Source organism: Ctenopharyngodon idella, chromosome 13, assembly GCF_019924925.1.
Source record: "Ctenopharyngodon idella isolate HZGC_01 chromosome 13, HZGC01, whole genome shotgun sequence".
Lineage (NCBI taxonomy): Eukaryota > Metazoa > Chordata > Actinopteri > Cypriniformes > Xenocyprididae > Ctenopharyngodon > Ctenopharyngodon idella.
This window is the reverse complement of record NC_067232.1, coordinates 18965431-19037519: the sequence shown is the minus strand read 5'-3', so window position 1 is coordinate 19037519 and position 72089 is coordinate 18965431. Positions and strand designations below refer to the sequence as shown.

Genomic DNA, 72089 nt, shown 5'->3' with positions numbered 1-72089 from the left:
TATATAAATAATGGTCATTGTCGAAGTGACTAATTTGTGTCAGTGTACTGGCACTAAAATAAGTAAAATAAATTAAACAAATTATAAAATTAAGATTTGTCTATTTTAATTCTGCCTCAGTCCTTAGACTGTTATTTCATAGGCAAAGTTCATTTGGGCTTCATATATAGCATGAGGTGGGTACACAATACCCTTTTGCATAAACTTAACTGCATTCATATCATATGAGTATTTATCTTCACAATACATTTTTCAAAAGTATTCTTCTTTAAAACATATTCCCCCGGTTTCACAGACAAGGCTTAAGCTAGTCCCAGACTAAAATGCATATTGTAGCTGTTTTAACTGAAAGCAACTTGCACTGATATATCTTAAAATATGTCAGTGCCATTGTTTTGTCTCAAGATGCACACCAGTAATGTTTCTTTCTAGGGTACATTTATCAACGCTACTTAAATATCCTAATTGAACTAATGCCTAATCCTGGTTTAGGCTAAGCCCTGTCTGTGAAACCGGGCCAAACAGATTAAGTGCACTAGCCAACTGATATGGTTCTATTTAGGCCAGTGGTTCTGAACCAGGAGGCCGGGACCAACTAGGGGGCCTCAACAGACTTCCAAGGGGGTCTCAAGATTACTTAAAATTGATTTAAAATAAGACAAAGACAAAAGCATTAAATTGAGCTAAAACAACTAAAAATTGAGACATTGCTTAGTGTTTGTTTATTTTTAGATACCTCTTTATGTATATCTTTTTAGTTATGCAAAGCAAACTATTTTATTGGGTATAAATCGTGAGTGTGTGGTGTGAATTGAGATCCACTGATTTAGATAAATTTAGTGTAGATAATGATAAATATCCCTCTGAGCAAGACATTTAACTACTGGTTCTTTTCTTTCGGTTTGCTTTTTACCGTGGTTTAAGTCACTGCTACAATACTTGGTTTGTATACTGAGAGTCAGTACTTCTTCAGATGTGATCGCTGGTAATCTGACAGTGAGGGATAAATTAAAATTATGATTATTATAAATATGTCTCCACCTAGTGGTCAATGATTCAAAATTCAAGCACCTGAGGGCAGGCAGAGATGCTGTGTTGGATGCACATAAACATAAACTGTGAGGGATTTTATTAAACCAGATTTTTATGTTTTATGAAGAAATGTGCCACCACAACACTAGGGTATTTTAGTGGTTGTCAGAGCATTCCTATGCTGTTGCTAAGGTGTTCTAAGTGGTTTTCAGTGCTTTGCTATGCAGTTACTAGGATGTTCTGCTTTGTTGCTAAATTGGTGTTCTAAACAGTATTCTGATGCATTATGAGACTAAATGTTCCTTAAAATGACAGATTTCACCACTATCACACATTTTGAGACATTATTGGAATAGAAAAAATCTCACCCAGAAATACCCACATACACAAGTGTAAAGAGAATAGTAGGTGGTCTTTCCTTTAGTCACAGTCTGTCACCTCCAATGCTTCACTACAACAATATGAAATGACATATTCTCTCTCGCAGGCTTCCAAAAGTCCTATCTCATAACCCTACTTCATCTCCGAACCTCACTCAGTGAAAGTTAATGGAAGCGGCAGCAGTGGAGAGATTTCCCCTTTAACCATCTCTCAAGTGTGAAACTGTTCCCTCTAGGGTCCTGTAGGAACACGTTTTGTATAGGCTGGGCTTAAACTTTGGAAACGTCACACTCTGTCTCCCTCCACTGGCCTGCATAATTGAAAGTGCCTATGCATGAAGATATAGCCAAGATGGCATATCGATGGCAAATTATTTCAAGGGCAGATTTCTTAGAAAAGGGCTTTTCAGTTTAACACTTGATGTTAAAGGTGAAGTGTGCATTTTTTGATGTTAAAACACTTTTTTCCTATCCCCGTTTAATGTAAAAGAAAACTTTAAAGAAGCAAGTGAAACCCAGTGAAGTAAGTTTGAGTGGAGAGTGTTTTGAGAAACCTGTTTGAAAACAGACATATACACCTGTTCACCTGTACACCTTTTCAACTGCTTGTTAAAGCAACTATCTAATCAGCCAATCACATGGCAGCAAATCGATGCATTTAGGCATGTAGAAATGGTCAAGATGATCTGCTGAAGTTCAAACTGAGCATCAAATTGGGGAAGAAAGCTGATTTAAGTGACTTTGAATGCTTGTTGGTGCCAGAGGGACTGATATGAGTATTTCAGAAACTGCTGATCTACTGGGATTTTCACGCACAAACATCTCTAGGGTTTACAGAGAATGATCTGAAAAAGAAAAAAATATCCAGTGAGTGCCAGTTCTGTGGGTGAAAATGCCTTGTTGATGCCAGAGGTCAGAGGAGAATGGCCAGACTGGTTCAAGCTGATAGAAAGGCAAAAGTATCTCAAATAACCACTCACTACAACCGAGGTCTGCAGAAGAGCATCTCTGAACGCACAACACGTTGAACCTTGAAGCAGATGGACCACACCAGGTCCCACTCCTGTCAGCTGAAAACAGGAAACTGAGGCTATAATTCACAAGAGCTCACTGAAATTAGACAACAGAAGATTGGAAAAATGTTTCCTGGTGTGATGAATCTTGATTTCTGCTGCAACATTCAGATGGTAGGGTCAGAATTTGGTGTAAACAACATGAAAGCAGGGATCCATCCTGCATTGTATCAACGGTTCAGGCTAGTGGTGTGGGGGATATTTTCTTGGCACACTTTGGGCCCCTTAATACGAACTGAGCATTGTTTAAACTCACCACAGTGTACCCATCTTCTGATGGCATCTTCAAGCAGGATAATGCGCCATGTCACAAAGCTCAAAATAATCTATACTCAAATGGCCTCAACAGTCACCAGACCTCAATCCAATAGAGCACCTTTGGGATGTGGTGGAACGGGAGATATATGCAGCAACTGTGTGATGCTTTCATGTCAATATAGACCAAAATCTCTGAGGAATGTTTCCAGCACCTTGCTGAATCTATGCCACAAAAATCAAAGGTAATAATTTTAAAGTAAACAACAAACAAGGATGCTAACTGAAGCCAGGAAATTAATCCAGGAAGTTTCTACAGTTTATACATTCATCAGACATCTCAAGTATACGATTTATTGCTATTGCCTTGTAATTTCCAGCTGTGCTTTTATGATTCAGAATTATGGGGCTGTCACTTAAACCATGAGAGGGCGGGGTCTTCTTAGACCCTCTCCTGCTCTTTGGAGTGCTTGTGAGATCCAGTTGTGTTCCGCCCTGCTGCCTTACTGACCTCTCCCACACAAAAATAAAAATCAGTACCGCGCAGCTTTAAAACCCTCCATCCTTACCAAATGACTTATAACAATATTTTATTGGTGGGATCCTGTCACTACCCCCACCTGCCTCGGTTCACTCCTGCTGTTTCCTCTTCCTTTCAATTAACTTTGCAATGTGCCCACCAGCCCAAACATATTACAATTACATTAACTACACTGGGTACAACATTTTTGTAACTCACAATACCAAAGGTCATTCAGGCCTGATAAGGTTTAAGCCTTCATTATTATAGTTTCAGACACAAATGGCCTGTCCACAGACCATCCACAGTCTGTTCACTGATTGTATGATGCATGTATATCATGCATATCAAAAAAAAAAAAAATTGCAAGAGGAACTAATCACTGGATTTAAGTTTAATTTAAATGTAAATATAAAGTTATGAAAATTAATATAGCCCTTAAGCCAAATCTATTAGCTCTGGAACAAGTAATATATTAATAAGACCAAAGATTGCCCATTTGATATACCCAAAACGAATTATAGGCTACCTCATGTTTAAATACTATCTACATAGGCAAATTCGGCAAATTCCCAAAGGACTGGCCGAGATGAAGCTGTTCTCTGCGGGTACATGAGCGCTTAGTGGTCGCTGGCGGCCTGGAGCTCGCATCTCCGAAAGCGAAATAACTTTTTTTAGGCGAGAATGTAGTTGTTAAGTCGGGTTCGAGTCATTCGTTCATCAAGTCCCAGCCCCATAGACAAGGCTATGTAGCAAAAACAGAAATGATTAGTTCTCCTCTCGAATCTTTCGGTTCAAGTCGTACGTACACCACGTCACAGCCCCATAGGCTGAATGCAGAAACTGAAAAAATTAGTTCATCTCTCGAGTCTCAGGTCCTTCGTTCTTTTGTCATGTGACCGCTTCCCGGCTCAGTGTCTCGCAACAAATACATTGCATTTGTATTACTATTGACTGTATGTTGTATTATATTTAGGGATTATCATAATTATCAAAAGATATTTGCAATAAACATTTATGTTATGCCACTATGTCCCTTCTGACCAATCTTTTTATACAAATATTAGACCAATATGTTCAGTCTTCATATAGGAAAATCAATTATTATACTAGCTAAAAAAAAAACAAATAAAAAAATAAATAAACTAAAAAAAAAACTATGCACTTGTTTGTAAGGAAGGTTGTGAATGGCTGTCACATCACGTGAAAAAAGAACAAGGACTCAGACCTGAGACTCGAGAGATGAATTAATCTTTTCAGTTTCTGCATTCAGCCTATGGAGCTGTGACGTGATGAATGAACGACTCGAACCCGAAAGACGCGAGAGGTGAACTAATAATTTCTGTTTCCGGTACAGACTACATAGCCTTGTCTATGGGGCTGGAACTTGATGAACGAACGACTCGAACCTGAAAGACTCGAGAAGAGAACTAATCATTTCTGTTTCCTGTACAGAACCTATGGGATGTTGCGCATGTGCGGTCGACACAAAATGAACGAATCACTCTCTGAGACAAATCGTTCATGAACGACACATCACTAGAGTGTATACGCCCCCTACTGCTGATTGGCTACAAGTGTGTTGTGATGCTCGGTCCGATCCACTTTCAACAGCATTTCTCAAAAATCGCTTACTGCACCTTTACATTATAAAGGGTATATAATATATATATATATTTAAAACAAGTATTTTACTATGCATTGTCATAAAATGACTTTAGCGTACTAAAAATAGCTGTTGCCCATGCAGTCATCATCATTGTTTTATGGACACTGCATAAAAAGAACCTGTTCTTGAAACCTAAATGTTTTAAGATGGGGATGATGCTATATCTTCTATACTGCAAGGATAAGCGTGCCCTCCTGACCAAGATGAAGTACCTTAGCCCTGTGTCTCAATTCATCTTAAGCACTGATAAGCTTAACTGTATGCAAACACTGAGCAAAGTGACACATGGCTTCCTGCAGCCTGTATTTTCTGCATACCAACTAAACAGTGAGCAGAAACCCTCTGCAGGCTACTGTGAGCAGAGAGTGGAAAACAGATCCAGCAAGTTACTCTTTGGAAGGCTGCCCTTCAGTTTAGGAGCTAGCATTATACAAGCAAACTGAAGATGATTGCTGACACTTTTCTGCAATGAATTAGTGGTCAAACTTTAGTTTAGAGTCCAAATGACTTTTGCCTCAATAAACTCCTAATTACTGCTTATTAATCGTTAGTAGGGTAGTTGTTAAGTTTAGGTATTGGGTAGGATTAAAGGGTTAGTAACCTTAATGTTATGAAGCGAAGAGAATGCTTTTTGTGCGCAAAAACAAACAAAAATAATGACTTTATTCAACAATTTGAACCGTTGTCATACATAGTGAACTCAGTGCAAGCTTCCTTGTTTACGTCCGAATGCCGGCTCATTATTGGCCGGATCCTGTGTCAGCATCACATGCACGCGTCGTGCAGCTCACGTGTTCAGCTTCGGCCAATGTTGAGTTGGCGTTCATACGTAAACAAGGAAGCCCGCACTGAGTACACTACGTATGACAACGGTTCAAATTGTTGAATAAAGTCATTATTTTTGTTTGTTTTTGCGCACAAAAAGTGTTCTCTTCACTTCATAAGATTAAGGTTGAACCACTTAGTCACGTTGACTATTTTAACCATGTTTTCAACTACCTTTCTGGACGTCAAAAGGTGCAGTGACGTTGCTGCCTATGCGTGGATCAGATGCCCTCAGATTTTTATCAAAAATATCTTCATTTGTGTTCCAAAGATGAACGAAGGTCTTACGGGTGTGGAATGACATGAGGGTGAGTAATTAATGACAGAAATTTCATTTTTGGGTGAACTAACCCTTTAAGGGTTGTAGAATATGGTCATGCAGAATAAGAAATTAATATCTGCTTTATAAGTACTAATAAACAGCCAATATCCTAGTAATATGCATGCTAATAAGCAACTAGTTAATAGTGAGAATTGGACCTTAAACTAAAGTGCTACCGAATTATATTCGGTAGCACTCTGCATATTAATTTGAAATAGAAGAAATTCTATTTGCGAAAAGAAAGGCTGCAGGTCAAGCCCTTTGAAATGATTACTATAATTATTTTATCATTGAGAAAAAATCACTTTACCTCACATTACCATAATCACATTCATTTTAGTTGCTTTGAGTATACACTGTAAAAAAGCATTGTTGTTTTAACTTAAAAAAGTAAGTTACCTGGTTGTCTTAAAATTTTTAGTTAATACAATGAAGGCAATTGGTGATGATTTCAACCGTAATTAACAAGCAGCCATCTGATTAATTTAAACTGCAGTAAATCCTCACAGTCTAATGTGTTCTTAAACAAACAGATATCACGCAGGAAAAAAGGCAAATTTATGGCTGATGGAGTGGAATCCATCAAGATCAGGGAAATGTGTAATTAAAGCGAGGTTATGAGAGATGGACTCGAGTTCCCCTCCCTCGCTTCCCTTCCTTCCTCCTGCTGTCTTATTAATCTCCACTGTCGGTCTGTTGTTCTGATTATGGATGTCATACAGCAATAAAGCGAGTCGAGATCAATAATCCTGAAATTAAAAATGAAAGTGAATTTCCCCAGCAGGCCACACTGCTGCTGTTACGGTGCATGAATATTCACGTAGAGCAAAGCGAAGCAAAATACACATCTAAAGCTGATAATTCCCTGCAGGCAGGTGGCTGGATCCTGGAGGCATCTTTAATGAAATCATGCACACTTGTAAACATTTTAGTGGAACATAATGATCAGAGCTATAACAATGTTCTGTCTGGCACTATTTACATGTAGTGGTGATGCTATTGCCTGTGTTTTGCATCTTTATTCTATTCTATTCTATTCTATTCTATTCTATTCTATTCTATTCTAATCTACTTGCATTTACCAAATATTGCAATAGGTAAGTTGCCAATACTCTGTTTAAAACTGTTTTATGGCCTTATTTATTTATTAATTGCTCATAATCTAAAAGAGGAACTAAAGAAGTTTGAAGGATAGATTTGCAAAAGTAAAATCAGTGCAGTGTTTGATTTCCTGTCAATTAGAATAATATAGAGACGACACTTGAAATGTATTAATTGCGTGTCCTCTCACACGAAACTTGTGCTGTAATGTGCTTGTGATGTAAAAAGGTCAGCGAAGGTCTTTGTAGACACTCTTGCTTTTCTACTCATCTTCTGTGAAAGACAGAGATTACAATGATTCATCATTGTCATGGATTCCCTCCTCCAGACTTCACATCCTGTGGTATCCGTACGGATATCTAGCCTACTACTGCACCGCACTCCCCTTTCCACGGAGATGGACATCATCCCCCCGTTTCCTCTCTGAGATCTCTGAAAATCGATGGAAAATTAATTTGCAGGCATCAGTAGAGGATGACATGCTAGAAAGTTCTTTACCTCACGCTGACAGCCCGCTTTGTCTAAACACAACAAGTTATGTTTGGTTTAGCTGAGGGCGGGTCCGTCGGTACGAGTGCCTGTCAGTAATTGCACTGATTTATCTGTCCTGACCAGCCTACCTGTTCATGTCCTGCACGTGAGCGAGTCTTCCAACATGAGCTATATAAAAAGATTTTAGGCTAATTCTTCCTTTTTTAATGCATCACATATTGTGCTAATTCATGTTTAATTTCTGCACCATCAAAATGCAACAATACAAATTTAAAGAGGACCTATTATGCAAAATTCACTTTTATATCGGGTGTGAACATAAATGTGTGTCGGCAGTGTGTGTACACAACCACCCTGTAACGGTAAAAATCCACCCACTCCTCTTTTTTTTAATCCCCATAAATCATAAGCAGTGTCTCAGAACAAGCAGTTTGCAGATTGTAGCTTCTGTGACATCACAAATGTTTAGGCCCCGCCCATGACTGCTGACGGACTCTGCCCTATTAGCATAGACCCCTCCCTTAGTGAGCTGTACACAGTTATCTCCTCGCCAGAGCATTTAACAGAAGTATTCAAGTAAGACATTTATTCTTATTAAAGCTACTAAGTTATTCAATCAAGAGCAGTGAGTGATTTTCTGTTTTTATTTTGTTGTTTGATTCTTAATAACAGCATATATAGCAATAGGTACTGTATATTATGCTGCTTTCGCTTTAAAGGGAACCCCTGGTGTTAAGACTTGTATGGCTTAATATAACGTAAATGATGTCTCTTACTGAAATATGTAGAAAACCCATGAAAGATTTAACTGTTACATTATTTAAAAAATCCATGACATATTTGGACCTGTTTGGACAATGGGCGGCGCCATTTTGTTAGGTGCACAGTGCGTTCTATGTCAATGACGTCAAATTGTTGCACTCACTGAGCTACTGACACTGTCCTATTGCTATTTTTAACGCAACACAACTCGGAATATAATATACTATGCCACATTGTGCAGCTTTTGGTTGTAATTTTCAGTCGATGAGCCACAAGAGAAGCGATGTAATTCTTTACTGCTTTACTAGCGATAAGAGGAAGATAATTCAGACAATTTTTACACGTCAATCATACAACAGTAGAATAGCCACAGAGACATTGCACAGCTTCGATGTTTTCATCCTCACTAATTTTGCGCTCTGGCTCAAATTCAAAAGGCGGATCGTGTTTTAAAAGGAATATTAAGACCTGTATGCGTTACTAGATTACCGTTGCACCAAAACATACAGATAAAAAGCCTCAAAGTCATCAGGGCTAAAGTGAAGAGAACAAAGACGCAGTTAGGAAATTGTATTCATCCACATTCTGCACAACTTCCCATTCTTTTCTCTTCTTATCGCTAGTAAAGCAGTAAAGACTTACATCGCTTCTCTTGTGGCTCATCGACTGAAAATTACAACCAAAAGCTGCACAATGTGGCATAGTATATTATATTCCGAGTTGTGTTGAGTTAAAAATAGCAATAGGACAGTGTCACAGGGTTGCCAGGTTTTCACAACAATTTACTTACTAGGCTACTCAAAACTAGCCCAATGGCATTTCAGGGGGGTCCCCCTGAAATCAAGTTCTAGGGGGTAAAATCCGCATTTTTGGTGAGGTTCCCCTGGTAAAATTTGCTATTCAGGGGCTACATATCATGTTATTCAGGTTTGTTTCAACCCGCGGACTTGAAAAACAACCCGTGGCAACAGTGTAAAAGTAGCCCAATTCCGCGGGAAAACCGCGGACTTGGCAACACTGCAGTGTCAGTAGCTCAGTGAGTGCAACCATTTGACGTCATCGACATAGAACGCACTGTGCAGCTAACAAAATGACGCTGCCCATTGTGCAAACCGGTCCAAATATGTCATGGATTTTTAAAATAATGTAACAGTTAAATCTTTCATGGGTTTTCTACTACATATTTCAGTAAGAGACATCATTTACTTTATATTAAGCCATACAAGTCTTAACACCAGGGGTTCCCTTTAATACACAGATCTACACATGCAAGTGTTAACTGCAGTGTCACGTGACTGTGACCGCGATAGAGATGATAATCAAAACCAAACGGATGTTTTAGTTTTTGGCAGATTTTGCAAACAAGTGTCACATGTGACTGTTGTATTTAACGCTGTGACTTTGCGGTGGCAGTACACACAGCGATAATAGACATTTTGGTTGATTACCTAGTATATATCCGAGTAAAACGGTTTCTTGAACAAGAAATAATGTAGGGCAGGACTTGATTTTGTCCATTGGGAATTGATTGGATGGTTGTGGTTTGCTCAAGTCATTGGTCGGTCTTATGTGAGTGACAGGTTCATCAGAGATGTCGTTACAAGAGGGGGAGGGGAGGTTATTTTGATTAAAGATTTTAATCAAAGCAAGGGCACACAAATTAAAAAAAATAATGATGTTCACAGATGAATCATTTATAATAAATACTGCAATATTCCATAAAAAACAAGAATTGTGAATTTTGATTTCATGGTAATTTTAACAATCCTTCTTTCACTGGGCAGCAGCAAACAGATAGTCCCACCCCAAATTCTTCTTCTTCTTCTTATTGTTATTATTTTATATTAAACATATTTAGTATTATTATATATGAAAAAATTTTATTGTGTTGGACTTGTCAGGATGGTCAAACCAACAGATCCACAGTGATAATCTTTTTGGGGCAATCAACCTACGAATAGCTTACTTATAGTCTTGCATATTAAGCTGTGATCGTATTAGTATAGGACAAAACTGACATATCACCTTTAGGGCATTTCACACAGGGTTTATCTGTGATGCTGATGGGCTGAGACATCTGGAACATTTCTATTCGTCACCAGCTTGCCTGTGCCATGACTGTGGGAATCACTCTTTGATTTCTCTTATTGATTTGACAGATCCTCAGGCCATGAAGCACCGGCATGGAGAGCAGAGGCAGAGTGATGGCCTTGTGTGTTTTATTTGCTCAACAAGCAGGATTTCAGGCAATAAAGCGAATGCAACAAACACTGAGAAAAAATAATTAGGAAAGTTTGGAAGCTTGTAGGCCAATGGCAGAAAACTTTCTTCATCCATTTATCAAGCGCATGATGGTATAACACTACAGTGATAGATACAGTGTTCAATGGAGCAGATATCCCCCCCTGAAATAAAGTATTTATCAAAGACTATTTTTCAGATTTAGAGATAACTAAAGGAACACACAGGAGAGGTTGCTTTTAGCTCCAGGAGACCAGGGCCATCATGCACCTGTTTTTTTTTTTTTTTGGGTGAAAGAACACCTAGGTTCAAACCCTGAAGCATTTTCATTGTACTGCACTGTGTGTGTGTGTGTGTGTGTGTGTGTGTGTGTGTGTGTGTGTGTGTGTGTGTGTGTGTGTGTGTATATACAGTGGGTACGGAAAGTATTCAGACCCCCTTAAATTTTTCACTCTTTGTTATATTGCAGCCATTTGCTAAAATCATTTAAGTTCATTTTTTTCCTCATTAATGTACACACAGCACCCCATATTGACAGAAAAACACAGAATTGTTGACATTTTTGCAGATTTATTAAAAAAGAAAAACTGAAATATCACATGGTCCTAAGTATTCAGACCCTTTGCTCAGTATTTAGTAGAAGCACCCTTTTGATCTAATACAGCCATGAGTCTTTTTGGGAAAGATGCAACAAGTTTTTCACACCTGGATTTGGGGATCCTCTGCCATTCCTCCTTGCAGATCCTCTCCAGTTCTGTCAGGTTGGATGGTAAACGTTGGTGGACAGCCATTTTTAGGTCTCTCCAGAGATGCTCAATTGGGTTTAAGTCAGGGCTCTGGCTGGGCCATTCAAGAACAGTCACGGAGTTGTTGTGAAGCCACTCCTTTGTTATTTTAGCTGTGTGCTTAGGGTCATTGTCTTGTTGGAAGGTAAACCTTCGGCCCAGTCTGAGGTCCTGAGCACTCTGGAGAAGGTTTTCGTCCAGGATATCCCTGTACTTGGCCGCATTCATCTTTCCCTCGATTGCAACCAGTCGTCCTGTCCCTGCAGCTGAAAAACACCCCCACAGCATGATGCTGCCACCACCATGCTTCACTGTTGGGACTGTATTGGACAGGTGATGAGCAGTGCCTGGTTTTCTCCACACATACCGCTTAGAATTAAGGCCAAAAAGTTCTATCTTGGTCTCATCAGACCAGAGAATCTTATTTCTCACCATCTTGGAGTCCTCCATGCGGGCTTTCATGTGTCTTGCACTGAGGAGAGGCTTCCGTCGGGCCACTCTGCCATAAAGCCTCGACTGGTGGAGGGCTGCAGTGATGGTTGACTTTCTACAACTTTCTCCCATCTCCTGACTGCATCTCTGGAGCTCAACCACAGTGATCTTTGGGTTCTTCTTTACCTCTCTCACCAAGGCTCTTCTCCCCCGATAGCTCGGTTTGGCCGGACGGCCAGCTCTAGGAAGGGTTCTGGTCGTCCCAAATGTCTTCCATTTAAGGATTATGGAGGCCACTGTGCTCTTAGGAACCTTAAGTGCAGCAGAAATTTTTTTTGTAACCTTGGCCAGATCTGTGCCTTGCCACAATTCTGTCTCTGAGCTCTTCAGGCAGTTCCTTTGACCTCATGATTCTCATTTGCTCTGACATGCACTGTGAGCTGTAAGGTCTTATATAGACAGGTGTGTGGCTTTCCTAATCAAGTCCAATCAGTATAATCAAACACAGCTGGACTCAAATGAAGGTGTAGAACCATCTCAAGGATGATCAGAAGAAATGGACAGCACCTGAGTTAAATATATGAGTGTCACAGCAAAGGGTCTGAATACTTAGGACCATGTGATATTTCAGTTTTTCTTTTTTAATAAATCTGCAAAAATGTCAACAATTCTGTGTTTTTCTGTCAATATGGGGTGCTGTGTGTACATTAATGAGGAAAAAAAATGAACTTAAATGATTTTAGCAAATGGCTGCAATATAACAAAGAGTGAAAAATTTAAGGGGGTCTGAATACTTTCCGTACTCACTGTATATATTCAAAATATCTAGTTTAATTCAATGTGTTACTTGCTGTTTCTTTGTAATTAATTGTGGAATTTACTAGTGATTTAGAAAAAGTGTACAAAAAAATGTATCGAGATAAAAATAGACTTCATTTCAAATAAAACTGAGACATTTGTTGGGACATACAGTATTAAGAGTAGAGAATATCAAAGACATAATTTGGTTTTGGAAGAATTTGTTGAGGAATTTTACATATTCATATTAAAATCTCTGACTTTTGATTGCATACTTTAGTATTTTGGCAAATTTGCACTGTTTGAGATATTGTTGAGATTATGAAACTCTGCGATTAATGGAGTCTTTTCATTTTCTTCTTTTATTCATGAAAAATACTTCTCAGTGTTTGCTACTTTGAACCAAAATCACCTCTTTCTATGCTGTGCTGTCATATATTAAAATAAAGTGCAGGGGGGAAGTGTGTGTTATTCCAGTGTAGCTCCATCCCTCTGCCGGATACCGTGAGAGAGCTCATTCAAAACTGTATATTCCCCTTATTTCCTGAGATCAGCTATAAAGAACAAACACTATTAAGCTCCCGATCAATATAGGGGACATCACCTCTGTTATCACACAGCAAAGTAGATTTATGCTCCATGCCATCGAAAAATAAATCACATATTCATACTTTAAATTAAAACAGTGAATGATGGTGTTTAGACAGAGAGAGTGGAAAAATGGGCAGATTAAATATTAGTGCATGAGACAGGAATGAGTATTAAAAGCAAGTCTAATCTCATTTTTGGAGTTTTGTATTCTTTGGCAATTAAAAGGCATTCCTCATATCACAGGAGGGTCCACTTTAGAGAGCTTTACTTGCTAAAATCCAATAAAGAAAGAATCTAATCAGTGCTTTTACATAAAGTAGACTAAAGGACAAGTAAGGTGAGCCAAATACATAAAATTAAAATTCTGTCATCATTTACACACCCTCAAACCTGTATGACTTTCTGTCTTCCTTGTAACATTGTGTAAGGTAATTTTTTTTAAAGAATATCCTGGTCATGCTTTAATGACAAAAAGAATCATAAAAGTATCATAAAAGTAATCCGTATGACTTACATTTAATGCCTTGTATCATGTGATAGAGAAGCAGACAACAGGAATGCAGGTAACGGATGTTTATTGAACAAAGTATACAGACGGCAAGCAATATGGCAGATTTAACTTAAGAGAGTTCTTGGTTTTGCAGGTACTCAATGACTTGAGGAGAGGATGGTGCGATAAAGGCAGGTAAACACAGGTACGGACAGTGTAGATGAGGCCCACGTCAGCTTCCGCTGGAGGGAGAGGCATGTTAGCTACACCAGACCCTGTGAAAGGAGGAACAAGAGAATCATGGTCAGGTTTCAAGAGGGAAACATGAATGGTAGGTGCAATTCGGTATTGTGGAGGTAGGTTTAACCGGGTCATGATTTTGTTGATTTGTCTTTGCATAGTGAATGGTCCAATGTAGCAGGGACTTAGCTTGCAACAGGGTAGTTGGAGGCAGATGTCCCCGGTGGAGAGCCAGACCTTCCGTCCTAGATGGTAAGTAGGAGTTGAGCTCTGTGGGTGTTGGCCGGGCTCTTGTGCCTCCTTACTGCCCTCTGCATGTGGATGTGTTGAGTCCCATACCCTCTCGCTCTCCTGCATTCAGTGGTTCACAGCTGGAAGCAGCTCATCTGACTAGGAAAACCGGTGGCTGGTAACAGGGTATGCACTGGAAGGGTGTGAGACTGGTGGTGGCTTGACGGAGTGAGTTTTGTGCATACTCTGAAAAGGGAACGTATTTGTTCCAACTGTGCTGATGGTTGTGGCAGTATGACCTCAGGTAGCATCCAATCTCTTGAATCTTGCGCTCAGTTTACTCATTCGATTGTGGATGGTACCTGAAAGATAAACTCACTGATACACCTAGGAGTTGAAAGAATGCTTTTCACACTCGGGAAATTAACTGTGGTCCTAGATCTGACACAATGTCCTCAGGTAATCCATAGTTACGGAACACATGGTAGAACAAGGCTTCAGCTGTCTCCATAGCAGAGGGTAATCCCTTGAGGGGTACGAGTCGACAAGCTTTCAAGAAACTATCCACAGCAACTAAGATGCAGGTGTATGCATCGGGTGGAGGTAAGTCAGTGACAAAATCAACTCCTTTGGTGGGACAAAGGTCTTTGAGGAATGGGTAATGGCAGCAGTTTTCCCTCAGGTAAGTGGCATGGTGATTTAGAGATGGCGCAGATGGAACAGCCTCTTACGTAGCGGTTTACGTCCTTGGTCATACTGGGCCACCAGTAATGGTTGCGGATGAGCAAGAGGGTTTTCTGGGTGCCTGGGTGCCCTGATCCCAGAGACAAGTGAACTAAGTCCATGAGGGGCAGCTGTAAGGCATATGGAGCGGGTGCAACATGTGTTGCTTCAGCAATCTATTTGTGGAGTGTCCACTGAATTGCCCCAATGATAGTGGCTGGAGGGAGGATTGGCTCAGGTTCATCAGAGGGCAAGTCTGGAGCATATAAACGAGATAAAGCATCAGACTTGACAATCTTGTGTCCCAGTCAGCAGGAGATCGTAAAGTGGAAGCATGTGAAGAATAAAGCCCATCAGGCCTGTCTAGGACTGAGTCTTCTGGCTTCTCGTAGGTAATCCAGATAACGATGGTCAGTAATTACCTCAAATGGATGTTTTGCTCCTTCCAGCCAATGTCTCCACTGTTCCAGCACTAGTTTGATCATCAACAGTCCACGGTCTTAATTTTGCTCCGCCAGGGACAGTTTTTTGGAGAAGGTGGCACATAGATGGAGTTTGGGTGGATCTCCCTCACTCCATTGGTGGAGGCATCCACTTTGACGATGAAAGGTAAGTTGGGATTTGGCAAGAGTGGGAGTGTGACAGAATGCTTCTTTTTGATGTTCAAAGGCCTCCGTGGCAGATAGATTCCAGGACAGAGACTGGGTGCCAGTTATGTAGAAGAGTGGTGTTCATGGCTGATGAGGTGGAATTTTGGTTGCAGCTTGTTTACTGAATACATCCTGAAATGCCTTATATTCCTCTGGAACCTCGATGATCGTAGAAGAAATGGCTATGGCAGTCGTAGTTGGTTGAGGAAGTTGGAAGCAGTTCTTGAAACAATGTGGACTCCAAGGGTGGGAAGTTCACTTTGGCAGGCTGTGATATGTTGTGTATAGATTGTGGATAGATTGTTGGATTAAATTTTTTAGCCCCATGGCATCATCATAGATGGCAAGTTGTAGTCTCTGAGAGGGATTGAGACCCTGAAGATATGTCGTGATGAGTGCAGCTTCATTACACCCACTGGCAGCATCGAGAGTCCAAAAAGGGAGAGCTTATTCAGCCACAGACAGATTTCCCTGGTTCAGATGAAATAGTTGATCACGCACTGAGAAAGTGTTAGTAGTTTGACCAAACATTTCCTTGAAATGATTGGTAAAGTTCATTAAACCATTCATAATGGGATCATGCTTTACTATGCGCCCAAAGGCACCACAGCCAGTCACTTCTCAGGGGAACGAAGTCAACCCCGAATGCCACCAGGGAGACTGACCTGGCTTCTAGCTAGCTGTCCAAAGCCTGCAACCTTGGGCTTCCCCACAGGGAGTCCTGCTAATTCTCAGAGCAGCCTGCTAAGGCCAACAAACTGAAAACAAGCAATAGCTGGTTGCCAGATACCCATGCTGCTGGGGGCTCGCCACAGAGAAGCCTGCTAAGGCCTACTATCTGACGACATATCAAAATAGCTACCAGAAAACCCATTTACTGGGGCTGTTAACAGGGAGGCCCCCGGGTGAGGGCCACCTCAGAGCAGCGGCCTCTACAGAACAACTCTCAGCTGAGAGGAGGCAAAATCACTCAAAATGACACTGCTAAGGTGGCTAAAAATTCCATAAAAGCCTTAGCCATCCTAAATAATTCTTAGGATGAGTGACGCTAACCAGGTAACAATGTCAGGCAGCCCCGTGGGCTGACGCTAGACATTTAATCTATCTGAAGTCAAAGTGCTCATCTTTTTGCAAAAACAGCCCTCCAAACCTATAGAACAGGAAACAGCGGTCTAAAAGAAATACATTAGTATTTTAAATAGATACAAAACCTGGTAACAGTTCTACCTGCGGCCACAGGGTGGCGACCTCCAGCATGGTGTCTTCCACCCTTACAAGCCTGAAAGGGTCTTCTCACTATCAAAGCCAAAGGCAGACCATCAGAATCATAATACTCATTATCGGCCCAGCCACAGGCCTGATGTAAGAAGTGCCTGGGGTTAAAGAAGAACAGAGCCTTCTGGCCCTGTCCGCGGCCCTCGGGTCGGGACGGGCCAGGCCCAACCTGTCTGGTTGAGGATTCAGACCTGGTTGAGGATTCAGGCATTCAAGACGTGCATGCCGCTGGTCGCTCAGCCTGACCCGCTGCCGCGTATGCCCTGCCATTCAAGCGAGATGTCCCTTTAAGGGGTTAAATGGCAGAGTCTGAGCTTTCAGTGTCGATGTCTGCTCTTATTTATTTATTTTTTATTTATTTTTTTTTTTACAAGAAAAGTGCTAAATAATAACATTTATTAATATAATTGTTATAATTATTATTACCAGTCGGTGGCATCGACACATACCCATATTCCTTTTACAAACCCTACACAGGGAACAGTGGTCTGCAAAGAAAATACTTTAGTATTTAAATATTTAACCAGACCCCAAACAGTTCAACCTGCGGCCACAGGGTAGCGACCTAACACAATGGAAAACGTGAAGGTCTGCCACTCTTTCCAAGCCTAAAAGCATTATTTTTTTTTCAAAATATGTCTTGGAATTCTTCCATGCCCCATCAGCCTCAGTATGCAGGTCAGGAAGGAATGGATAGCTCACTTGAGCTGTAGGATTATGGCCAGAGAGAAACCGATCATCATGCCTTTTCAAATGCGCGCGGTCTCTCTCCTAACGTGCTGCCATGGCAACTGCAATCTGCCGGCATCACGTTTCATTGCCGGCAACTGATTCATTGAAAAGGTCCACAAACAATGAATTCTCATGAATGCACATTCATTACATGAGAGACACTTACCTAAAAATTATTTTGTGATCCACAGAAGAAAGAAAGTCATATGGGTTTGCAACAACATATTGACAAAATTTTGATTTTAATTTTAGGTGAACTGTTCCTTTAAATTTGTAGTTTGTTCAGTTTATATGAGATAGCTTGTGGTGGACAAAGTACACAATTCAAGTACTTGAGAAAAAGTACAGATACCCTATTAAATTATTACTCCAATAAAAGTATTAAGTACTCCTTTTGAGTAAAAAGAGCAAAATAATTTTTAGAGCAACTCAATTTTTAATGTGCTTAAGTATTACAAGTAAAAAGTACTGACTGATGAATGGTGGTTATGAATCGGACGCTGCTATCACATCTAGGAGCGGGTGACCATTTTTCTTCAGTTCAAAATAATGAGGAACAACATGTTTTTATGAAATGTAATGGAGTAAAAAGTATGATATTATGCTTTGGAATGTAGTGACGTACAAGTAAACGTTTCCCAAAATAAAGTAGAGATACTTGAAAATTAGGCTACTTCATTACTGTCCACCACTGCTTGAAGAACACAATGTAATTAAATTACTAAAATCGCCTTATGAAAATCAGTCGCATCTCATTCAAACAAAACAAATGCATTAATTGCTTTTTAGCACATCGTTTAGTTGCAGCTTACAGTGCACTAATTAACTTAAAGTGCTTTGTCACGTTTTCTGGTTTTGACCCAGCAGGACTCATTTTGCCAGTGATTCTTAATAGGATCTGTATAGATTAGGCCTAATGTCATGCATTACGAGAGCCAATGATGATTGTGCATTTGGGGAGAGCAGGAGACACACGATGGCATCCATCAGCTGTTTGGTACACTGAAAGCCATGAGAATCTGCCAAGGACATTGTATTGTGCTGTCAGAGGAAGGTGATGCATGGATTTGCTAAAGGTTAAACCGAAGATCCAAGCAGGTGGTTTTCTCTTTTCAAATCCCAAATTCATGCTAATCTACAGAGAACAAATCATAATGGAGCAGAAAAACACTGCAGCAAAAATTTAGAACAGCAGGTCACTTTACACCTCAAACTAACCCTGAGCTTTCTTCTTAGAAGCAAGGTCAAATGGGACACATGGGGGAAAGGGTTATGGCAATACATGCTACATCCAATCGCTGTGGTCTAACTTTGAATTTCATTGGCCATGGGATCACATCAGGTGTCTTCAGAAAGGTAATTGACTTCGTTCAAGGATGGCTGAGCCATTGTGGATCATTTCTTGTAGGGGTTCAGAAGTTCTTCTGGGAGACAGAATGGGTCTCGACATGTATGCAGTGCCTGTAGTGACAGATGATGCTGTGCTGGTCAAAGTGTACACTGAAGTGCAGAGCCAACAAATGAACAATGAAACGCAAAGAAAGACAGGACATCTGAAGCCTAACTGAAGTTCAATGAATTGAAAAGCCTTACTTTGTTCAGAGAACAAGAAGGTACTAAACCTGATAATGTTTTACAGTTAACAATCATCTCTGTTCTAAGCGATGCTATTTTTATGTGCTGAAAAAATGCGGGATTTTTACTTAAACCATTTCTGCTGAGATTACAGAAATAATTTTGTTGACATTAACTGAAACTGGGCAGAGGATTTACTTCCTAGTATGCTGTGCATGGGCTGTCTGGGGGGCTGTGTCCGAAATCACATACTATCTTGAGCAGGTACTTATTTTCAATGCGATATTACTTCATGACCACTAAAAAAGTATGTTCTATATAGTAATTATGTGTGCAGTATGAATGTAATCCAGACATACTATTCGCCATGTGTTCATTATCACTTGACCTTCCAGCGTCAGTTGCGTCCCATTCACAAATCCTCTCCCGTGGCATCACGGGATAGTAAATTGTCCATTGTATGCACACTTCAGAATCTTGCCGGAAGTAGTAGGTCATCCGGGAACCTTTTGCCTACTCTTTTATGATGTCACAATTTCCCTTTGTTTGGACTTTGTGTTTGTTTTGAAATGTCTAATCTGTCATCATGGACACTAATGTGATTCGTTATTCAGTTCAGGTGTATGTATTTAATTATCCTCATTTACCTGTGTATTTAAGTTCCCTTGTTTCAGTACAGTATTGTCGGGTCTTGTCTATGTGTACGTTGTGTGTGGATTATCATTGGATTTACCTGTTGGAACAGTAAAGCCTGTTAAAGCCTATTAAGCCCATCTTCATTTTCTTTGTGTGTTTAGTATCTCCCTCACAACCTGTGACAGAAGACCCCACCCAAAAGTGATTAACGCGGCATGTTATATAGTGTATGTTTTTGTCTCATGTTTTTCTTTTCTTTTTTTTCCTTTTTTTTTTTTTACCATGGACAATCCTGCTTTTTTGTTATTGTGCCTTGAACAGGGAGATCGCTCCCTCGAGCAACATTTAGAGGACTATATCTTTCTCGCAACTCTATCAAACTTCCCGAATGAATGCCTCTGCACATTCCTGTATGCTGGCCTTAACACCCCCACTAAGGGAGCAGTTGTCCGAGGAGGGACCTCTGGGGATCTTCGTGGATTTAGTGGAGTGGCACCTCTCACAACCCAGTGCATGGCCAAGATCACCCAGACTGCAAGGATCGGCAGCACAAGCTCACTGCAGGCAACATGAATGACTCCGCCGTGACGTTTGAGCCAGCACCTACCGAGCTGAACATCGCCACAGAGCCTGAGCAGCGCGTGTCTGACCAGGTGTGCGAGCCGTCTGCACCATTTATCACAGAGTGAGTGCTTGTGGAATACGAGGGCATGGAAGTGAGTTATTGGTTACAGCACTGGAGAACTGTTTTGATATTGGAGAGGTTGATTCATTGCCCCCATTGCTCTCACCTGAACCTGTCTGCTCTCTGTCGGTTTTGCTAGTCCCACCCAACCTCCCTCTCCCACCACCTTTCCAAAATGCCATTAAAAATTGCTTTGGTTTTTGTTGGATTTTGTAATTCTCTGTAAGCCCCTCTCCAGTCCCCAGCCATTGCTACCATCCAGTCATCGCTGCCTCCCAATAGCCCTTCAGCTCAACCTCCTCTCAGTGGTTTGGTTACAGCATTGGACTGCTGGAAGCCATCTCCTCCTGGGTGTGGGGAGCCCATAGCTCTGCCTCCAGCCTCTGGGTGCTTTGTGACACCTGTCGCCCTGGCTCCTGTGCTCTTTCCTCCCTCGATGTCCACAGGGACCATCGGCTTTGCTGAGTTCCCTCAGACCATCAGCTTCACCTGTGTCAGACATTTTCATGTTTCCACCGTGGACTTGCGAGCCGTCCACTGCTCTCCGGCCCTTCACTCCTTTGGCTTCAGCTAGCTCTGCCCTCCCTCAGGCTCCACCTCTGCCCTCGGTCGCCCCAGCTCAACCTCAGCTCTCCAGATCCCTGCTGCCATCTTGTGGAGTCATTGCTACAGCTCCATCGTGGCCGTCCAGGTCTTCGGCACCCCTTTGCTTCATTGGCTCTACGGCTATGCGGTGGGCTCATTCTCCAGCGTCGCCATCGCCTCCAGTTGTCTCCATGGTGTCATCTGGTCATCTTCCTCCATGGCTCCTCCCTCCAGCGACGCCGCCATGGATCGCAGCCCTGGCTGTGCACTAGGCGACCATCTGCCTGTACCTGTTCAAGGCCATCCGTTGGAACTATCCACCATCGGCACCACCCTCAACTTTTTTGTCTGGCCCTCTCCCGGTTCTTTGTCCTCCAGCCAAGCCTCCTCCATCTATCTGTCGGAGCGAGGTTGCGCCTTCCGGGAGGGGGCGTACTGTCACAGTTTCCCTTTGTTTGTACGTTGTGTTCGGTTTGCACTGTCTAATCTGTCTTCATGGACACTAATGTGATTCGTTATTCTTTTCAGGTGTGTCTTTAATTATCCTCATTATCCTGTGTATTTAAGTTCCCTTGTTTCAGTTCAGTATTGTCGGGTCTCGTCTATGTGTATGTTGTGTATGGATTATCTTTGGATTTACCCGTTGGAACATTAAAGCCTGTTAACCTGTTATTAACATCATCATCTTCATTTTCTTCGTGTGTTTAGTATCTCCCTCACATCCCGTGATATATGCGTACTGTGATACTGCGATTTCAGATGCAGCCTAAATGTTGAAATTAAAATATATTTTGTGTGATTTTGAGCAAACTTAATTATTATTAATGTTTTTGAACAATATGACAAGACCTGTTAGTGTTTAATATTCTGTTATATTATGATTGAAAACATTTTCTGTATTTTTGGAGTTTTGTGGGTTACCATTTTGGTGAAGAGTGGAGCCTGTGCGTAGGCTGAAGGTAAGCCTTTGCTTTACGCCAGTGGAATGATAATTTCCTTTTCTTGCACTTTCTACTTCAGCCTTTTTTTTTTTTTTTTTTTTAACCACAGTTAAGATCTTTCAGAAGGATATTCAGAGTGGATTCTTCAGAAACAGCGCAAGGTTTGGTGAACTTTTCCACTGTTTACACTTACTGGGGTTCTTCTTGTGCTGAGGATTTATTTATTATGCGGCTCTCTAGAATACTTGATTCTGATTGGTCAATTGCTGCATTTAGTGATCAAATATTTCTGAAAAATGATGTCCAGGGCAACACTATATATACCAGTGTTTCCTATGATGTCCATGTGTCCTCTCCTTGGTCTCTACAAGTAAGCTAGTAAAATAATTTCAACACAGATCAATATTTTATGTCCTTGTATTATTTCTTTGTTGAGTAGCTGTGTAATAAGAGGGACAATGTACAGTCAGCCAGTGCTTATCGCAGAAAATAGCCCCTTCAGGGTGAAACCAGGACTGTCCACTCTGCTTTGCAGTGAAGTTTAATTAGCGAAAATGACTATACTGAAATGGCAGACTGTACTTTATCCAGTACATGAATACAGACTCCTTATGATTGGGCATCACTGACATGTAAATGTGGTCATATCTTAATATTTCAGATTTCTAAAATCAGAAATCCAGGGATTTCAAAGCAAGAGGATTTTCAGTTCTGTCAATAATTAGCTTTTTTGGACTAAGGAAGAAGTTTTGAGATCTGTAAAGTGCAGGATGTTTTCAATGTAAAATAATTTTATTGCAAAAGATCAAGGAACATTTGATTCATTTTGATTTAACCCCACTTAAAGATGTATTTTAGCTATATTTGTGAGATTATATGTTTGAATGTGAGCTTGAATTTTCTGTATTGCTGTAAAAGGTTATGCTGATGAACATTTGTTAAGCAGTAAAAAAAAAAGAAAAAAAAAGCAGGTGGTCTTCTGCCAACTTCCCAAGACAGCAGATGATGAGCAGTCACTTTACTATAAATGGCACGGATCCATGAAATGTTCCCATAAAATGGTTATATGATCTGGCAATAAGTACTTTAATTAAGAAAAAAGGCTTTTTTTCACAATTAAAGAATATGCTTGGATGCACATAATGTAAGATGGCTTATTCCTCGAAGTAACAGATTATTTAAGTGCAATAGTTATTCAAATAGAAATTATTTTAAATATTAAACTTATTCAAAATCTTGTCAAATTCCTCTTCTGTGTATCAGACCCGTGCTTTTGAATTATTAAGTAGGAAGCCTCAGGTAAGCGTCATTCCGTAAGCATAGCTCCGCCCTCCAACGCAGCCATTGGCTGCCTCTTTTAAATATTCACCGCAGGGGCTTGTAATTGGATAGATTCTTACACAACTGATTTCATAAAGCAAATTCTTGGGAAGTTGTGTAAAATCACTAAGAGACATACTCAAGGTCCACAGGGAATCTCTTAATCTATGAGGAGGGAAGTCATTTATGAGCAGCGCTGGACTTTCATTCATGTAAGTACCGGTGCTTTCATATCTGCCGCAGCGTCTTTGAAGTTAAAAGCGGCTCCTTTGATCTGATCTTTCACTGCGCATCTAATTAAATGTTATCAGTCGACCAGATGAGATGTGATAACTGTATGGATAAAGGTTCGGGAGATCGTAAGAGAATGTTCAGCTTCAGGTCGATTACTATTTTCACTTGTTCTGCTCATCGGATTTTAAAGACTTTTTAAACAAATATGAAACAAGAATGTTTTTCATTTGTTTATATGAACATTATTTTTGCTTTGCTTTGCATGTGTGCTTAATAATAACGAGCATAATAATAATAATAATTATTAGTTTATTTTCAAATGTATTTAGTTAATTAACTGTTTTACAAAACCACATTGTGAAACTTTATTCAATTCAGTAGTTAAGGACATCTCCATCATTTAGACCCAGATTTTTTTCTTACTTTTTATCATCAGGGAAGCTGTATATTTTTTTTCTAAGTTTACTTTAAAGCAGTGTCTTGTCATAAAATGAAAGATGCTTGAGGGACTGACTGTGCTGGTGTTTGTCGCAGTCCGATCAGAGTCCAGAAATGCATGAATACACACTCAAGATGACAGTAAATATAGTTTATGAGGTGAAGGTCACAGGCAAAAAGGCAAAGAGAGTTTATGGTTCCACATTGTGAATTTCTATTGAATCATTTTAATAATACAGATACATTACAAACTTTGATTCAATAGTTGTATGAAACATACAGGGAAAAATGTTCATAGACATCTAACATCTCTGTTGTAACCGCAGTAAGTGTGTTGTGTGATAGCTGCAGTGAGATGGAGCTGATCGCATCATTTCTAGTCAAACCGCCTCCTCGAGATGCAGAGCTGGTGCAAGGACAGATTCACCTCTTCTCGTGGTTCCTCTGCCTGTCTATGTCTGGATTTATGACCCCGTAGCTGTGAAGACTTTTTAGTTTGGAACACATCCAGCTCTCACCTCATCCGAGAAGCTTTTACATCATCATATTACGATGACAGATGACGGTACATACGGTACTCTGAGAGCACTGGTGTTCCACTGCCCTTCCAGCCATTCGCAGTGTTAAAGCTATAAACAGTAAATAAATTACTATAAAATGACATGTTTACTCTGCTTTTACTGTTTCTGCCCTGGCTGTTTTGCACTGAGTTATTAATATGAATAGGGGTAAAAATGCTAGTAATATAGGACAGGAAAGAACAAAGTGACAACCTCTGCTGAGGCCTTTAATCAGTCTGACTATGTACATTCTGTCATCAACACTCAAATTATCACTGTGCTCAAACCTTTGGTCCGGTAATATGACTAATACAATACTTATTTGGGTGCTATGATTACACTTTCATCTCAAACAGAGGAGCATATATTAAGACAACCTTAATCTAAATTAATTACATGGCTTTGATGTTAGAGTTCAATGGGTTGATTAGTGGAGTTGGGTCATGCATATTTTTGAAATCGTTACGGCAAACACACACTCATCTCTCTTCTCTTTGTGTTTCTCACCAGCTTGAGCATGTCATCTCTCTTTCTTTGCCATGTACTGCATATATGCCGTTGTCTGAATCCAGATTTTGTCTTCCCCTAGATTTTCACAGGTGTTTTACCTGTACTTCTAAATATTATTAGTGTTGTTTTTTAGGGTTAAAGGATTAGTCCACTTCAGAATTAAAATTTCCTGATAATTTACTCACCCTCATGTCATCCAAGATCAAGATGTTTATGTCTTGCTTTCTTCAGTCGAAAAGAAATTAGGGATTTTGAGGAAAACATTCCAGGATTTTTCTCCATATAGTGGACTTCAACAGCTACCAATGGGTTGAAGGTCCAAATTGCAGTTTCAGTGCAGCTTCAAAGGGCTCTACATGATCCCAACAGAGGAATTAGGGTCTTATCTAGCGAAACGATCGGTCATTTTCTAAAAAAATAAAAATGTATATACTTCTTAGCCACAAATGCTCATCTTGCACTGGCTCTGTGATGTGCCACGCATTGCGTAATCACGTTGGAAAGTTCACGCTTGACGTAGGCGGAAGTACCACGGTAGGGCGAAAAACTCCATCTCATTTTCTCCTCCAACTTCAAATTTGGACATCGTTGTTTTGCTTTTTTTCTAAAGGCTGTTTGACTTAGTCTTTGCACGTTCGCTTTGTAAACACTTGCTTGGTACTTCCGCCTACACTGTAAAAAGTGAATATGGGTGGATTGCTATAACTATTTGAGTTGAATTACTTCTTCTTTCTACTTTCAGAATTTAACTCATTATTGTACGCTCTTTCAGCTTAAACACGTAAAAATTCACAACTATTTAAATATCTCACTTTCAGCCACGGTATAATTTCCCTTTAAGGACCCCGCGTCAGATGTTTTTTTCTTACGTCATGACGCACGAGTCCTGAAATTTCTGCTCGACCGCCATTTTCTTTTCCCCGGACTCGGATGAATTAAGGTAGGTTGGAAAGTTGTTTTAATTAATATACTCGATAATGCAAAGGTTGAACTTGTGTTTTATTTGTTTATGAGTTAATTTACATAGTTTGTGAACATGAATACTAACGCATGACCTTTCCAACGTGATGATCGCATCGCAGAGCTAGTGCAAGATGAGCATTTGTGGTTAAAAAGTATATACATTTTTATTTTTTTTAGAAAGTGACCGATCGTTTCGCTAGATAAGACCCTTATTCCTCATCTGGAATCATGTAGAGCCCTTTGAAGCTGCACTGAAACTGCAATTTGGACCTTCAACCCGTTGGTAATTATTGAAGTCCACTATATGGAGAAAAATCCTGGAATGTGTTCCTCAAAAACCTTAATTTCTTTTTGACTGAAGAAAGAAAGACATGAACATCTTGGATGACATGGGGGTGAGTAAATTATCAGGAAATTTTAATTCTGAAGTGAACTAAACGTTTAAGAGAAAAGTCCGTAAATTAATGAATAATGGCAGAACATTACCTGTACCTTTTCTGTTGTTCTATGGATATTTTTCTTACAGCGTATAATTAACATTATTGTCATTATTTGCGCCCTCATGTAATTTCAACCTGTATGACTGACTTTTCTATACACTACATGGAACACAGAAGGAGATCTTTAGCAGAATGTTCAAGTTGTTCTCTTACAATGAAATTGGATGAAGACTCAGACTGTCAAGCTCCAAAAAAGACTATAAAAGTTGCCCATACAGCTTGTTTTCTATATTCCAAATCTTCTGAAACCTGAAGTGTCTAACCTTGAAAATCTTGCTTCTTCACCACTTTGATTGTATGGATAAAATCAACTTGGATATTCTGTAAATAACTACTTCTGTGTTCCACTGGGAAGAGAAAAACATTAGGGTTTGTAAGTTATGACAGAATATTCATTTTTGGGTGGACTTGTCCTTTCACAATTAGGGCTATAAGGCATTGATATCAATGGCTGTGTTTGCATTCACTTATTTATGTTCACATGTGGAATTTGCTATGTATTCAACAGTAAAAAATTAGCAGTTTTGGGAACAACATATGCATAAATGTTCAAGTCAGGTCTACAGATTAACAGATCTAATTTGATGATAGACTGACGGATGGATGGATGGATGGATGGATAGATGGACTCTTTGTCACATATGGATTTTGCCATCCTAAATGTCTGTCTCATGTGCAGTGAAATGGCTTCTACTCTCAGATCTTAATTTGGTCCATTCTGACCTGTCACATGTCTGCAGTCTCTGTATTTATGTCTCTGTCCTGTGAGTGTAATGCTGGGAAGGTAATTGCCTCTAGAAAGCAATTCAGTCTTCTAAAACTCAATGAAAGTGGAATATCTCGACTGTGTGGCTCAGTTCAGGATGTTTTACAGTTGCTCTCACTTGAGTGAGTCATAACCTCAATGAAAGAGTTTTTCACAGATCAAGAGGTAAGTATGACGGTGATCTTGTCATAGTTTCATTCTAAAGAGTGAATTATTCTTTATAAAACTTGATGAATTTCACAGATGACAATGTTGGTGCGGATATTACTACTCACTGTGGGTGTGTCTGGACTGTCCTGGGGTCAGCGGACTGAACCCATGTTTGCCTCAGTAACTCAGAGTGTTTTCCCTCCGGACTATGAGAATAACCCCACGCAGCTCAACTACGGCGTGGCTGTCACTGATGTGGATGGAGACGGAGATCTGGAGATGTTTGTGTCAGGGTGAGTGTTTTGGTCCTCTCACAGATAGGATTCCCAATCACATGCATTGTTTTCAGCGGAATAATGAAGAAGCGAAGCGTTTATGACATTACATTTCTTTAGAGAAAATACTTGATCAGCGTCTAGAAGTTATTTGGTCCTTTTGTGCTGTTTGAGTGAACTTACATTTTTGGAATATTGACACAGAACAGATATACTGGCCAAGAACATTACCTCAGTTTGGGGCTTGAAAGTGATATTTTCTAGGAGAAACAGAAATGTCAAAGCAATTAATAGGGATTATTTGTAAACCATTTGTGAAATGATTTGAATCTCAGTGGATTTATGTTGATGAAAATAGATGTAATTGGAGAGTTCAATGTTTTGCTTGAATTGTGCTCAAGACTGAAACGAAGTGCAACTGACTGAATTGTACCTCTAGGGAAACTAGAATTAGTTTTTCCTTCTATTAAATGACAGCCGAGGTTGAATTGTGGGATTGCAGGTCAGTGAAATGCACCAACAAGGATATGCCTTGTTGGAAACAGGAGACAAATGGATGGAATGTGGTTATATAGTAATCCTTCAAGGCATGTTTTTATTTGAGTTTAGTTTTCAGAGAATATATCTTGAATTAAGTTTATTTTTCCTACGCCAATGGCAACTTATTCTTGTTTTAAACATAAACCTAACAACAATCATGCTTAAAGCAAGGAAAAAATAAATGTATTACTAGGCTATATTAATATTACATTTTAATTTGAAATATTTATTTAATACAATATTTTGATAGTATTAAGTGTACACACACACTCACACATATACGTATATAAAGACATAACTACTTCTTTGTCAGTCTGTTTTAAATATTTGACCAATACGTATGCTCTACTTTTTTCTCTTTAGCTACAATGGCCCAAATCTGGTGTTAAAGTATGACAAGTTTAAGAAGAGGCTTGTTAACATTGCAGTTGACAACCGCAGTTCTCCATATTACGCACTCAGAGATCGTCACGGCAATGCCATCGGAGTGACAGCATGTGACATAGATGGTGATGGCAGGGAGGAAATTTACGTCCTTAACACTAATAACGCCTTCTCAGGTATGAAACGGTTTCATAAACGAGGCTCTGAAGGTAATAATAGTAAAGTAAATGGATGTAAGTTTCATGTAATTGTTCTTGTCATTTCATGCAGGTAGAGCAACATACACTGACAAGCTCTTTAAGTTTCGTAATGGAAGGTTTGAGGATCTCCTCAACGATGACATAAATGAACACAGAGACGTTGCCAATCGTGTGGCTGGCCGGTCAGTCGCATGTGTGGACAGAAAGGTAACACCTCTACTAAAGTTTACGTTAAATAAAAGCTTGTGCCACTTCATCCTGAGCGAAAACATTTTCCTCAAGTAAAACCAACCAGGTGGAAAAATGAATAATTGGTAACACTTTAGTTTAAGGTCCAGTTCTCATTATTAACCAGTTGCTTATTAGCATGCATATTACTATGTTATTGGCTGTTTATTAGTACTTATAAAGCACATATTCTGTCTTATTCTGTATGACCATATTCTACATCCCTTAATCCTACCCAATACCTAAATTTAACAACTACCTCACTAAGTATTAATAAGCAGTAATTTGGAGTTTATTGAGGCAAAAGTCATAGTTAAAGGGTTAGTTCACCAAAAAATGAAAATTCTGTCATTAATTACTCACCCTCATGTCGTTCCACATCCGTAAGACCTTCGTTCATCTTCGGAACATAAATTTTGATATTTTTGATAAAATCTGATGGCTCAGTGAGGCCTCCATTGACAGCAAGATAATTAACACTTTTAAGGTCCAGAAAGGTACAAAAGACATATTTAAAAGAGTTCATGTGACTACAGTGGTTCAACCTTAATGTTATGAAGTGATGAGAATACTTTTTGTGCGCCAAAAAAACAGAATAACGATTTCAAAACACTGCTTCATGAAGCTTCGAAGCTTTACGAATCTTTTGTTTCGAATCAGTTGGTAAACATTTCGAAACACTTATGACGTAACGAAGCCTTGTTTACTGAAATCACGTGACTTTGGCAGTTTGATACACGATTCGAAACAAAAGATTCGTAAAGCTTCGAAGCTTCATGAAGCAGTGTTTTGAAATTGCCCATCACTAGATATTGTTGAATAAAGTCGTTATTTATTTATTTTTTTTGGCGCACAAAAAGTATTCTCGTCGCTTCATAACATTAAGGTTGAACCACTGTAGTCACATAAACTGTTTTAAATACGTCTTTAGTAGCTTTTCTGGGCATTTTTTTGGGTGAACTAACCCTTTAACAGTTAGTTAATAGTGAGAACTGGACCCTAATAGGGGTGTCACGGTTCGGTACAGCAGGGTGAGAAAACAAAACAATTTTTTTTTTTTTATTAAACAATGTTTTACTGAACCAACTGTGTCTCTGTCTTTAAATTTATTCAATTATAAATAAAATTTTCTTAAGGATAAAAAAATCTATCTCTGCTAATGTTATAAATTATCAGGGAGCCTTTACTTGCACATTACTATAATAAAGGTTACAATTAACAACAGAGCCCAAATTATTAAATTCAGTTGTTATTTATTTTTAGATATAATCATCAACACTCAAATAATAATAAAAAATGTATGAATTGTAAGCATGTAAATTACACATAAGGCAGTTTTTGCATTAACTGTTTCTGTTTCTCCAATTCGTTGTTGAAATATAATCATTTACACAGTGGCTGTCATAACTTGTTTTCATGACGGATTTATTTAGGCCTTACATTAACAAACAGGTTAAGTTAAATATAATTAATATATAGGCTAATATAGTGCATTTATTTAGCGAAACAGTTCATTTCTCTAGCGAACTATCAAGCTGATGACATTGAATGGCTTTTCTGAGGTAAATGTAATACTACTTGACATACTGTTTACAAACTGTTTTACTGACATCTTTCTGCGGTTGAAACATTAAGTTGTACTGTATCCACTGTAAAAAGTAATACGTTATATCTACTCCATAAAATTTTGGCAACAGATTACAAGCAATATTATTAATTAAATTCAACAAATAGAATTGAGTTAGAATGAATCAAATTAATTCCTTAAATGTCAACCATTTAAAACAAGTAAAATTTAAGTAAAATTTAAACGAATATCTGAATACCAGACATCAAAGATTAATTAAGAACTCTTTTTTTTATTGCCAACATTGAAGACACCTGATGATAACAAGTAGAATTACTGAAGGAAAGAGAAACACATGAATTAACAGAGGTTTAGATGTTGATGTTGATTTTATTGAAAATGTTTGGTCACCATTATTGTGATCAGTGTTTCTTTTAATTGGCAGTTTCACTCTTTGCTTTTTATGTCAGTTTGTGGTTTTTGTAATGGTGTTTGCTAATTTTACAATTTTAAATGGTTGACTTTTAAGGAATTAATTTGATTAATTCTAACTCAATTCTTATATGTTGAATTTAATTAATAATATTGCTTGTAATCTGTTGCCACAAATTTATTGAGTAGATAGAGCGTATTACTTTTTACAGCATGTTCATTTATGTTTATTCTGTAGTAGTGAAGAGGAAGGGATGATCAAGTTTACTTGCGCTTCGTGCTGCCTTTTGAACTAAGGCGCCTATACAGCGATGTCACGCCACATCAAAAAGCGTAAAAACTGCATTTATTGTTTGAATTTCGTGATAAAATGGACAGCATTTGAAAGATGGAACTTTGTTTCTTATTGAAAGTAACAAAACACAGAGCTTATTGCGATTATTGGTGGTTAATGCTGGTTAAAATAGGTTAGGCTAAAAAGCATTACTGTGCGCGCCCCCTTTTGGATTGGAGTGTGGATCGCCTGTATTCGTCGTTATACTGCATGAACCGAACCGTGACGTCTGTAACGTGACGGTGTGGGACGAATACATGTACCGTTACACCCCTAGACCCTAAACTAAAGTGTGACCGAATAATTTGTATGTTTTCCTACACACTCTCACAGATCAAATAAAATCAAAGGGAAATTTGATAGTGCACTTGATAGTACATTGTGGTTTGCACAAACCATGTTTATCTGTGTTACAAATGAACCAGAATCTTCAGTCAATTTTTTTTTTCTTTTACCTTGAGTAGTTTTGTTCATGTAATTTTGCGAATGAGGGACATCAAGCAACCTGTCCATGTTGGCATCTTCCTAATTTGGCTAGGTTCAAGTGATAGACGAATTTGAGGCAAACAAAGGTGGATTTCACCTTTCTTTTAAAAGTTGATAAGCTGATATAATTTTCTTTTCTACCTGAGCTTTAATACACGGTCAGTTACATTATATTATTTGCATTTACCCTTTTCTCTCAATGCTGTCCTTGTCAGAATAGACATGTGGCTCATTTTTGTTTAAGAACCACTGCTGCATTGAATATAAACATTTCTGGTTATGGTCAGCTCTAAAATATTTCATAGACTAGAAATTGCTCTTCTTGAGTGCAGTATGTATAAAATGCTTTAGAAATGCTCATCCAGTAATCATGAATGACTGAAAATCATGGAAATTCCTTGGTCAGAATGTATGGGAAGAAAATGTGAATAGTAACTTGCAGCCAGAGGTATATATTGATCATCAGCAGAATTGCAGAACAGCAGCATGTTGAATCTGAGGGAAAGTGAGTTCTTGAGGGTGTTGAGTGACTGTTTACATCTCGTTACTGATCGTTTTACCCTCACAGACAAATCTTCTATGGCCATCATTTACTGTCCGCCATCAGCGTCGAGTCCTGCACCCCCTCAGCCAACCAATATGATTGTTCATTTCTAGCGACCTGCGATATTTGTCTCTGACATTAAATCATGTGCTGTGATAATTAGAAAACTCAAGGCCTCATTTGTTTCTTTTTGTAAGGAGACGTATTAGGTGGGAAGTGCAGCCTTAATTTGTCTCTCTGCATGTAGGTTATCAGAGCTCCCACCGTCTGACCGCGCTTCACTGGTACCTAATCCCAGACGTCATGATGAATGGCCAAACATGCCAATGATTTGTATTTAGTCCAAAACACAATAAGCTGAACAGCATATTTTCGCAATTACTTCTGGACGCCATGCTGTTGTGTGGTGCAGTCAGCAGTGAAGGATGCTCAGTAATCCTGGGGAAGAGCTGCGAGGGATTGAAATGGATTTTTTTTCACCCGCAGTCATTTGACTGGGCTGATGATAGTGAGACGATGCTGCTTAAAAGTATTTCATCAATGATTTTATGATTTAAGTGATTTAGGATCTGGCTTATAATAGGTTTGGAGAGTAACATAACAAAATGTGTTTGGTCTTCATGGAACTGAATTGGGAACAACAAAAAAATCACCCTATCATTGGGTGCAATGCAGTCGATCCCAATAGTGACTATTGCAAAATTGAAATTAACTGCTGATGCAGTTGGTTGAGTTTGCCTAATTTATTCCCAATGACAGTCATACAAGGTCACAGAGGTGTCAAGCATTAAAGGATTAGTTTGCCCAAAAATGAAAATTCTGTCATTAAGTCGTTCCACACCCGTAAGGCTTTCGTTCATCTTCAAAACACAAAAGAAAGGTACTAAAGACATTGTTAAAACAGTCGATGTGACTGCAGTGGTTCAACCTTAATTTTATGAAGCGACGAGAATACTTTTTGCGCGCAAAAACAAAACAAAAATAACGACTTTATTCAACAATCTCTTCTCAATCAGTCTCAAACAATCTCGTCATTATCCTTACGCAGTTGACGCGGTAAGCACAGTGAAGGCTTCCATGTTTACGTCCGAATGCCGGCTCAGTATTGGCCAAAGCTGATCACGTGATCAGCACGACACATGCGTGTGACCTAGGAGCCGGCCAATAATGAGTCGGTGTTCTGATGTAGAACCTGGAAGTGCTGGACGTAAATAACGTATGAGAAGATATTGTTGAATAAAGTCATTGTTTTTTATTTGTTTTTGCGCACAAAAAGTATTCTCATCGCTTCATAACATTAAGGTTGAACAACTGCAGTCACGACAACTGTTATAACAAAATGTCTTTAGTACCTTTCTGGACCGAAGATGAATGAAGGTCTTACGGGTGTGGAACGACATGAGGGTGAGCAAATAATGACAGAATTTTCATTTTTGGTTGAACTAAGATCCAGAAATACTGTTTATACAGCACTTGTTAAAAGTTTGGAAGCAAGTTTTGGAAACAGTTAAAACTAGCCTCCAAGCTAATTTGGGTACATTTACATTCAATGAATGTTGATTAAGGTATACTGTCCCTGTTTAAAAAAGAAACAAAAAAATATATATTTTTTTCCATTTTTTTATGTTTTTGAAAGAAGTCTCCTATATGCTCACCAAGGCTGCATTTATTTAAAAAACAAACAAAAAAAAACAAACAGTAAAAACAGTAATATTGTGAAATATTATTACAGTTTAAAATAACTGTTTTCTATTTTAATATATTTAAAAATGTCATTTATTCCTGTGATGGCAAAGCTGAATTTTCAGCATTATTACTCCAGTCTTCAGTGTCACATGATCCTTCAGAAGTCATTCTAATATGCTGATTTGGTCCTCAAGAAACATTTATTATTATTATCAATGTTGAAAACAGTTGTTGCTGCTGAATTAATGCATATTAGTGCACCTGTATTGTAATGTGTTATCAATAATTGTAAAAATTAATTATAAGATCATAGCCTATTTAGCCTATTATTCCAAATTACAGCTAAGTTACAGTACAGTTTTTCCCCCTGGGAATTGTGTACATTGAAGTATGACTTTTTCTATCTAAAAGCGAGTGACAGCATCTGCCATAACAGTTGTAGAATGACCCCTGTGTATTGCCTTCAGCTTCAGAGATATTCAAATGCAATGTGTAGTTTTTCTCTCCTTGAAACTGAAGCACTGTCATTTGTCACTTTAAAGTGGACAGGAAGACACATGGGCCTGTTTATGTAGGGAGATGGATTGGTCCACACATTTGCCTATCTGTATGGGTTAGTGATTACCTGCATTATGTGCTTATTGCGGTTTTCTCAATAGTACATATAAGGCAAAATTTAGTTACTTTAGTTACTACTTTATAGGTCTCAGAGGTACCCCATGTATGTATATATATATATATATATATATATATATATATATATATATATATATATATATATATACATACACCTGTATTTATGTATTTATTTATGCATAAATTACTAAATATTGACTAATGTAGTGTGGTAATATTTTCTGAATTATTATTTTCAGTTCATGGAGTAGAAAGTCAGTGCAAAAATGAGTTGGTACAAATGTGCTTTGAAAATATTAATTTCAGATTCTCTGCTGGCCCTTGTTACTGGCAGAATTTCTGCAAATCTCCTTTTTTTTTATTGATAAACAGAGCATGAAAAACATGGAAATTATGATATTAAAACATAAAACTGCTAATACATACTGGGGCAGCATTCATTTTAACTCCATTATGCTTTAATCCGTATTTTCTAACCTGAAGTGGCGGTTATGTAGAAACCAGAGAGCGTTTGACATTTTCATTGTTGTGCCTCATTAGGATTCTGGTCACGAGCTGCTGATATTTATATACTTATGTATATATTTCTTTATTTCACCATTTCCATGCTGTTGGATCGTGGGTGTCTTTATTGAAACTGTGTGCGTAAGTTCATTTGCTTGGCTACTTCACTGACTTCATGTCCACAGGGAATCTTTCTGATAATGGGGTGTGAAATTAATATCCAAGGGGAGGCAGTTGAAATATGTGTGTGGTGTGTGAGAGTATGTGCGCGTGTGTATGCTACTGTATGTGAATGAATGCTTCAGCGTGTTTCTTATGTATGCTATATGAAGATCACAATAAAATGTCTTGGAAACTTTTTTGCTACTTTTTAAATGTCTTTTATGTATAGATTTTATTGTTTTCAACCTTGTCCCAGACCCAGACTTATATATCATATATATATGACTTCTATATCATGAAAATATTAATTATTACATGACCGTGAATCATTTCAGTATTTACTGTAAAAAATTATATACAGTTTATTAGATTTTATTTCATTAAAAGTCACTTTCACCACAATTTTATTTCTCCTAATTGAGGTTTATGCTTTAGTGCCCCTAATAAAGTTAGTGTATTGTCCATGAGATCTGTTATTAGTAGTAGTTATCTATGCACACTTAATGCTTTTGTCTTTTCTTTTTTAAGGGAACAGGTCGTTATTCCATCTACATTGCCAATTATGCCAGCGGGACTGTAGGTCCTCATGCTCTGATTGAAATGGATGAAAGTTCAAGTGACCCGTCCAAGGGAATCATTGCGCTGTCAAACGTGGCCGAGCAGGCCGGAGTCAACAAGTTCACAGGTGCGTGTAAGCTTATTTATGAATGCGCGAGCGGGAGTGTGTAAGTGTACGATGATGTCAGTGAATATATTACCCAGGACTCTTTAACGGCCATGAGCTGTAGGATCCAGGTTTTTTGCCTTGTGGCTGATTTACAGTAGAACTCAGTGCTCATATCAGCTTTGAATCACTGAGTTATAGACGGTGTTTATCAGCTAAAGCAGCCAGTAATAGAGAGAACAGGGCCCTGGAAGGCAGCGCTGAATAAAGAGATGGAGGTTTTGGCCCACTCAGCTGTTTACTGCACTGAAAGTCATGTGAAGGCACAAGGACAAGTAAGCCGTATTTCAGTTCTGACTTACTCAATGAAGCAACCATTCCATTAATCTCTATGGGGAGAGCAGGGCTTTGGACCACCGTTCAGAGCTGTTTCGGGGAGGCACTCTTGTACGAGCAGGACAGTGTCATGAGAGAAATGTCGCTGTGGCAACAAAATGAAGCTCTTGTGTTAACCCTCTACAGCACAGCAAAGTTTTCTTAAGCCCTATGTTTAGTACATTTTTCTTTAAATGATTACAACCAACTAGAAAGGTCGAGAAAGTACCAAAGAACAGTCCAGTAAGGTGTTACAGTCACTATCAAGCACCATTTGAAGGTGGGACGTCTGTTCTGACACATGGTCACAGGAGCACATGGTGTGAGAAGAAGGCAAGATTATTTGCTTTAGTAATCTTATTTAAAATATGAACTGTACATAAAAAAAATATGTGTGTGTGTATGAAGGTGTAGAGAAGACTTTTGTCAAGTTTTATGAAGTTTTTTTTGTTCAGAAATTCAGTTTTTCTTTTCGTTGCCTCAGGGCAACGTTGTGCGATAAGGGGTACTTTTCGAGGATGTTTTGGACAATACCTCACATTGGCCATAATGTGTTATAAGAAGTGAAGATGCGGGGTTCCTGGGTGCGCAGGAACACCCAAAGTGATGTGCAAAAATTGTAACATACACTTCTAATTCACAGCAGAGAAGAACTGCTTTTTGAAGTTTCGTACGGAGTGAAATCTTATTACATGAAGTACATTATATGACATAACACACTACATGATACAAACCTATGCATGTATCAAATCCAATATATAAATGTCGTTCAAGTGTTTTTCCCTTTTTTCTAAATGATTTCTTGACTTTAAAAAAAAATGTGATTTTGCATTGCTCTCTGAGCATTGTCTTATGATAATTTGAAAAATCAAAAAAATGTTTTATCAATAAAATGTTCCCAAATGAACCAAAAAATGATGTGGAATATTTTTTTGGGTAACACTTTAGTATAGGGAACACATATAAATTATTAACTATGACTTTTCCCTCAATAAACTCCTAATTTACTGCTTATTAATAGTTAGTAAGGTAGTTGTTAAGTTTAGGTATTGGGAAGGATTAAGAATGTAGAATAAGGTCATGCAGAATAAGGCATTAATATGTGCTTAATAAGTACTAATAAATAGCCAATATTCTAGTAATATGCATGATAATAAGCAACAAGTTAAAAGACCCTAAAATAAAGTGTTACCTTTTTTTTTCATGTGCCATCAACATGTGTGCAGAAGAGCATGGAGGATTCTCAGCATGGAGGATTCTGTCAAAACTTTGGCAAACTTCACATATTATCATGTTTGAATGATAAAACAAGGAATGGCCTCAACCACAATATGTTTTATTTCATTTATATTAAAATGCATTTTTTTTATTTTATTTTATTCACATTATTCACATATTTAACATATTTAATATTTCACATATTTTATTCACATTATTCGTTATAAATGAATCAATTATAAATTTATTTGTATTTGTTTTTTATTATTTTATTATCATTTTATCATATTTAAAATATTTCCTTTTTTTATTATTATTATTATTTTTTTACATTATTTATTCCAGGTATTCACATATTGTCACATGTTTAAATGACACAAAACATGGAATGGTTTTAACAATAATATGTTTTTTTTTATTTTTTATTTTATTTTATAAATGCATTTTATTTTATTAACAATTTTCATATTTTTCATATTTTATTCACATTATTCATATATTATCACGTTTAACTACAAATATATTTACTACCTTAACTACAATATGTTTTATTTCATTTGTATCATAAATGTAGTTTTTATTTTATTGTATTATTTTATTTCATTATTTTATTTTATTATTTTATTTTTTTCTATATATAAGCTTGGTAGTGCTGGGCTTAAAGACATTAAAGTGTTAGTTCACACAAAAATGAAAATTCTGTCATTAATTACTCAACCTCATGTCATTCCAAACCCGTAAGACCTTTGTTCATCTTCGGAGCACAAATTAAGATATTTTTGATGAAATCCGAGAGGTTTCTTAACCACCCATAGGCAGCAACGTCATTGCAACTTTCAAGGCCCAGAAAGGTAGTTTTTTTCTCTTCCCTGTCATTCTCCTACGCTGTTGACATTGTACTACATCAGTGGTGCTACATCAGAATGCGGGCTCATTATTGGTCTGCGTCAGCATCACAAGCATGTGTCGTGCTGCTCACGTGTACAGAGTCAGCCAATACTGAGTCGGCATTCTGACATAGAATCCAGAAGCGCTGCGCTGTGTGTACATGGTAAACAGCTTAGGAGCCTGGCAGGGAAGAGAAGAAATTGTTGAATAAAGTCATTATTTTTGTTTTGTTTTTGCGCACAATGTTGCTTCATAACATTAAGGTTGAACCACTGTAGTCACATGAACTATTTTAACAATGTCTTTACTGCCTTTCTGGGCCTTGAAAGTTGCAATGACGTTGCTGCCTATGGGTGGTTCAGAAACCTCTCAAAAATATCTTAATTTGTGTTCCAAAGATGAACGAAGGTCTTACGAGTTTGGAACAACATGAGAGTGAGTAATTAATGACAGAATTAAAATTTTTGTGTAAATTAACCCTTTAAGGCCCGAGTTTCTTTAAAGCTGCTTTGAAACATTGTGAAAAGTGCTATACAAATAAAATTGACTTGCTGCTGTAATTCATCTAGAGGTCAAAGCTGTAATAGTGATCATCGGGCAAGATGTGTTGAAGGAAAGCTTTTTAAATGCACATGTTCACACTCCCGGTAATGTGATTATGGGCAGCCAGAGTCTGTGTCAGCAAAAGCAGCAGAGAGCCGGGGCTGGGGAAATGAGCTGGAAAGCCACTAACGATTTCTGCTGTGCTTTTGGTGATGATGGCTGTCTCTGCTGTGTGTTATAGGGGGACGGGGGGTCGTGGTCGGTCCGATCCTCAGTCAGACCCTACCTGATATATTCTGTGACAATGAGTACAGCCCTAACTTCCTGTTTCGCAACAACGGAGATGGTACATTTACAGATGTGGCGGCACAAGCCGGTAAGCAAAAGCTGAAGCTTTTCTTTTTCTTGGTGATTTTGTTTTGAATGGTGAATTTGTTAGTCTTTTACAGCAAATATGAAATGAAATAATTGCTTTTTGTTGTCGCAGGGGTCGATGACCCAATGCAGCATGGCCGTGGAGTGGCGTTAGCCGATTTTAATCGAGATGGGAAGACAGACATTGTCTATGGAAACTGGAATGGGCCTCATCGTCTGTTCCTACAGCTCAGCAACAATCGCAAGCAAAGGTTTAAGGTGCGGATTTTAAAATCACAATTTTCGTATGCTTTTAGCTGTAATGGAGGACACTAAAAGTTTATTACAGTGCTTGCGAGAACTGAGATGTTAATGTTGTTCTTTAGCTGCTCTGCAAGCACTGGTATTTCCTTTAGGAAATGCAAATCTAGTTTTGTTTTTATTAGATGTGAATATATACTGAATGGTAGGCTTCATCCTTGTAATGCAGAACAAAACATGATCTCTACATTTTAAGCTACATAATTAAATCCTTATGACAGAAGACAGAGGATAAAATAATAACATCTGCTGTCTGATTAGAGTATTCAATTATTCTCTAATCATTGTTCTATTGTTTGCGCAGCGACCTGGCCTTCGTTTCAGCTGGTAAAGCACAGTGATTGTAATTAGTCACAGTAAGATCGAAGAACCTTTTTTTCCCCCTGAGACTTACACAGGAAGTTTTACAAACTGCTGATAGCTTGACTGAATCAAGTCTGAATGTTGTGATACATGTTTGCTCATTTATTTATTTTTTGCATACACTACTGTTCTAAAGTTTGGAGTCAGTAAGATTTTTTTTAAATAAATTAATACTTTTACTCAGAAAAGATGCGTTAAAGGGTTAGTTCACCCAAAAATGAAAATTCTGTCATTAATTACTCACCCTCATGTCGTTCCACACCCGTAAGACCTTCGTTCATCTTCAGAACACAAATGAAGATATTTTTGATAAAATCCGACGGCTCAGTGAGGCCTCCATTGCCAGCAAGATAATTAACACTTTTAGATGCCCAGAAAGCTACTAAAGATGTATTTAAAACAGTTCATGTGACTACAGTGGTCAAACCTTAAGTGACGAGAATACTTTTTGTGCACCAAAAAACAAAATAACGACTTTATTCTACAATATCTAGTGAAAACACTTTACGAAAGCTTTACAAATCTTTTGTTTCGAATCAGTGGTTCGGAGCGCGTATCAAACTGCCAAAGTCACGTGATTTCAGTAAACGAGGCTTCGTTACGTCATAAGTGTTTCGAAATTTCAATGGTTCACCACTGGGGGGCGTGACGTTGGCAGTTTGATACACGCTCCGAACCACTGATCTCAATCTGCTCTCCTTAATCTTATTTTTTTGTGTAAGAGAACCATTGGTCCTACGGGGCCAATCAGAATTTGGAAGTCTGCTAATCTAGAACTAATGGTTTAATTAGGCTATGTAAGCAAGCCTTTCCTTAAATAAATAACACACACACACACGCACACAAAGAATGAACATAAAAATTGTATCTATTTCCCAGCAATAGTAAGTCATGAAACTTTGGAGCTCTGTACCACCAGAGTGTGTCAGACAGTTGTGTTTGACTGGACTGTTGTTATGGATGGATCAGCTCTATGTGTGTAAGTCTTTCTTGGCTTTAGTTTGATCCCAGTGTTAGCGGCAGTGATTGGCTTCTTTAGCACAGAGATAAATGTCAGCAGGAAGCTGTTTTATGGGGGTCAATTGTTGGGTTAATGTCTCATGGGAGAGCTTACAGAAGGATTTGTGCATCAGCGTAGGGTATTGTGACCTTTTGCCATGTATAATTGCATTGTGATTAAGATGCTCTGTTATTCCATGTGTTAATTAAACTTTGGCTGAACAAGCACACCAGTGTAAGTGTGTAATCTTAGATTTTTGTGGTAGACAAATAGGAATCTATCTATCTATCTATCTATCTATCTATCTATCTATCTATCTATCTATCTATCTATCTATCTATCTATCTATCTCTGTCTCTGTCTGTCTTTCTATAAAAAATCTATCTATCAATGAAAAATATTATCTGTCCGTCCATTCACCCGTCCATCATCTATCCATCCATGGGATGATCAGTATTGTCTCACGCTCAACTGTACCTCCTCTCCTGGGTCCTGTCCAGAGATGGCCATCACCTCTCCTTCAACCAGACAGCAGAAGGTCACTTCATGGGCTTTCACCTGCAGGTTTTATGAGCCCTATAATTAAAATTGGGGTTAATACTTGAGAGAGTGCCGGCATGCTCAATAACTCTTCCATGACTCGTTGCTGCACTATTGAAGCGTGACGATAGCAGTTACTTTTTTCCGGCTCCCACTCCCTGAAGTTTTTAGACTATGATTTACCTGCAGCTTAGATCTTTATGTCATAGATATCATACATCTGACTCTCCAAATATTAAAGCTGACATTCTCCTGTCAGAGAAGGAAAAAAACACATACTTTTACCAGTTTAATCTGTAGATACAAATACATTACAAGTGAGCCATTCTTTGGTTGATTGATCCCAAGTCCCAACTTTTGATCTCTGTAACAGGACATTGCCACACAGAAGTTTTCCATGCCGTCTCCTGTTCGCACTGTCATCGTAGCTGATTTTGATAATGACAATGAACTGGAGGTTTTTTTCAACAACATTGCCTACAGAGGACCATCAGCCAACAGACTGTTCAGGTATGTACAAAAATACTATACTGACATGCATCTTAGACTGAACACATAAGGAGATGTTTAGCAGAATGTCCACACTGATTGTTTCCATACAATGTAAGTGAATGGTGATCAAGTACTGTCAAGCTCCAAAAATGGCAAAAAAGTGGCTTAAAAATACACAACAATAGTTCATATGACTCTTTTGCTATATTTAAAGTCTTCGGAAGTCATTCAATAGCTTTGTCTGAGGGACAGACAGAAAGTTATTCACTAAAAAAAAATCCCTCCTTCATACTTCTGAAATCTTATAAGGAATACATCTCTTTACATCTCATCACCAGTGTTATTTTAGTATTAATTATAAATTATTATAGTATTTATTTTGAATTGGCTTTTAATTTTATTTTTCACTTTAATTTTAGTTTAATATTTACAGATTTTGTTTTGTGCTTTTTTTTAAAAAAAGTTCTTGTTTTCTATTTAGCTTTAATTGATTTTTTTATTGAAGTTTTAGTTTTATTAATTTTAGTACTTAAACTTATTTTATTTCAATTAGTTGCCAGGGCAACATTTGTTATTTTCTCTTAATTTATATTTATTTTATTTCAGCTTTAATTTCAATGAATGAAAATGAGTTTTAGTTAACAATAACTGCTGGTAACCATTCGTTTCTGGAATAATTTATGATCAAAATTAGATCAAAATGACCTCACAAAACACAGTATTATCATTATGTAACAGAGTTATTTCTTTAACATTTACATTGTAAGGTAGGAAATAATTATGGAAAGTCTTTCTCTATTTTGGGGATTTGGTGGTAAGCCCAGTCGGCACGACAAGCCAAAAGGTCCAACGGCCAGACCACAAACATAACCAAGTCCAACCACAACTCCACCTGATGGGAAATTCCCCCCTACATCCGAACTCGTTATATGAGCGTTTTCTAATGAGAAGACTGGATGTAGCATTAAACAGAACATTGTTTCAAATTTGTTTCTAATCCCTTACTCAAACAACCTGGACCTCAGTTCTCAGAAAGCAAAGACTTAAGTTTTTTGTATAAAGAACCCTCTTAGTTAGCATTATTAGTCATCAAAATACAAAGTAGGAACTACCAGCCCTAGAAATGTTTTAACTGAATCAATATTGCCGGGGTTTCATGAGCCTGTAAATGAATATCTCCTTTGAGACATGTTGTATAACATGCAGCTGACAAGGTACATTTGTCTTTGACTGTTCCTTTGTGTGGAGCCCTCTCAAGCCAAAAGGCAAAGTGAGTAAGTAATTAATCTTTACCATGGCAGAGTTTCTCGGAGAGAACATGGAGATCCACAAATCGAGGAGCTGAACGTCGGGGAGGCAGCGGAACCAGAGGGACGGGGAACCGGTATGAAGGGTTTGGCTCTTTCATTCCATCAAAATTTAAGACTGTTTATTTTGTAAATCCATTCCATGAGTTTTGCAAATGGTAAATTTAAGATTTTCCCCTTAAAATAACTTGTAATTGACCCAAAGCTCGTAAAAAATTGAGGAGCGTGTTTTGTCAAAAATGTATTAAAAGGAAAATGTTAATGTTTCACAGCAGGTCACCACATCATATTAGTTGTGTAAACTCTAATCCATCCTGATGCATTTTGGACAATATCAAAGGACCACTTACTTGCTTATCAGTCATCCACTGTGCCCCCTAACCCCTCCACCCGATACATTTAAAATTAGCTTAAAAGAATCTCTTCAGCCTTTAGTTCTATACTCTGAAAGTCACCAGTGTGCAGCTTCTCATTTCTCTTCATGGACCATAAAATTGCCCTTAAAATCCATTTGGACATTGTGAGTTTAGTCACCATGTCAAGCTAAAGACACAGTTTATCATGCTGAAGTTTATTATTATTCGGTTGAGGTAGTTTAACCTTAATTGGTTAGTCAATTGACAAAAAAAAAATGAAGGAGTAAGTTTGTTTAAACATTTGTTCAGCGTGATGAATCATTACACTGAAAAAGTTACACTACCATTCAGCAATTTATTCAGCAAGGATGCAATAAACTGATTAAAAGTGACAGATAAAGACATTTATAGTGTTACAAAAGATTTCTGTTTCAAATAAATACTGTACGTTTGAACCTTCTATTCATAAAAAGCCCTTGAAAAAAGTATCATGATTTCCACAAACATATTAAGCAGCACAACTGTTTTTTTAACATTAAGAAATGTTTCTTGAGCAGCAAATCAACATATCAGAATGATTTCTGAAGGATCATGTGACACTGAAGACTGGAGTAATGATGCTTTGCCATCACAGGAATAAATTACATTTTAAAATATATTAAAATAAAAAAAAATAATTGTAATAATATTTCACAATATTAGTGTTTTACTATATTTTAATCAAATAATTGCCAATCCCAAGCCTTTGAATGGTAGTGTTTATTCATTGGGCACACTCAATTCATTTAATGGAGTGATGGTGAGTTTTAGGTGTATTAGATGAACAAAACGCCTAAACTGAGCAGTTATGGAATGATTCAGTGTATCTTTAAACCTTAATCCTGGTTATCCTCTCTCTACCACTAGATGGCATTATAAATCCAGACTTGTGTGTAACAGTAGTCATGAGTTGCACTCTGTTAATTACTAACATTTGCAGTCACCACTCTCAGCTGAATCATTATTAAAAGCCACTGTATTAATGTAGAATTGGTCTAAAGTGGTCTAATTTATTTTTTATTTTTTTAGCATTAATGCTAGGAATTGGAAACAACATTTGTTACAGCTGTGTCTGAGCAGAATGATCTGTATTTCAGGAGCAGCTGTGACTGATTTTGATGGAGATGGACAGCTGGATCTTCTGGTGACACATGGGGAAAGTGCAGCTCAACCCATTTCTTTGTATCGAGTCACTCAGGTGAGAACGTGTTTTTGACCGGTCAGATACTTTTAAATAGGAAATAAGTGAAATCATTTACACTTGATTTTATTATCAACGTTATCTCGGATGTTTTCACCTAAATTCCCTGAGAAGTGAAAGTGCAGTATTTGCAAATGAGACAACTGCATAAAAGAGTACAGAGATATGAACATGAATGTGGATAGCATAGATCAGATAATATGGTCTAGGAAGAATGTGACCATGGAACTATTTGAGTTAATTTTGAAATCAAATTATCCTGGAATTGTTTCTCAGTGGAGAAAATCTCAGTTGTCTCTCCTATTGATCTTATTGTTGTCTCGGAGAGACAATTGAGATATTTAAAGTCAGCATGAAACAGAACTTGCGATAGTCTTTTCTTCCCCATAGTATGGAATGATATTCCGGACAATATTCAAAATTAATTGCAAATTGTATTTGTAATTGCATTTTCAATTTGTGCATGCATACGCTGTGCCATAATCGAAACACAAATACGTGATTTGCAATTGCGTTTGTATTTTCTTTTCCGAGTATGTATCATGTCTGGCAGATTTCAAATGGAAACGCAAAGTCCATTTGCAATTGCATTTCCAATGTCCTGCGAGTTATGACCCTGCCATTTTGGAATAGCTATAGAAAATCAGCCATTTGCTATTTCACTTCCTCCGCCTCCTGCCCCAACCCTCATAAAATTCAAATAGAATCGCAAACCCCTTTACACTTGCATTTCCGATGCCTAACACAATCAACTGTCTATCTGTCTTGAGGGTGGGGTTTATTGACATAGTCGGAAAGTATGCCATGCCCTGTGTGATGTATTGTGATGTATATCCTAGTGAAGCGGCTTCTCGAACAAGGAAGAATGTAGGGCGGGATTTGATTTTGTCCATCAGGAATTGATTTAATGGTTGTGGTTGCTATTCGTCAATCTCATGTGATTGACAGGTTGTCCCGCCCTCATTCCAGTAAACACGTCATCAGAGAAGAGAAGAGATGTCGATACAAGAGGGAGGGAAAGCTATTTTGATTAAAGATTATGAGGGCACATGAATTTAAAAAAAAAAAAAAATGTGCACTGATAAATCATTTATAATAAATACTGCAAGGTTTTTACATTGTTGTTCTGACATTGAGTTCATAAATTGTTGATTTCTCATTGCAGGGCTCATCTAATAAATGGCTCCGTGTGATTCCACGCACACAGTTTGGGGCTTTTGCTCGTGGGGCAAAGGTGATCGTCTACACTAAGAGAAACGGCCCTCACACACGTATTATAGACGGAGGATCGGGGTACTTGTGCGAGATGGAGCCAGTGGCTCACTTTGGACTCGGTATGCATTTCTTTTCCACTCTCTTTCCCTAAAAAGTCTGCCTAAACAATCTTTGCGGGAAAATCACATTAAGAAAGGAACAGCTATGAAATTAACCAGACCTGTAAAATATCTATTTCATAAGTGCATCCACCATCTCGGAAATGTTCAGGGTCGCCGAGCAGCGGGAAAACAAGCATTCGCTCTGCTGACTCATTACAGAGAAACAATTATGATGTAACTCCAGGTCATGTTCAGTGGGGGGCTTCGGGTCTCAGAAACATAATCCTCCGCATGGAGGCCGGTTCCTTGAATATCCTCATAGACTGGAGGCCCGGAGAGAATCCTGCAGGTGCAGCAGCCGGTGGCAGCGGAGCGGGACCTTTTCCCCACGGCTCGGCCATGTTACAGATGCTTGGAGGCACATGGCTTCATCTGGGAGCTCTCGGACGGATTTGTGGCAGGAATAGGCTGCCAGCTGGAAGCTTGAACTGTTCTGAATGTGCTGTGAAAAACAAAACGATAGCCATCAGTGGTCGCAGTATCACCCTTAGGGCTCGTAAATATGTGCGTACGTGTTCAGGCCTCTCATCAATGTTTCAGTAAGAGTGTTTGTAAATGAATGTAAAATGTCTACACTATAAAGTAAACCCAAAATGCAGTTTATGGTATCAGATTATAGAATTCCTTTTTCTGGCTTAGAGTATTTTACAAATTCTGACTTTTTGTCTCACAATTGCGGCTTTATTTCTTGCAATGGTGACTTTATGTCTCACAATATGACTTTATATCTCTCAGTTGCATCTTTATTTCTCGCAATTGCGACTGTATATTTCACATTTGAGACTTTATATCTCACAATGTGATTTTAGTTTTTAATTAAGTTACCAGTTATGTTTTGGTTTAATCGTACATTACAGTATGGTTGTCACAGCTTGGTTGCTGCAATAATCACTCGACGAAGAATTACTCAAAAAGAAAACAGTCTTTAATATAATAATCAAAGTCAGACAAGCACTGAAGATAGCAAGAGAATGAAACAACCAACTAAAGACGATGAGGAAAAGAGAACAGAATGAACTGAGGGCTTATATAAACACACTGAGATTGTTAAATTAACACAAGACACCTGCTTAACTTAATCAATGATTATGGAGACAAATTACCTGAAGAACTGAGGCATTACATTACACCCCCTCCCAGGAAGACGCACCCTCGCGCCGTATAAGTTCCAACTGAAGAGGGAGGGCGGGGGGCTCTGGAGGGGGACGTGAAACAGGAGAGAGAAAAAGAAAGTTCGGGGCAAACCAAACAGTCCATGGGGGAGTGGAGGAGCCAGGAGCAGGAGGAGCCAGATGGTCACCCAGAGTCCAGCCAGGACTGGGGAGGGAGGAGGAGCCATGGTGTTGACTTGGCTGACAACACCCTGGGGACGACTGATGGAGATGGAGCCGCTGCAAATGGAGACCCAGGTGGAGCTGACTTGAAGAAGAGCCCACGCAACATTGCTGGCACTGGAGACGAAGGTGGAGCCATGGTGATGAGCGTCTGAGGTGGAATCAGTGAGCCTGAGGACTGAGGTGGAGGCAGTGGGACTGAGGATGAAGGTGGAGCCAGACGAAGCCAAAGGTACAGACAGGACTACGTCTGACCAAGGAGGAGCCGGTGGGATGAGAGAGCCTGGTGGAGCCTTCAAGACAATGGTTTCTCATGGAGCCGAGGGAGGGAGGAGCCAATATGGAGCCGATAGGTCGACAGGCCGTGTCAGGCCTTAAAACGCTCAGCGAGACAGTGAGCGGTCCGGTTAGTGAATTAGGCACGCTAGTTCCATGAAGTCTTGGGTATGTTCTTCTATTGGATGGTCTCCCTGCTCCAAGCAGAGAAGCTGCACAACAAGAAAAAAGAAGAGGAAAAACAGCGCAAAAATATCACTCAATATGAGGGTTGCATGTTCTGTCACAGCTTGTTTGCTGCAATAATCACTTCACGAAGAATTACTCAAAAATGAAATAATATAATATAATTAATATAATAATCAAATCACACAAGAACTGGAGATAACAGGAGAATAAAACAACCAAATAAAGACACCACGGAACAGAGAACAGAATGAACTGAGATCCTTAAATTAACACAAGACACCTGCTTAACTTAATCAATGATTATGGAGAAAAATTAATTGAAGAACTGAGGCACACAGAAATCCAAAAACTGAATAAAAACAGAACATACATGTTACATTACGCCCTCTCCCAGAAAGGCGCGTCCTCACGCAGTATAAGTTCCAACTGAAGAGGGATGGCAGGGTCTCTGAAGGAGGGCGTGAACTATAAGAGAGAGAAAGAAAGTTCGGGGTGAACCAAACAATCCTTGGGGGAGTGGATGAGACAAGGAGGAGCCAGGAGCAGGAGGAGCCAGATGGTCACACAGAGTCCACCCAGGATTAAGCCCCATGGCGGAGTTAATGGAGGGAGGAGCCATGGTGTTGACTTGGCTGACAACCCCCTGGGGACAACTAATGGAGATGGAGCTGCGGGAGATGGAGACCAAGGTGGAGCTGACTTGAAGAAGAGCCCACGCAACATTGCTGGCACTGGAGATGGAGGTGGAGCCATGGCGACCAGCGTCCGAGGTGGAATCAGGGATCCTGAAGACTGAGGTGGAGCCAGTGGGACTGAGGATGAAGGTGGAGCCAGACAGAGCCAAGGTGCAGGCAGGACTATGTCTGACCAAGGAGGAGCTGGTGGGATGAAGGAGCCTGGTGGAGCCATCAGGACAATGGTTTCTTGTGGAGCCGAGGGAGGGGCCGCAACAGGCCTTAAACCACGCAGCGAGACAGTGAGCGGTCCGGTTAGTGAGTTAGGCATGCTAGTTCCATGAAGTCCTGGGTATGTTCTTCCAGTGGATGGTCTCCCTGCTCCAAGCAGAGAATCTGCACAACAGCAAGAAAAAAAAAAAGAAGAAGAGAAAACGCCGCAAAAATAAATGAGGGTTCCATGTTCTGTCACAGCTTGGTTGCTGCAAAAATCACTTGACGAAGAATTACTCAAAAATGAAAGTCTTTAATATAATAATCAAATCACACAAGAACTGGCGATAACAGGAGAATAAAACAACCAACTAAAGACGATGCGGAACAGAGAACAGAATGAACTGAGGGCTTATATGAGATTGTTACCTTAACACAAGCCACCTGCTTAAAGCTGCTGTCCGTAAGATTTGCCTCTTAGTCGCCATCTCTGTTTGAAACCTGCAATTGCAGTTATATGCAGAATTATTATCTTTACGTGTATTGTGCATTGGCACAGCTCATCAGCGTGGATGAATCTAATGTTTGCTGTCAGTCACCATACCGGTGTGGATACTGTACTTTGGAATCACAGATTGTAGTCTTGAAGTATGACCAAAGTAGGAATTTTCACCGGAAAATGTCATCTGAATAAGTAAGTAACATGTCTGCCACTTTTGTTCTGACCAACTGAGGGGAAAAGCATTAGCCTACAATAAATCATGCTGCCAATGGTGATTAAATCTACGGATCGCTTAGCTCATATCGCATCAAACCATGCAAATTATTATTGTTGTTATACTTTGTTCTCAAATTGTTGACTGTGTATTTAGTGAGTATTAGCATTACCTGTAGATTTCAATGTCTGTAGCCACGCCGCAGTCCAAAGTCTTTTTCTTTTTGACACGGCTGAATATCCAGTTGTCACTGATGATTGTCATTTGGACCTTTCTGGATTACAATCCGCCATCAAAATGATACGTTTAATTATTGCAGCTGCTGTGAGAAAAGGCTATAAATGATCCGCTACCAGTAGCATCCTATATGCATAGTCTAGCTGGGACTCCTTTCTTTCTGTTTACAGATGTGATGTAATGACGCAAAGACGAACTGCTGCATGCTCAAATTTCCTGCAGAAATCCACCAGTATCGATTTATTATAAAACATTATTACAAGCTTACTGTTGTGAATCGAGCTAAGGTAAGGAGATAGTTTTGAACACTGGCTGGTTATGTACTTGCTCAAAAACTGGTTTTGGATAATTTTTAACCAAAAAAAGTTACGGACTGCAGCTTTAACTTAATCAGTGATTATGGAGAAAAATTAACTGAAGAACTGAGGGACACAGAAACACAAAAACTGAATAGAAATAGAACATACTTTACAATGGTGTCACAAGTTTGCATATTTAATTAGTGACCTAGAAATAGTGCAGAATCTTACATATTCTTAGTTTAATTTTTTAAATCCAAAAACATTTTAATTTTGAGATTTAATTAATGAATACTTTTTTAGATTTACATTTTTAGATCATTTGAATTTTTACATTTCTCAGACAAAAAATACCATGGTACATTAAAAAAATAAAAACAGTGCATGCCTAAGAAATCAAACAATTCAAAATAAAATGTATTAATTAAATATCATGGTTCTTTTTGTTAGGTTTCATTTGTTAACATTAGTTAACTACATTAGTTAACATGAAATACCAAGTTCTGTCACGAAACTCTAGATGGCACAGGCTGATGGGTCCTTAACACAACCTGATGACATTTACATTGTTTACTATATGGCACAAGCTGATTGGTTCCTGTAGCATCTGCAGCCAATGAGCTTGCTGCTCAACATTTAAATAGCTGGTTAGAGTTTCCTATAGCAGTTTGCAGCACGCTGCAGAGTTCCTCTGAAAACTTCCACCTCCCCCAGCTCCACCTGTATAGATCTACAACGAGTAATTTTATATATTCTATTTGTGCAGCAGCAGTCAGCATATCAGTGTTTGTATTGGCAGTAGCAAGTCACTGTACTTGCTCTGCAGCAGCAGCAACAATAATCTACAACAACAGAAATAATCAACAGCAGCAGCAATATCAGCAGCATAGCAGATCTATTCCGCCATGACCAAATACATTAACATTGTCATATCCATTACCATGTGTTGGAAACTTCCGAAGCAAAGACCAGGAGACGTGGATGTATCTTCAACAGGATTCTTTATTGAGAATGTGCTATTTTTGGTCGCTGCAGTCATCAAGTCCACTAAGGCAGTGTACATTGTAGTTTATATAGATTTTAGGAGGCAGTGCTTATAAATGGAGACAAAGCACCTGGTTGACGACCTTAAACAAAGCATGCAAATGAAGTATCCAGGTATAAGAACCCACCCCTAGAGTGTAGAGTGTGACAAATCCTAATCCAATCAACATAACTATTCAAAGAATGGGACAGGGGCTACAAGAGCCATTAAAGACAAAAGGTAAGAGTTTCAGTAATCTGGCTCATTTGACTTACAATAAAGAGAACAGAAACTGGTAGAAACCTTTTGCAACAAACTTTACCTTAAAATGCTAAATACAATGTACTTTACCTTAGTATTTCATGTGATGGATCAGCAGATATTAAACAGATTCTTAAATTTGTAATCCCACACATGCTAAAAATCTTCTGAGAGTGGTCATGATAGAACCAACAATTAATAATACTTCTACAGCATTTATTAATCTTAGTTAATGTTAATCCCACACATTTACTTATACATTTTTAAGATCAAAAGTTGTATCTGTTAATAATTAGTTAATGCACTGTGAACTAACATGAACGTGAGCATTTTTATTAACTAACATCAACAAAGGTAATAAGTGCTGTAAGAATATATTGCTCATTGTTAGTTAATGCATCTTACATGTAAATATCTTATTGTAAAGAGTTGCCCCTTTATTAAATAAAAACCCAACAGATGCCCAATATGTCTTCCCCAACTAAACTGTGTCTTTCAATAAGTGCTGGTGAAATGTCATGCATTTTGTCTCGAAGAGGCACCTGTGCCAGTCTGGGCCATGCCAGGAGCCCAGTGGATCTGTTTACCTAAGAAATGTCACTTTAATTAAGAACTGGGAAGGCGGTCAGCTTCTCTCCTGCTTGACTAAAGACTATAATGGAAGGAAAGTGTAGAGCCCACCCTGTCCCTCCTCATTTCTGCTCCTTTGAAGTTCTGCCTTGCTCCTCCACCACATTCATTTCTAATGGATGATCTCTCCATTCATGATCACTATGACAGTCTCTTCCAGCGGCCATGTTAATTGCTATCCCGCTGTCTGTGAGAAAGTGTCTTTGACAATCAGATTGAAGTCAGTAAATGGATGCTGCTGTAAACCTTCTTAAATGAAGTGCTTTCCAACCACCGTGCCATTTATATGGCTCCTTATTTCAGCCACTGAACAACAGACAGATTTCATCGGTCTGGCACATGAGAACCTCATTGCTGTAATGCCTCAGTGGCTGCTATGCCAGAAACTCTCTGGCCTGTGAACCCCACACACCAGCAGTCATGAGAAACCGGTTTTGCCGACATCAAATGAGATGTGTTCAGGCCTCGCTGCTCACGACGCTGCCCACAGCTGAGACTGAACACATTCTTGTGCATTTGTTTAAGAGTCTACGTGGTATGTGCCAAACCAGAGCCTATTCCAACCTGGCTTTTGCCGAGAAACTTCTTGGGAGGGCCCTTTCTCCAGAATGGTATTTTTTTCCATGGTGAGCTGTACATTAAGAAAAGAAATCATTCATTATGTCTTCTAAGCCTGAGGGGAAGTTATAAAGGCAGACTGTTCATAAAGTACTGAAAGGATTGCTGCTTTGCCACCCTGACAGGGAAAGATGTGGCCACCAGTGTGGAAGTCTTCTGGCCAGATGGACGTTCTGTGGCTAGGCCTCTGGAGCCCAGTGATATGAACAAAGTGATGGAGATCTATTACCCAGAGAATGAGGAGGAGGCGACCCCAGCACTGGAGATCGAGGTACATACCCCTGTCATACTCAAGTCAAGTCACCTTTATTTATGGTAACACTTTAGTATAGGGAACACATATAAACTATTAACTACAACTTTTCCCTCAATAAACTCCTAATTTATTGCTTATTAATAGTTAGTAAGGTAGTTGTTAAGTTTAGGTATTGGGTAGGATTAAGAATGTAGAATAAGAAAATGCAGAATAAGGCATTAATATGTGCTTAATAAATACTAATAAATAGCCAATATTCTAGTAATATGCATGTTAATAAGCAACTAGTTAAAAGACCCTAAAATAAAGTGTTACCTTATTTATATAGTGCATACAATATAGATTGTTTCAAAGCAGCTTTACAGTGATAAACAGGAAAATAATGATTCACTGGTGCAAACTACAAAGACAATTGTAAACAATGATTGTTCAGTTGAAATCAGTTCATTGTTGATTCAGTTTGGTTCAATAACTGTGTCAAGATAATCAATAATGGAATGAGTTCAATTCAGCTATAAAGCAGCTCTGGAGAAAAGAGTGATGTGTTCTTTATTTCTTTGAATAGTATAATTGTTGTTTTCAACAAATGCTCTTTCTTTTCACAGTGTGGACCAGGATTTGAGGTCAATGAAAACGGCCGTTGCACTGGTAAATTTTTGAGCTATGTGACCTTTAACCTAAGACCTAAATCCCATAATGCATTGCAACAAGATAATAAATTGAAAGATGGTGGAAAAAGCAAGAGTAATGTCAATTACAAAATATATAAATCAGCATGTTAAAATGGTTTATGAAGGATCATGTGGCTGCTGAAAATTCAGATTTGCCATTAAAGGAATAATAATACTGTATTTCTGTATTTTTAATCAAATAAATGCAGCCCTGGTGAGCATAAGATGCTTCATTCAAAAACATTTTAAAAAAGCAAAATAATTCCAAACCTTTGACCGCTACAGTATATAGTAAAGCAATAAGCCCCAAGAAGCCATGGTTTACAGTGAATTTATAACCGCTAAGGGGCATTGTTAGGCACAATGCGAAGCAGAGTGCCTAAACCCCCCTTAGCTGTTATAAATTCACCATAAACCACGGCTTCACGGGGCTTATTGCTTTTATAAACGGCTACCACACAATACAAATATTAAAGCCAAAAAATATGTATCAATGCAACTTTCATGAAGTAAAATCACTAAAAGCCTTCCTTCCGCTGGAAAAAATAGTCCCTGACAGTGAACAGCAACAGAAGTTACATTTATTACGCCATTAGACGGCGGCAAAGACTGTCTTTATGAGCGAGTCACTCAGTCGCAAAGACTTTTATATTGAAATTTGTGAACACGGCACAAGACTCAAATGACAAATGCTTTGACTAGCGCTGTCGGTGTCAGCAGGGCACGGAAACCCCATTAAATGTTAAAAGGACAAGATTGCAGCGGACATTCAAGTGGATTTTTTATTACATAGGACTGACCTGAAGCAAAATGCTAAATCTGAATGCAGGTAATACACTCGGTCACTCGATATCTCTCTCACAATACTCTTCTACATAATGCAGTAAGCTTCAATGAACAAAATCAATTGAGAACAAACATATGTTTACGTTGTTAAGAGTGGTTGTTAAGACAGACGCAGCAACATACACATTTAGTGGCATATTACATAAGTAATGCGGTCAGCTGTTTTTTTCATTTTTTTTTTAATTATTTTACAATGACTTCGAACGCGGCTCTACCAATCAGAATCAAGGGCCGGAACTATCCGTTTTATAATACTAAATAAAGCTTAGCAAGATGCTAATGACAAGAACTCTGAAATTGTTAGTCAGTTCTCCTATGTGATTCACATTTGAATCCCCGTTTGTATAATGTGGTGCAGAGTAGTCCAAATCAGCCACTTGTGATATGAGGTTCCATTTCAGTTAGGATGTTGCCTTAATAGGAAGCTAACTGTGTAGGCAACAAACAGGAAGACAGCTCAGCAGGTTCTGGAACAAAAGCCATGTCAGTCATCATTAGTTTGAGGTAGTAGGAGCGACTCCTATACTAATAACTATACTGACACATATGATGATAACTTAAAGTGTAAAAACCTGTAAAACTTTGCAGTGTGTACATGACCACATTATATCAATCAGACCTTATGTTTATTCCACTCCTCTTCACTCCTTAGACCGAGACGAGTGCACACAGTTCCCGTCTGTCTGTCCCTCTGAGCGACCCGTTTGCACGAACACCTACGGGAGCTTCAAGTGCCGTGCAAACAAGAGGTGTAACCAGGGATACGAGCCTAATGATGAAGGGACAGCATGTGTAGGTGAGTTGACTAAAGCCAGATGATTAGGGTAGATTGATGCAATAAGAAGCCCCAGAGAAAAGTTGTTTTCACACATTTCACTTATGTAGAGTTTCACTTCAGCTTTAGGGCTGGGGTTGTAGTTGAGAAAAATACTAAAACTAATAATTTAAAATGTATTTGTATCAGAAAAAGATCTCAATAATGTCTCAAACTGCTCAGATTTGCAAAGATACCAAAGTCTGCAATTCAGCGATTTCAATATAAACTCAAACATTTTTCAATTCCAAGACCAAATGATGCAAATTAATTCTCTATCTCCATTTTCTTACTTTACATCAACTATATTGTTCTATTTCTCCCAATTAATTTTAAGTTTAAAAGTTGGTGTTGTTTATTTTAAACAATTTTCACTAATAGTAGTACATTTCACAAATATTGGTAGCACTTTATTTTACAGTCCTGTTCCCCATATACATACTATGTACTTATTATAGTAAATACAATAACTGGATAATAACTAACCCCCTGAACTTACCCCTAAACCTAATCTTAATCCGTGTAGTTACCTTATATTATCCACTACTTTCTTAAGCAAGTACACTGTAAGTAGGCTACACATAAGTGCACATACTGTAAAATAGTGCAACCCAAATATTTACAAAGAAACGGCAATTAACAATGAATTACAATGAATTATAGACTTTCTCAAGTTCAAGTAGCTACTTCAATAAAAATATGTCAGGGTTTAATTTCAGTTTTGGTTGTTTCTCTGGGGTGCGTTTCCCAAAGTGAACTATGGTCGCAAGTTCCGTCCTTACCAATAGAGTTCAACGTACCTGTGGGAACGTTTTCGCGAGTCACAAAATACGTACATATCACTGCAGTTTCAATGTGAAATGTCCACTGAGTGGTGCTAAAAGCATGTTCATTTTTTTTTGCCGGAACAGATAAACGTGAATATATGGTACATTTTTATGACGTTGGTTTTTATACGAATCACCGTAGTTCTGATTTGAAATTTGTCCGGTGAGTGGTGCTAAAAGTGTAGTGCTCCATTATTTTTTTAAAATAACGTACCACCATCACTACACCTAAACCTACCCGATAGTGTTAACAAAAGCAAATGCAACATAAAAAGCATCCGTAGTCGTGCCGTTTTAATCTCTCATCTTTGAGCTTTTTACCGTGACTCGTTTTTCCCCGGATTCATACCCAAGGCTTCCTCATCCTAAATCCAACTCCGTATCAGCTGAGCTACCGAGCAAGCTTGTTATGTCAGAAAAGCGAAACATATGGAGCTGGTTAACCGATGCAAAGTCCAAAATATATTCATTTACAAATCGTGCACTTTGGTAAAAAGCGTTTTGAAGTCATAACATAGTATTGTGCAAGGAGACGTAAAAACAAGTCTTTATTAATCCATAATCTGACCCTGTAATCATAACTGTGTATGAAAACGATTAAAATCGCTTGCTGTTTTACTGCCTCTAGTGTCATTTCTGTTGGAAACTGCAGTGATATGTATGTATTGGTACGTTTTTTTGCGACTCGCGAAAACGTTCCCACAGGTACGTCTTTCCATGAGACCAGGTTGAGCAATGGGACTTATGCAGGCCCAGCACCACGAGGGGGCAAAAGGGGGCATTGCCCCCTCAGATCTGATTTGTGCCCCCTCAGTTTAATTTTTCCCCCATTCACTCCCGATTTTAACCCTTTAACGTGTGCGATCACACCGGTGTGATTAAACGTTCAGTGCCTCACTGCTAAATTCACACCTGCTTTCGCGCTGCTGGCGCTGAGCCAGAGATGGACGCACTCAGTGCTTTTCATATTTCACAACTATTCAGTGTTTTCAACCACATAATGTTTATTTGAGGTTTCAGACATTTAAATAGACATTTAAATGAAGTACTAGCTATAGGCCTATATAAAAAAGACATTTATAGTTTATTAAATGCAAACTCCAAACACTGATATGGAGGCTGAAATAATCCTTTCGATTATAATTTGTTATTTTTTATTCATATCAGACATTGCGTATGAAACAATAAAATTTACTCTTTTCTCCCAGTTCACCAGCCACTTACGTTTATGTATTTCGGGAAAAATTGATGAATTTACGTGATGTAAATCCAACAGATCCTCTGTTTTATCAACTAACACGATCATTATAAAGGTGTTTAAACAACAAAACACATTCACTTCCACATATTTGACAATCAGAATATATCATATAATTCATGATATAGTTAACAAGTTTGTAAATATTTTAAATAAGTAAGGAAAAACGAAATAAACGCGATAGCCTACCTGAGTGTGGCTGCATGACACATCGCCAAGGGACATTCTAAAATGCTTAACGTGGCTTAATGTACTAAGACAGTGATAATAACAGACCAAACTCACTAAACATCATACTAATAAAGTATACTATGTACAGAAAAGCAGTTAAGCCCAGAATTTGAATGCAACGTGTTTAAATTCACAAGCGTTTTCCTCATATAGAAAACTGTTATAAAGAAAACGTTTAACGTCGCTTAATGTAGCCTATAAGTGATATTAAAAGATCAAATTCGTCACAAACCAATTTTTCCTGTATATTATGCTTTAATATAGTGTTTACTAAGTCTGGTCTTTTAATGGCACTGTCTTTTTCTTTATGAGAGGAAAACCATTAACGTGTAATTAAATGTTGCGTTCATTCTGGGCTCATCTGGTTTTCTGTCCGTAGTATGCTTTATTAGTATGATGTTTACTAAGTTTGGTTCGTTAATAACACTGTCTTGGTAAATTAAGCCACGTTAAGCTTTTTCACGTTTAGAATGTCCCGTCGCGGGGAAATTTAAAATAATGCTCTAAAATAATGGTCACCTTAATATAGTATATAATATTATTTATATATATATATATATATATATATATAAGCCAAAACATTTCTCATTTCTAAGACCAAATGATGCAAATTAATTTTATAACTATATATTATACTGTACAACAACTATTGTCTAATATTTTCCTACTTTTGTTTCACCCAATTCATTTAAAGTTGAAAATAGTAAATGCACTGACAAAAATGGTGTAGGATTTATTTGAAACAGTTTTCAAGTGCTAGTAAATTTGACAAATATTTACAAAGAAATGGCGAGTAACACATTGAATTAAATGTTACATTTTGAAGTAGAAAGACTGAGATAGTATTTTCGTGTAAAATGTACTTCAAAAATAATTTTATACAGTGTAGTTTGCTTCTCTTTCCTCTTCTCTGCAGCTCAGGTGGCTTATTTTGGAGGAAACAAGTCCTCGGCCTCCAAACTCTTGGAGTCCCGTCTTTGGCCTCTCATACTAACTCTCCTTGCTATCTTTACTGCTTGCTTGGAGGCATAAAGGGCAGTGCCTCCCCTCTCCTGACATCTTTGCCACCCTGCTTGGTCTCAGATTCTCTGCTTTCTTTTCGTTTTCGCACTGAGGTGTTTGGGAGTCAGCTGTAAAATGAACTCTCCATGGACCTGTCACTCCTGCAATGTCGTCACTAACAGACATGTATAAATAATGCTCCGCTTTCCATTTGGGAACCACAAAAGATCCCTGTTTTTAGGACAGAACAAACATTCTCACTCCATCTAGACTGAGGAAAACTCATTGACCTTCATGTTCGTCAACTGTGATGTGGGATAAGATAGTAATTGTAGTGATCTTTATAAAAGGCCATGTCCCAGCGTGTTACAGGCACATAAACAGGCGATGATGAGTTCTAGCGCATAAAGTCTCACGTGGACAGCAGCGTGTTAGCAGGTTTTTCAGGAGAGCATATGCCCAGCCATCTGTTTCACACAAGGTTACAGTCCTTGTGCTCTAAATAATACATTCACATGAGATTTGTACTGTACACTTTTGACCCTCACCAGTACTCGCGACTGCCCTCGGGATTGGTGCATGTTTTTGGCATGGATGAGTGTCACAATACACAGTTTCATTTAGCAAAATGTTGTTCAGATTTATACACATGGGATTTCACTGCAAAAACATAGACCCAGACCTTGTCATGAGGTAAAACTTTTATTATTTTTAATTTAATTATACTATTATATACTTTGTCAGGTTCAAGTATACTCTTAAAAATAAAGGTTCCAAAAGGGTTTTTTTTTTAATAATCATTTTAATAAACATTTTAATAATCTAAAGAACCATTTTCTACTTTAAAGAACCTATTGTGGAATGGAAAGATTCAATGGATTTTAAAGGTTCTTTATGGAAACATCAATGCCAATAAATAACCTTTATATTTATGAATTTACTACAGTATGGCAAGATTTCATTTGAGTTTTGGTTGTTGCTTTGTTTTTATTTTATATTTTACGCTATATTTTTATTTTATTTTATTTTATTTTATTTTATTTTATTTTATTTTATTTTATTTCATTTATACCATTACCATAGCCAGAAAATTATTTTGTATTTTAAAGTTATAATATTTTAAAGCTCAATACAGTAATTTTCTGTAAAGATATCTTTTCCAGTGTCCATGGCCAATGTCCAAACAGGGAAAACAAACAAACAAACAAACAAAAACACCTGGAATTTCTGTGCAATATTACAAGCCAAATATTAGTTTTCTGTGGGAAATAGGTGGAAGTTTAAAGAAATAGTTCACACAAACATGAAAATTGTCATTACTCATCTTCGTTTTGTTTCAAACCTGTATACTTTTATTTATTTATTTTTTTTTGTAGAAGATCTTCACACAGCGTTTGTCTTTCATACAATGACATAGTGACCATGCCTGTGTCCAGAAAGCTAAAAAAGGATCCCCAAACCCATAAAAATACCATAAAACAGTCTGCTTGTTGATAGTCCATACAGTCTTCCTAGGCCATATGATGGTTTTGTCTTCTTAAAATTGAGGTTAAACCACTGGAGTCACATGGATTACTTTAATGATGTCTTTCCTACCTTTCTGGACCTTGAAAGTGGTAGTTGTGTTGGATCTCTATGGAGGGACAGAAAGCTCTCAGATTTCATTAAAAAAATCTTCATTTGTGTTCCGAAGATGAACAAAGGTCTTACGGATGTGGAACGACACAAGGGTGAGTAATAAATGACAGAATCATTTTTGGGTGAACTAACCCTTTAAGAAGTTTGCAAAGATAGTACACAAGTCATATGGACCACCTTTATGGTGTTTGGTTTTGAGTAAATATATGGTAGAATTTTATTTTTAGATGAACTAACCCTTCACTGGCAGTGGTTTTGAATTTCCTTCTTATTCTAAAATGGTAGGCTCAGTAGTAAATGCACCACTAGATGTTAATTTTTTTATTCATTTTTATAAATTGATTTAATTTTGCCTTTTCAACCCTAGTTATATTACAGCATATTACAGAATAGAATATTACCCTATAATATTACAGATTCCTATGCAGAAGATTCACCAAAGGTTAATGAACCATGTGTGGTTCAATGAAAAGGCATTTTAAAATGAAGTGCAAGCTCCGTTTGCAGATTCATTAGCTTTGGATGTAAATATTGCTATTTCCTAGAGAATGCCCTTTACTGAAATGAGACTGCTTAGACACAATCGTCGATTTTGATTTCTGTTGCTACAGAGTTCAGAATCCACATTCGTTGCATTTTTTAAACATTGTATGCTGTCATAACTGGACTCAATGCTTTTGAACAGCCGCCCAAGTAACATTTGATATGAATCCACTGTGGTCTGTGATGGAGGTGTTAAATAACTTCTGAACTGACTCATGATGTGTGCATTGGCTAAAGACCCTTCAGTCTCTGGGGGAGAATAGATTCTCTTTATTTTATTACACTGTTGTAATGTTCCATGTCGAGACTCAGGCGGAACATGGAGAGAATGTCAGATCTCATATGAGCTGACAGATGCCACCTATAATTATTATTGAAATGATAATGATCTGTAGTTACAGAGCAGATGAAATCAAGCTCACCTCAGCGTCATGGTTACAAGGAAAGGCACAATGTAGAATCTCAAGAAATGCATGTCATGTTAAAGGGATATGTGAAACTATGATCTGTCTTCATATTTTCTGCCAAAGCAAATTCTGTTGAAAATACCAGCATGAATTTCTATGCTAGTCCAGACTGGTTAGAGCGGCTTAACCAGCGTGATTTGGTTAAGTTAGTTAAGAAGCCTGGTGGGCAGACCAGCATGCAAAACACAGCATACACTGATGTTTTCAACAGTACTGATCAGATTATATGATGAGCTGCACCTGATGATGATGTCATCTGTACTTTTATGTAGAAAAGGTTTATATGGAAATGGCACGCAAGTCTATTACTTTCAGAGAAAAGATGGCAATGTTGACTTAAAAACAGGTTTGATCCAGTACTTTGGTATTTGAATGAATAGTTGCTCCTTTCTTTTGCAGAAATCACTATAATTTGGGATCCATGTGTAAAATAAAGTCAATACCTTTTTCTGTCTTGGTGTTTGTCTTGGTTTTTGTCACGGCAATGTTCAACATCCATGAGCCTCCCAGACTGATATAGAAACCTGTTTCTACCTTAAAGTAAAAAAAAAAATACAAAGCTAGATTTCTCTGTAAAGCATAATCTTTGTAACTTTCATTGAGAGTATTAAATAACATTACTACATTAAATACTTAGTGGCTTATAAGTTATTCATTTCAAAATGACTTACTAGGTAAAAATGAACCATCATTTTATATAAGATTTTGTGGTAACACTTTAGTATAGAGAACACATATTCACTATTAACTACGACTTTTCTCTCAATAAACTCCTAATTTATTGCTTATTAATAGTTAGTAAGGTAGTTAAGGTTAGGTATTGGGTAGGATTAAGAATGTAGGTTGTGCAGAATAAGACATTAATATGTGCTTAATAAGTACTAACAGCCAATATTCTAGTAATATGCATGCTAATAAGCAAAATACCCTAAAATAAAGTGTTACCGATTTTGTTTGTTTGTTGAGAAATTAGTACTTTTATTCAGTAAGCATGCATGGTAACACTTTAGTATAGGGAACATGTATTCACTATTAACTACGACTTTTCCCTCAATAAACTCCTAATTTACTGCTTATTAATAGTTAGTAAGGTAGTTAAGTTTAGGATTAAGAAGGATTAAGGTAGGATTAAGAATGTAGAATAAGGTCATGCAGAATAAGGCATTAATATGTGCTTATTAATTACTAATAAGCAGCTAATATTCTAGTAATATGCATGCTAATAAGCAACTAGTTAAAATACCCTAAAATAAAGTGTTACCCATGCATTAATTTGATCAAAAGTTATGGTTAAAGACTTACATTGATATAAAAATGAATGTTTCAAACAAATTATGCTCTTTTGATTTCTCAAAGAGTCCTGAAAAAACATTTTTATTACATTTCCACAAAAATATTAAGCAGCACAACTGCTTTTAACATTGATAATAATCAGAAATGTTTCTTGAGCAGCAAATCAGCATATTAGAATGATTTCTGAAGGATCATGTGACACTGAAGATGGGAAAAATGACTTGTGAAAATTCAGCCTTGCTATCACAGGAATAAATTACATTTTAAAATAGAAAATAGTTATTTTAACTGGGAATAAAATGTCACAATATTACTGATTTTACTGTGTGCTTGCTTATGATTAGCATAAAAGACTTATTTCAAAAACAAAATCATACCGACCCCAAACTGGTATGAATCCTAATCTACAAACCCCATGAAGTGGGGACTGCTGGTTGTATTTGTAATGATTCTCACAAAACCATCTATTTTTAACAAAACAAATATATACATTCATGAACCGAGTAGTTTAAATGTTTATTCAGTGCCTCATCATCTCCAAAGCAAACACAAACTCCAGCAGGTGTATGGAGGGGTAACTTTGAAGAGAGAAGGTCTGTGTCTCAGACAGCGCTGGGTACGTTGGGTTACCCGAGGCTGTTACAGCTATCTTTCTTGTAAAGGGCTCGCTCAGGTTTTCAGGACATATTTCAGATTTTCAGACTCCAAGTTAGCCCAAGAGATAAATACTGTAGATAAAGAAAGAGAATTAAAAAAACTGAAAACTGGAGCGAGATCAAATCTCAGGAGAGGAAAGCAAACAGTCCTAGTCTGTTGAGATCGCTGTGTGTTTGTTGTCTTTGAATGCAACATTGGATTCCAAAGGCTGGGTCTGGGTTTAAAAGGGTGAAGGGTAAGGCGGGCGGCACTGGGCCTTAGTCTCATGGTTCAGTACTAGCGGAACGTACTCGCTCACACCACTGACGTACCTGTTTATCCAGGTGCTCTCCTCTTGCCATTACTGGGCGACCAGCCAGCAAGGTAGATGAGAAACGTGGTACCAGATACTACACTGAAAGACATCTCACTCAGGTCAGCTTCTCATCGGGATGATTTTTATGTCTTTTCCATTTATTAAAGGTACTAGCCATATCATCATGGTTTCATGAGAAGTGAGAATGACCTTACCATGAATACATCTCTGTCTTTTTCACATTGTGAGACCTGGTTTTAAGACAGTAATGAAAAGTATGGTTTTGTGAGACTAGTGAAAGTGAGTCATCTATAACTGAATGGGTATGGCCCTTCAATTTCAGTGAAAAGCTGTTAGGGAATACTAACTCTCTATATTCATATAATTCATATAGCCATGTTATGATATTAAATGTTTAAAAGCACATATGGGTCTGTTGTTTGAGTGCCCATATACTTGATGGCTTTGGTGAAAGCAAGAATAGAGTCAAATTCAAATTCAAATCTATTATTAATCTCCTGACCAGTTCTTCGGTTCTCTCTCACTGTTCTCTCCTGCTTCAATACTGTGCTGTGCTGATAAACTATTGATGGGGTTGAAAAAGAGCGGAGCACTTAGATGTTGAAGAGAACGGGATTCAAATTGGTGCTGATAGCTTGCATTCTAGATGTAGGAATACTGTAGCTCAGTTTGGGAGGTCTGAACATCACTGACTGCCATTGTTTGCTGTCATTGGCATTCCTCACATAGCAAATAGGCCAAACCAAAATGGCTCCTTCTCATAAATGAAGCACTTGAGGACACTTGGCTATGATGGATTAAAGAATTAAAACTTTTGGACTTTTTATTCTACTCTCTGATCTGGGTTGATTTGTTTGGGCATTTATGAAACATCGGCTTCAATAAAGTTCTGAACACGGATAGTTTTGGTCAGCTTTCAAGTAATTCTCTTGCTTGATGTTTTTGGATATTAATGATTCATTTTTTTATTTTATTTTTTGCCAATATTCATATTATTATCCCATTTTACATTAGTTAACATGAACATTTTGTGCAATGTTTTCAATTCGGCGTGGCCGAAAGATTATTTTTAAATGTCAATGAGTCATTGAACAAGTCAACATCTTGCTTAGATCACCAAACAACATGCTTTAGCATTGAATTAGACCCTTACTGAGGAAATATTTCAAGGCAGCGGCTATTTGCACTAAGTGCAAATAGCAATAGATGCTATTTACACTGTGTGCAAATAGTGATAGATACTGTTTACACTAAGTGAAAATAGCAATATATTCAATATACACTATGTGAAAATAGCGATAGATTCTATTTACAGCATGTAAAAGTACAAACTGGGTTTGTACTTTTACATGCTGTACAAAGTACAAAATGTTGGGACGTTTTTTAAATTTGAATAAAATGAAAACTAAAAGACTTTCAAATCACATGAGCCAATATATTATTCACAATAGAACATAGATAACACATAGATAACTAAATGAGCTCATTTCAGGTTTGATGCCTGCTACAGGTCTCAAAAAAGTTGGCACGGGAAACAAATGGCTGAAAAACCAAGAAATTTTTTAAAAGATTCAGCTGGGAGAACATCTAGCAACTAATTAAGTTAATTGATATCAGGTCTTAGAGAGGCAGAGTCTCTCAGAAGTAACGATGGGCAGAGCTGTGAAAGAGTGCATAAAAAGATTGTGGAATACTTTAAAAACAATGTTCCTCAACATCAAATTGCAAAGGCTTTGCAAATCTCATCATCTACAGTGCATAGCATCATCAAAAGATTCAGAGAAACTGGAGAACGACACTGCATCACTCATCGGCATGTGCACTCATTGACATTGCTAAATGGGCCCAGGAATACTTCCAGAAGCCACTGTCGGTAAACACAATCCGCCGTACCATCTGCAGATGCCAACTAAAGCTCTATCATGCAAAAAGGAAGCCATATCTGAACATGATCCAGAAGTGCCATCGTGTCCTGTGGGCCAAGGCTAATTTAAAATGGACTGTTTCAAAGTGGAAAAGTGTTCTATGGTCAGACGAGTCAAAATTTGACATACTTGTTGGAAATCGCGGACGCCATGTCCTCCGGGCTAAAGAGGAAGAAGACCTTCCAGCGTGTTATCAGCGTTCAGTGCAAAAGCCAGCATCTCTGATGGTATGGGGATGCATAAGTGCATACGGTATAGGCAGCTTGCATGTTTTGGAAGGCACTATGAATGCTGAAAAGTATTTAAAGGTTTTAGAGCAACATATGTTCCCCTCCAGACGACGTCTTTTTCAGGGAAGGCCTTGTGTATGTCAGCAGGACAATGCAAAACCACATACTGCAGCTATTACAACAACATGGCTTCATCGTAGAAGAGTCCGGGTGCTGAATTGGCCTGCCTGCAATCCAGATCTTTCACCTATAGAGAAAAATACGTCAAAGACGACCACAAACTCTTCAGCAGCTGGAAACCTATATCAGGCAAGAATGGGACCAAATTCCAACACCAAAACTCCAGAAACTCATAACCTCGACGCCCAGATGTCTTCACACTGTTTTGAAAAGAAGAGGAGATGCTACACCATGGTAAACATGCCCCCGTTCCAACTATTTTGAGACCTGTAGCAGGCATCAAATTTGAAATGAGCTCATTTTGTGCCTAAAATTGTACAATTTCTCAGTTTAAACATTTGTTGTTATCTATGTTCTATTGTGAATAATATATTGGCTCATGTGATTTGAAAGTCTTTTAGTTTTCATTTTATTCAAATTTAAAAAACGTCCCAACATTTCTGGAATTTGGGTTGTATCAGTTCTTTGCAATAAAAGTAAATAGAAATTAGATGCTATCTATACTTCTTTATTGGCAGATACTATTTGCAGCTCAGTACTTTTGTACATTAACAAGATGCAATAATATCATAGTGTGTAAATTATTATATTTATTAAAATTATTAAATGGATGCTGCCTTATTGGGAGAATAAAAACACTCCCTACACCTTCCCCTAACCCTACCCAATAAACACTTTTAATATTATTAAACACTCGTTAGCAGTTTATTTCCACATTTAGAATATTATTTTAATTTTTATTGAAAATAAATGCGAGCTCAGCAAAAGGCAGATTTGAACTCACGTTGATCGTGTTAAAAGTCATGCGAGCCTTACTCACTACTGCTGCACCACTGAAGACATTGACTTCCACACGTCCTTTTTAAAACTTGAGTGGCCCGACCAGACATTGGTGGGCGGAGCTAGTGTAAATAGCGTTTGCCAACAAGGTACACTATTTGCACTTAGTGTAAATAGACACTCCGATATTTCAATGCTTTTGCGTTCTCTCTCAAAAGTTTTAAGTTCTTTGAGAAACTTTGCGTTCGCTCGCAAAGATCGTAAAAGTTTTGCGTGCAAGTGCAAAGTTTCCTGGGGGAACACAAACATTTTGCCAACTAACGCAAAGTTCTTGGGGGAACGTAAAACATTTGCTAGAGAACACAAAGCATTGACATCATTTTTCCTCCCATCTCATATTTTTTTTTCCTTCACCATGTCCCTTTAGGTGCTTCGTAAATCATTGCTAAATATATCTGACAACAAAGCTTATTGCAAAAGCACATATTTAGATTCAGTGTACACTAGATGTTACATCCTACAACAGACACCACACATTCAGTGCTAGTGTTTGAGGTTTAACACCATTAGCCAAAGCCAACAAGGCCGGCTTTTGAAAGGAGAGATCCAAATGCAGTCAAACCATAATATTTGCAGACACTAAATCTAGCCAGAAATGAAAGAGAAAAGTCATGAAGACTGTATTGTGTTCATCCTGTCTTATAAAAGCTCTGCAGGCTGAGTGTTTAAATAATAAATTAAATGTGCCATGAAGACTGAAAGGATCATGTTCACAATTAAACTGCCATGTAACAATCAGAAGCGTGAAGAATCTGAGTTTTCCCTCTATTAGGATCTCATTCTCACTGTGCACGGAATCAGCTGCAAATGTACATGTGATCGAATCGCAATCGGCCACATTAAAAGCCAGGGGAAAATGACATATTGAGTTTGGATCAATGGATTTGAAGATGGCGTAATTGCAAATGCGTGTAGTGTTGAGCAGCAAATAATCATTGTCATTTTTATTTTTATATTTAATATATATAAATATAATGAATGTTTATAAAAATACAATATTTCTACAAATATATATAAAAATATTATATAATATATAAAGAAAGTTTTAGGATTTAAAGAACCAAAATCATGGAAAAGTAAATTGTTCAGTAAATATTGAAATACTGTGTATTTTTTTAAAGGGATAGTTCACACCAAAATAAAAATTCTGTCATCATTTACTCACCCTCAAGTTGTTCCAAACCTGTATGAATTTCTTTCTTCTGCTGAACACAAAAGATGATATTGACGGTATGTTGACGGTAGTACTTACTTCCATAGTATTCCCCCCCTGTTTTGTTGTTACAACTGTTTGGTTACAACTTAGGTTTGGAACAACTTGAGGGTAAGTAAACGATGACAGAATTTTCATTTTGGGTGAACTATCCCTTTAATGTGACATTGATATCACAGGATGAGCGAATGCTTGATCTCAATGAATTCAGACAGAAAGGTTTTGTTCATTTAGGCAAAAATTTGATTTTAGATCATTTATACTGGGAAAAACCACAAAATAGAAAAGAAAAGAAATGAAAAAGAAAAATTGCAGTGCACTTCACTGGCTCATCTATCGGTGTTCTTGTCAGAAACTGGAATATTTTTAAAAGAACATTTCCCGGTAGTTTCAAAATGATTGTCACTTTATTTAAAACAATCTTACAAGACTGTATAACAAAATCTGATCTATTTACCATATAAGATGATGTCTGCTTCTCAGACAACAATAATTCTTTCAGCCTCTGCCTGCTTTAGTCCTTCTATTTCATTCCTTTTTTTGTTTTTAAAAGTCCAGAACGCAAAGCTGGCCTGTGTTCTAACGCTGGAGTGATTTTAATTTTCCCCTTGGTTGACAAAGAGGATGACGTTTGCTCTTTAAATATGAAATCAACTGCATTTCAATAACTCTCTCATCTGCTGACCCTGAACTGCGTGTTTACTGCAGTGAGGAATATAAGTAAATACGCTCATGGAAAAACTCTTGCTCACACTGGCCTTGAATTCATTACACTGTATTCATTACTTAGTTTGTTGTCTTTTATCATTGTCCAAAGCAATATGACTCTAGGGTTGTGAGTAACCTTTCTTTAAATGACCATGCTATCTGTTTTTCTCTGGATGTTGCAGCAATAACAAAAATGTATGAACGTCTGTGAATGTAAAGGTGAAGTGTGTAATTTCTGCACTACTAGCATCACAAAACAGAATTGTAAAAATAATGATTTTTTTTATTAGTTGCCCGAACACTTCCTCATCACACATTCGAAAAGGAACATTTCCCCCACTCCATATCAGAATTTGCACAGTGAACAAATTTTACTGTGTTTTTAAAAAGGTGCGGTAAACGATTTATGAGAAATGCTGTTGAAAGTGGATCGGACCGAACATCACAACACACTTGTAGCCAATCAGCAGTGTCCACTCATGATGGGGAGGAAAGAGAGTGAGCAAGAGGGAGATTTGAAGAAAGACTGTAGAAAGAGAGATGACTGAGAGACATTACAAATGAAATGGTCAGAGGAATATCACTGGAAAAAGAAGGGTTATGATCAGACAAGTGCTTTAGAACCCATGTTAATATTAGAAAAGCTTTCCAATGCTGGAGAGACCTAAGCCCGAAGGACTGAGGATGCGTTGTTTCTGCTCCATACGTGGGTAACATTGATTTTGCTATGTTTTACAGAACCAAGATATGCTGTAATGTTTTGAGTGTCATTGTTTGTCTTGTGTGCTGCTGGTGACTAACAGCGCACTCTACTCTTGTGTACTGTATGTTAATTTTTTGTTCTTCCTTGTCGTTCTTTCATCATCTTCACTTTATTTTCCACAAAGGATTATTTTGCTTTGCTTCAGCTGTGATAAAGACATATCCACTCTTGTATTGTGTGTTCATGCATTTTGGGGAGTAATGAAGGGAGGGGTGTGTTTGTTTGGATTGAGTTAAAATATCAACAGTGTTTCTCAGAAATCGCTTACTGCACCTTAAATGCATCTTTTAAAGTTTGTACTGGATGTGTAACACTTTCACCATGAAAGCTGTTAGAATGAATCTTAAAATTATTATCAGAAAAACAAAACATTTACTGTGTGATTTCAATTGTCGGATTTTTTCAAACAATCCTCATGGAGCAAATAATTTTACCTCATTGTTGCCATTTGAAAATCACAAGGCTTTCATATCAGCAGGTGAATCTGTTCTTCTGCACTAATATCCTGGAGGAAGAACAGACCCAATGCAAATGCCCTATAAAACTGCAGAACCAAACGCAGCCTGGGGTTGCCAAAGTCATAACTCTAATCCTCCATCTCTGGCGTAGAATATTCATCTGTCACATCAAGGGCAATACCATTTCCTCTCAAATAAGAATATATGACTTCTTCTCTAGCCAGTAATGCTGCTTAATATCTTATGGGAGAGAATGACTTTTGGAGAGTGTGTGAGCTGGACCTTGAATTAGCCTGTTGAGATTTAACAAAATGATGAACCCATGTTTGTTAACCTAGCTCACATGCCCAGAAAACAGTCTGTTTTCATTTTAGCACTGTCTGTGTATGTGCAAGGGGGAAAACTCATCTGATCTCTGTTTCCAGAGAACAACAAAACATTTTATTTTATTGTTGGCATTCTGGATAAAAGCAGAAAACAATACCTCTTTTCAGAATCCTTTTCCTTACATCCAGACATTTTGGGGATAAAATTTATCCCCATATATATGTATATATATGTATATTATATAAATGGTATAAAACTCTCTCTTGATACACTGAGTGCAACATAACAGTAATAAACAAACAGCAGAAGAAATACCTGCTACATTGTTATATATTCCCCCTTTCAAGGTATATTAGTACAGATAATAAAACACATTTGTCTCTGTAGCAGCAATGAGCCAGAGATTTTATAATATTCCCAACATAAGTATTAAAGGTAATGGAAAGTTATGCTTCAACATTAGGAAGACATGAACATTTTTGCTTCTTTTAAATCATACTCCAGTGTTTTTCTCTATACAATTGGTTCAAAACAATATAATATACAATACAAAACTAGTATTTACATTTTGCCATATCAAAGTACTTTTTAATACATATGTGATGTTTCTTTTTTTTTTTCTTTTTTTTTTTTTACCTAAAACAGACGTGTAGAACATTTTCCATCTTACCTATGCTGACATACCCAATATTTGTTGCTTTAAATGAAAAGTGAGGATTGTGGAAAACTCATGGCATGACGCTAGACACACTGCCTGACACTTTATATGAATTATATACGACCTGTCCAAAATAGCAGGCTTGTCCATATAAACACATTGTAATATATGTCTTTTTAATGTAACTTACATTTTTATGTCATGTTTTACTGATTTGTATGGATCAGCCTGGGGCCCTTTCAGACTAAATATTGTAAATATTGAAGGGCCCCTGACACTTCATCATTAGAGTCAAAATCAGTCAGTCAAAGCATGCCAAGAAATATTTCAGATTTTCAGTCAGTTTTGTCAAAACGTAAGGGCTGTGGGTGAGAGAGGTTTGGCAGATTTACTTGTAAAATCTTTCCTGAGCAACTTGTCAAAAACATGCCTTTCCAGCCCAACAAACAGTCAGCGTAAAATCACAATCAAAATATTCTTTCTCAACTCATGTCCCATGATGTTATTGCGAAAAATTCATTGCTGATTGCCATTTCAAATAAAAATATGTTTGGAAAACATTATAGAAATGCCTATTTTTCACAATCCAATCAATTCTCAAAGAATAAAATCAAATGCTACTGTAAACTATTCTCAAAAATATATCATATGGCAGAATAAACAAAAGGGCTGTGAACAGGTTCACTTCATAATCATCTTCCCAACTCAAGAACAGCTTCATCAAAAGACAACTACAGACATTCACTCACTAATGACAAAAGTCCACATGTAGACAAAGACTCTCATGCATTAATAGTGCAAATCATGTACAATTTACAGAAGTCCACAGACCTGATGGATCAGCACCAGGGTTGGCATCTCCACAGCAGTGAAACATGAAGACAGCGGGCACAGGAGATCTATGAATGCTACGATACTACGGATCAGATGAGTGGCTTTCAGAACTGAGCTGAGGGGAAACCATAGAGAAGCTCAAAGGTGGGTTACATTAAGTGTGGCC

At 37.9% G+C, this 72089-nt stretch overlaps 1 protein-coding gene and 1 long non-coding RNA gene across 2 annotated transcripts; one reads left to right on the top strand and one right to left on the bottom strand.

Moving 5' to 3' along the window:
* Window positions 1-23481: 23481 nt before the first annotated feature.
* crtac1b (cartilage acidic protein 1b) lies at window positions 23482-67505 on the top strand. The gene is made up of 15 exons (XM_051915880.1): window positions 23482-23573; window positions 27576-27775; window positions 28661-28857; window positions 28952-29088; window positions 35989-36145; window positions 39390-39524; window positions 39636-39781; window positions 42100-42236; window positions 43520-43602; window positions 45018-45118; window positions 46287-46455; window positions 53094-53239; window positions 53830-53872; window positions 55394-55537; window positions 58788-67505. Exons 1-15 carry the CDS (start codon window positions 23529-23531, stop codon window positions 58901-58903), a joined length of 1956 nt encoding a protein of 651 aa, XP_051771840.1. The 5' UTR covers window positions 23482-23528; the 3' UTR covers window positions 58904-67505.
* On the bottom strand, window positions 46313-49389 carry LOC127524429 (uncharacterized). The gene is made up of 3 exons (XR_007933047.1): window positions 48667-49389; window positions 47601-48319; window positions 46313-46939 (listed from the first exon to the last, which is right to left on the bottom strand). It is a non-coding gene; the product is annotated as an uncharacterized LOC127524429 (long non-coding RNA).
* Window positions 67506-72089: the final 4584 nt, after the last annotated feature.

Excerpts from the sequence above, each read along its gene's own strand:
- crtac1b (XM_051915880.1), top strand. The coding sequence starts at position 23,529 with ATGAGGAGGGAAGTCATTTATGAGCAGCGCTGGACTTTCATTCAT. Across the intron at positions 36,146-39,389 it reads CGGAGTCAACAAGTTCACAG|GGGGACGGGGGGTCGTGGTC; the intron begins GTGCGTGTAAGC and ends TGTGTGTTATAG. Across the intron at positions 39,525-39,635 it reads AGATGTGGCGGCACAAGCCG|GGGTCGATGACCCAATGCAG; the intron begins GTAAGCAAAAGC and ends TTGTTGTCGCAG.